The 70,914-nt window shown below is 47.4% G+C and overlaps 3 protein-coding genes and 1 long non-coding RNA gene across 31 annotated transcripts; 3 read left to right on the forward strand and 1 right to left on the reverse strand.

Moving 5' to 3' along the window:
- Positions 1 to 16,500: 16,500 nt before the first annotated feature.
- On the forward strand, positions 16,501 to 41,118 carry LOC139835615 (uncharacterized). The gene is made up of 11 exons (XM_071825475.1): positions 16,501 to 16,512; positions 17,071 to 17,275; positions 17,459 to 17,650; positions 17,807 to 17,896; positions 20,852 to 21,055; positions 21,164 to 21,302; positions 21,626 to 21,811; positions 22,557 to 22,721; positions 23,580 to 23,831; positions 40,225 to 40,520; positions 40,654 to 41,118. Exons 1-5 carry the CDS (start codon positions 16,501 to 16,503, stop codon positions 20,995 to 20,997), a joined length of 645 nt encoding a protein of 214 aa, XP_071681576.1. The 3' UTR covers positions 20,998 to 21,055; positions 21,164 to 21,302; positions 21,626 to 21,811; positions 22,557 to 22,721; positions 23,580 to 23,831; positions 40,225 to 40,520; positions 40,654 to 41,118.
- Positions 25,064 to 40,021, forward strand: LOC127323347 (DNA topoisomerase 2). 28 transcript variants are annotated; one of them, XM_071826277.1, is made up of 15 exons: positions 25,066 to 25,424; positions 26,353 to 26,513; positions 26,604 to 26,732; positions 26,893 to 26,988; positions 28,456 to 28,565; positions 28,984 to 29,043; positions 33,763 to 33,832; positions 36,947 to 37,035; positions 37,665 to 38,148; positions 38,232 to 38,281; positions 38,356 to 38,781; positions 38,851 to 38,985; positions 39,072 to 39,146; positions 39,244 to 39,362; positions 39,483 to 40,021. In XM_071826277.1, the coding sequence occupies exons 9-14, from the start codon at positions 38,025 to 38,027 to the stop codon at positions 39,310 to 39,312; spliced, it is 879 nt and encodes a 292-aa protein (XP_071682378.1). In that variant the 5' UTR covers positions 25,066 to 25,424; positions 26,353 to 26,513; positions 26,604 to 26,732; positions 26,893 to 26,988; positions 28,456 to 28,565; positions 28,984 to 29,043; positions 33,763 to 33,832; positions 36,947 to 37,035; positions 37,665 to 38,024; the 3' UTR covers positions 39,313 to 39,362; positions 39,483 to 40,021. The 28 variants fall into 28 exon arrangements, with proteins under 28 accessions (XP_071682395.1, XP_051207464.1, XP_071682396.1 ...); XM_071826274.1 differs by lacking the exon at positions 33,763 to 33,832 and having other exon boundaries at positions 36,944 to 37,035; XM_071826273.1 differs by lacking the exon at positions 33,763 to 33,832.
- LOC127323333 (uncharacterized) lies at positions 30,040 to 31,693 on the reverse strand. Its single transcript, XM_051351492.2, has one exon. The coding sequence runs from the start codon at positions 31,618 to 31,620 to the stop codon at positions 30,040 to 30,042; it is 1,581 nt and encodes a 526-aa protein (XP_051207452.2). The 5' UTR covers positions 31,621 to 31,693.
- Positions 41,119 to 49,806: 8,688 nt separating the features above from the next.
- LOC127323339 (uncharacterized) lies at positions 49,807 to 50,273 on the forward strand. The gene is made up of 3 exons (XR_007865568.1): positions 49,807 to 49,888; positions 50,004 to 50,026; positions 50,108 to 50,273. It is a non-coding gene; the product is annotated as an uncharacterized lncRNA (long non-coding RNA).
- The last annotated feature ends 20,641 nt before the right edge of the window (positions 50,274 to 70,914 follow it).

Raw genomic sequence — 70,914 nt, forward strand, 5'->3', positions numbered from 1 at the left:
GTTGCATCCCATCCACGATGCACCAATGCGTAATACAGTGGGATGGAGATGAGGTAGAGGTCGTCCATGCAGATGACTCAGCCGAGATTTCAACGGCTGGCATGAACGCTTGGGAGACAGCAGGCCAAGAGCCACTCTCAGGCATCAATCTGGACGACTGCGAGCGCATCGACGTGACAAAGGATGGGGTTAGGCTGGTCTTATCCACCGGCCTGACCGTGTAGCAAGAACAAACCTATGGACAAACGTGGCGAGGCCGATCCTTGGGATCGGCCCCAAAGATCTATGGAGGAACATTGCAAAACCTTCATTGAGCGATTCGATCAACGTGGAGGCCGATTCCAGCAATCGGCCAAAATTATCTTCACCACACATTCAACATCGATCTGATGGGCAGCATTTTTACGTCGGCTGATGAGAGCCAACATTAGTCCTAACGGAGCCGACGTTCAAATACAGTGCCTTGGTTAACTACAGAGCCGATATCCGCAGTTACCTGGCAGATTCGGCTCGGGGGGCACTTAGTCAGATGAACGTGTGCAGATGAACATGTGTGCAGTGAAATATTGGGGGCCGATAGAAAAAATCGGCCAGTAAAAAAAAAATTCTCATGGTTGGTATACAGCCGATGCAAGGACATCGACTTTAGAGCTAAGAAACAAAGCCGATGCACAGCCATCGACTCTAGTACAATTACACAGGATCTACTTGCTGCTTGTTCAAGACGCGGATCTTCACCAAGTCCGGTTCAGCTGTGAGGCCTTCTGCGTCCTTGAGGGAGTGAACAATGAGAGCTTCCTCAGCTGCAATGAGCCGATGTTGGTGCCTGAACCTTCTCGTCGAGGACTTCCAACCCTTTGCGCCAGATCAGCGGTACTGTTAGAAGCGTCAGTTTGGCGTACAAGGCAGCCTTCTGCTCTTTAAGCCGTTGGTGTTTCGTCTACAATATCGGCTTGCAACGGAAGAAGAGGCGATCGATGGGGGCAAGTGTGGCTGAATCGGCAGGGTGGCTGTCTCAGAATTACCTGAGTTCAAAGCCTTTTGTCTGATCTGTGCATCCTCACCAGTATTCTCGCCTTGGCTGAGGCTCGGGGGGCAGCTGGCCCGGTAGATGCTCTGTTTTAAAAGCCGATTGGGGTGTCATCGGCTGATCCTTCGTTGCAACCTTCTTCAAAAATGGTGAGTTCTTGCAGAAGAGGATCATTGGACCTGGTGGGAGGAATTTAAAGGCTCTCTTGAAGACTCCACATTATCCACCAGATCTCAAAGTCATCAGTTGAAGAATTGAAGGATGGATTGTAAAGGACCGATGCGTTGCTATCGGCTCATTAAGCATTGGCTAAGGGGACAAATCGGCAAAATCAGTATGAGGGGAAATCGGCTAAATTAGCTCAAGGGAAATCGGCAAAATCAAATTGGGGGAAGTTCTTCATTGATAAGCAGGATTTCTTACATAAGGAGCTGATTGCTCTCAAAAGGAAGTACTAGGGGATACATTGCCCCATCTACTACTACTGATCCTATGCTAAAGGTCCTATCTACGGGCCGTCGCTGCCCTCGTCGTCGTCGTCGTCACTGCCGCCGGCGCAGCTGCTGATAGGCTCCTCATCGGAGCTCCCGTAGCCTTCTACGGGAGCCTCATCTTCCTCATCGTCGTCATCGCTGTCGTCGTCCCACCAGGTGCGGAGGCGCTTCGCCGGTGGGTAACCTTCGAGGGAGTCGTCGTCGTCCTCCTCCGCCTCTTCCTCGGAGGAGGTGAAATCGTCCCAGGAGAAGCGGTCGTCCTCGCTCTCCGCCTCCTCTTCCCCTTCGACGAGGAATCGAAGGTCGCCCTCTCCGTCGGTCAAGGATTTGTCATCCTCGGACCAGATGGAGGAATCATGTTCCTCCTTGTCCCACGTCGTTGGGGCGAGAATGTCGTGCGCCGCCAACGAGCCCCACTCCGGCGTCGGCTCGCGAGATGAGGAAGAGTCGGAGAAGACTGATGAGGTGGAGGAGGACGAAGAGGAGAAGGACTGGGAAGAAAGATCCGATGAGGCGGAGGAGGAAGAAGAAGAGGACATGGCTACGGGAGATTGGGGATTTTTGGGTGCCGATGGCCGGAACAGAGCGAAGGGATGAAGTGGCAAACTGCTCAGAGCGGTTAAATAAAGGGGATATAGTAGAGATTCAATGCCACAGCAGTTTCCGAGGAGGCGGTGCCCAAAAGCAACGGTCAAATCACGCGGAATAGTTGAGAAGGCAGGGCATCATGATGAAGGATGCTGCGACGGTTCTGCTCTGCCACGACATGACCCGACGAAGAGAAGCAGAGTGATTTTGGAATTATTAATTCCAAAACCAGGGGGGCATGTGTTATCACCAGAATTTGACCGAGTCAGAGGCGGGCCGCGATCAAGATGGGCTTGAAGAATATACATGGAAGAATATACGTGAATCGGCCTTATATGCAAAGTTTGGGCTAGTTTGCCCGTGTATCTGTAATATAGTAGATTACGTGTCGGTTAGTTAGAGTTTGTCTCGTGCACGGTTGGGATTATTCCCACGTTAGAAAGTCTACGGACTATAAATATGTATCTAGGGTTTATGAAATAAACAACAATCACGTTCACCACAAACCAATCTAGGCGCATCGCCAACTCCCTTGTCTCGAGGGTTTCTTCCGGGTAAGCATCATGCTGCCTAGATCGCATCTTGCGATCTAGGCAGTACAAGTTTATTCGTTGTTCATGCGTTGCTCGTACTGAAGCCTTTTTGATGGCGAGCAACGTAGTTATCTTAGATGTGTTAGGGTTAGCATTGTTCTTCGTATCATATGCTGTCGTCGTGCAACCCTTAGACATCTAGCCGCCCTTACACCTATCTTAGGTGTAGGGGCGGCACCCCGCTTGATCGTTATTTAGTAGATCCGATCCGTTATGGTTGCTCCTTGTTCTTCAAGGATTAGTTTAATATCTGCATAGTTAGGCCTTACAAAGGGTTGAAGGATCCAGCGGCGCGTAGGGTGTAGTTTGCTAGCCCTAGACAGGATGTTCCGGGGATCAACCTCGTGTTGGTTTTTAGGCCTTGTCTAGGATCGGCTTACGATCACCGTGCGCGGCCGCGAGGCTCAATCACGAGTAGGATGTTCCGGTTATGCGGTGAAAACCCTAAATCGTTGTAGATCGTTTTAGCTTTATCTTGATCAAGCAGGACCACCATATATTCGTACACCTCGTGCGAATCATGGGTGGATCGGCTCTTTGAGCCGATTCACAGGACAACCTGAGAGCTTATCGAGGCTCGTATTTAATGTTTACGTGTATGCCATGCAGGAAACTAAGCGAGGCATCTCCATCACCTTCCTGACCAGGTATAGGTCAGGTGGCACGCCCTTGCACCAGCATCGGACGTGCGTGCCGGAGTCTTTGCGGGCCGTCGCTCGGAGGGACCAGGGCCAGCCACAGCCCTAAGTTGCTCCCGGCTCTCCTGTGTTGCCCGTCGCTGCTCGCCAGTGGGTTTCTGACCGCAACACATTCTGGCACGCCCGGTGGGACAATCTTCGACATCAACCACATCGCCATCTACATCTGAGATGGCGGACGGCACCCCAGTCACGTATGAGGATCTGACCGAGGAGCTCAAGAAGAAGTATGACGAGGTCAAAGCGATCCTCGAAGCCGACCTCATCGGCTCGTTTCACAGAACCCGTTCACATGGCGTCAGGTGGAAAGGGTTCTCGCCTGAAGGTGCGCTCGATGGAATAGACCTGTCCGCCCCGTCAGAAGAACGCACCAGGTCCCTGCGTCAGGAGATTAACTACATGGTGGCTCACTCGCTGCACCGCCATTCTGAGAGCCTGGTGAACGCTTTGGAGCGTGTCGCTCTTCGCGTGATCCAGGAGATCATGAGGCACCAGTACTCTCCGTCGGGACCAGCTCTCGGGACATACCAAGGAGAGATGCCACTCCAGTCCCGTCCACCGCTGCCATTCGCGTTGGCAGCACCAGAAGTGCCGAATTCACCGGCATACGTCGTCTACAAGATCGGTGGTGACCCTAGTGATTACCAGTTCTTGTATGAGGCGCCTAAGGAGGTCCCTCACGGATACACGTGCACATACGTGCCAGACTGCAGTAACTGGGCACTCACAAACCAGACTGCAGCAGCAGGGACTTCTGGAAAAGCAGGAGGAACTTCGGGAACAGATCTTGAGAAGCAGACGTGGCTAGCTAAGTATGCCACTCCAACAAACCTCCAGAGCTCAGCTCCTGCAGTTGGCTCAGAGCTGGAAAAGCAAGCATGGCTGGCTAAGTATGCCACTCCGGCGAATCTTCAGAGTTCGACTCCTGCAGCCAAGACCGCGAGATCAAATCAGTACCATCGAGAGATCAGTTCGGCATGGTGCCGAAAAGGAGGACAATCGGCTATTCCAAGCCGTACCCCAACGAGTACGAGTTGATCCCGCTACCACCCAAATATCGGCTCCCTGATTTCTCCAAGTTTAATGGATCAGATGGTTCCAGCTCCATCGAGCATGTGAGCCGATATTTGGCACAGCTAGGCACGATCTCAGCAGCAGATAAGCTACGCGTGAGGTTCTTCGCACAGTCCCTCACAGGATCGGCTTTCGGGTGGTACACATCGCTGCCACCAGACTCAATCCGGACGTGGAAGCAGTTGGAAGAGCAGTTCCACATGCAGTATCACTCAGAGGCTTCCGAGGCCGGCATTGCCGATCTAGCACAAGTACGTCAGAAGCGTGGAGAAACTGTGGCAGAATACGTCCAGCGCTTCAGAAATCTTAGGAACCGATGTTATTCGGCTCGTGTGACTGAAAAAGAAGCAGTCGAGTTGGTAGTGGTGGGCCTTGCATCACCAATCAAGGATATGGCCTCCCAAGCAGACTACCCTTCACTGGCGCACATGGTTCGAACGTCGTTATATGAACAACGCCACCGGACTGTGCAGACAAATTCAAGCGTGCGGTAGTCCTGGTTGAGGCAGATGAAGACGAAGGCTCTGCGGGAGATCAAGAAGTAGCAGTGGCTGAATGGACTCGGGGGGCAACCCCCGTGTCCTGCAAATGGGTTAAGCCACCAGGTCCGCCCAGGGGGTTTGATTTTGACGTGACTAAAACTGAGCAAATCTTCGACCTCTTACTCAAGGAGAAGCAGTTGAAGTTACCCGAAGGCCTCAAGATCCCCACGGTACAGGAGCTGAACGGAAAGCCATACTGCAAATGGCATAACTCGTTCTCCCATACCACCAACGACTGCAGGGTGTGGCATCAGCAGATCCAAATGGCGATAGAACAAGGACGTCTAATTTTCAACCAGTACGCCATGAAGGTCGACACCCACCCCTTCCCCGCCGTTAACATGGTGGAGTGCACTTACCCTGGAGGGTGCCAGCCAAGTTTCTCGTTCAACATCAACATGGTAGGACTTGGACACCACTCTGGTAAGGACGGAGACGAGGGCAGCTGCTCTCGTAGCAAGGACACAGAGGAAGCCGCTCCACGCGATCGGCTCCGGCATGATGGCAAGCGCTACATCACAGAGGGAGAAGTGAGGAACGTAAGATATCAGCGACCTCTCTCTGATCACCTCCTCAACAAGTATGTGAATCAATATGACCAACGCCGACGACCCAATGACGATGATGAAAGAGATCGTCTGGCTAGGGACGCCAGGAGACGTCGTCGGCATGATCGCGATGAGGAGGGATATGAGCGCCACGCCAAGGAAAAGTCAAGGGAGCAAGACGACGAGGATAGGCACTGGGACTGCCCCTTCTTCAGACACTGCTGGGATTCAGGAATGAGCCGATTGCCTACAATCGGCAACTGCCCAGAATGTAGACGGAAGAGGAAGGATGCAGCTAACGTGTCCGTGTTCAAACGTCTAGGGCCTCTCACACCTCGGAACAAGCACGCTGAGTCCCCTCGGGTGGAAGATCTCGAGGATTTGGAAGACGATGATGAAGAAGAAGAAGACAGGTACCACCGGCCAAGGTGGTGCCCTGATGGACTCAGCCGTTCCCAGAAGCGTAGGGTTCAGCGACTGCGTGGCTTGGAGGAAGCCGAAAGGTTGTACCTGCACACGCTAAGGAAGGCGCGGCCCGACCTGGCCGCGAAAATTCAACGAACCCTGGATGAAGAGGGTTGACCACAAAAAATGGAGTGGCGCCCCAAGCAAAGGAAAGCCGATGATGAAACATCGGCTGGCACGAATATGGTGTTCATCCTCCCGACGGAGTTTAGTGCTCCAGGATTAGATGAAGCACCTGTGGCACAACTAGACTGCGGCCCACGGCCGGTTATCTTTGAGAAGCCACGAGAAAGAAGCTACAGACATCTGAAGGCCCTGTACTTGCGAGGTTATATCAATGGGCAGCCTGTCAACAAGATGTTGGTGGACACCGGAGCGGCAGTCAACATTATGCCATACTCCATGCTACGTCGGTTGGGACGCTCTAGCTCGGATCTGATCAAGACCAACGTGACATTGAGCGATTTCAACGGCCAAGCGTCTGACGCACAAGGTGTTCTGAACGTGGATCTGATCGTAGGAAGGAAAACCATCCCTACGACGTTCTTCATTGTCGATAGCAAGAGCACCTATGTTGTTCTACTAGGAAGAGATTGGATCCACGCCAACTGTTGCATCCCATCCATGATGCACCAATGCGTAATACAGTGGGATGGAGATGAGGTAGAGGTCGTCCATGCAGATGACTCAGCCGAGATTTCAACGGCTGGCATGAACGCTTGGGAGACAGCAGGCCAAGAGCCACTCTCAGGCATCAATCTGGACGACTGCGAGCGCATCGACGTGACAAAGGATGGGGTTAGGCTGGTCTTATCCACCGGCCTGACCGTGTAGCAAGAACAAACCTATGGACAAACGTGGCGAGGCCGATCCTTGGGATCGGCCCCAAAGATCTATGGAGGAACATTGCAAAACCTTCATTGAGCGATTCGATCAACGTGGAGGCCGATTCCAGCAATCGGCCAAAATTATCTTCACCACACATTCAACATCGATCTGATGGGCAGCATTTTTACGTCGGCTGATGAGAGCCAACATTAGTCCTAACGGAGCCGACGTTCAAATACAGTGCCTTGGTTAACTACAGAGCCGATATCCGCAGTTACCTGGCAGATTCGGCTCGGGGGGCACTTAGTCAGATGAACGTGTGCAGATGAACATGTGTGCAGTGAAATATTGGGGGCCGATAGAAAAAATCGGCCAGTAAAAAAAAGTTCTCATGGTTGGTATACAGCCGATACAAGGACATCGACTTTAGAGCTAAGAAACAAAGCCGATGCATAGCCATCGACTCTAGTACAATTACACAGGATCTACTTGCTGCTTGTTCAAGACGCGGATCTTCACCAAGTCCGGTTCAGCTGTGAGGCCTTCTGTGTCCTCGAGGGAGTGAACAATGAGAGCTTCCTCAGCTGCAATGAGCCGATGTTGGTGCCTGAACCTTCTCGTCGAGGACTTCCAACCCTTTGCGCCAGATCAGCGGTACTGTCAGAAGTGTCAGTTTGGCGTACAAGGCAGCCTTCTGCTCTTTAAGACGTTGGTGGTTCGTCTACAATATCGGCTTGCAACGGAAGAAGAGGCGATCGATGGGGGCAAGTGCGGCTGAATCGGCAGGGTGGCTGTCTCAGAATTACCTGAGTTCAAAGCCTTTTGTCTGATCTGTGCATCCTCACCAGTATTCTCGCCTTGGCTGAGGCTCGGGGGGCAGCTGGCCCGGTAGATGCTCTGTTTTAAAAGCCGATTGGGGTGTCATCGGCTGATCCTTCGTTGCAACCTTCTTCAAAAATGGTGAGTTCTTGCAGAAGAGGATCATTGGACCTGGTGGGAGGAATTTAAAGGCTCTCTTGAAGACTCCACATTATCCACCAGATCTCAAAGTCATCAGTTGAAGAATTGAAGGATGGATTGTAAAGGACCGATGCGTTGCTATCGGCTCATTAAGCATTGGCTAAGGGGACAAATCGGCAAAATCAGTATGAGGGGAAATCGGCTAAATTAGCTCAAGGGAAATCGGCAAAATCAAATTGGGGGAAGTTCTTCATTGATAAGCAGGATTTCTTACATAAGGAGCTGATTGCTCTCAAAAGGAAGTACTAGGGGATACATTGCCCCATCTACTACTACTGATCCTATGCTAAAGGTCCTATCTACGGGCCGTCGCTGCCCTCGTCGTCGTCGTCACTGCCGCCGGCGCAGCTGCTGATAGGCTCCTCATCGGAGCTCCCGTAGCCTTCTACGGGAGCCTCATCTTCCTCATCGTCGTCATCGCTGTCGTCGTCCCACCAGGTGCGGAGGCGCTTCGCCGGTGGGTAACCTTCGAGGGAGTCGTCGTCGTCCTCCTCCGCCTCTTCCTCGGAGGAGGTGAAATCGTCCCAGGAGAAGCGGTCGTCCTCGCTCTCCGCCTCCTCTTCCCCTTCGACGAGGAATCGAAGGTCGCCCTCTCCGTCGGTCAAGGATTTGTCATCCTCGGACCAGATGGAGGAATCATGTTCCTCCTTGTCCCACGTCGTTGGGGCGAGAATGTCGTGCGCCGCCAACGAGCCCCACTCCGGCGTCGGCTCGCGAGATGAGGAAGAGTCGGAGAAAACTGATGAGGTGGAGGAGGACGAAGAGGAGAAGGACTGGGAAGAAAGATCCGACGAGGCGGAGGAGGAAGAAGAAGAGGGCATGGCTACGGGAGATTGGGGATTTTTGGGTGCCGATGGCCGGAACAGAGCGAAGGGATGAAGTGGCAAACTGCTCAGAGCGGTTAAATAAAGGGGGTATAGTAGAGATTCAATGCCACAGCAGTTTCCGAGGAGGCGGTGCCCAAAAGCAACGGTCAAATCACGCGGAATAGTTGAGAAGGCAGGGCATCATGATGAAGGATGCTGCGACGGTTCTGCTCTGCCACGACATGACCCGACGAAGAGAAGCAGAGTGATTTTGGAATTATTAATTCCAAAACCAGGGGGGCATGTGTTATCACCAGAATTTGACCGAGTCAGAGGTGGGCCGCGATCAAGATGGGCTTGAAGAATATACATGGAAGAATATACGTGAATCGGCCTTATATGCAAAGTTTGGGCTAGTTTGCCCGTGTATCTGTAATATAGTAGATTACGTGTCGGTTAGTTAGAGTTTGTCTCGTGCACGGTTGGGATTATTCCCACGTTAGAAAGTCTACGGACTATAAATATGTATCTAGGGTTTATGAAATAAACAACAATCACGTTCACCACAAACCAATCTAGGCGCATCGCCAACTCCCTTGTCTCGAGGGTTCCTCCGGTAAGCATCATGTCGCCTAGATCGCATCTTGCGATCTAGGCGACAAGTTTATTCGTTGTTCATGCGTTGCTCGTATCGAAGCCTTTTTGATGGCGAGCAACGTAGTTATCTTAGATGTGTTAGGGTTAGCATTGTTCTTCGTATCATATGCTGTCGTCGTGCAACCCTTAGACATCTGGCCGCCCTTACACCTATCTTAGGTGTAGGGGCGGCACCCCGCTTGATCGTTATTTAGTAGATCCGATCCGTTATGGTTGCTCCTTGTTCTTCAAGGATTAGTTTAATATCTGCATAGTTAGGCCTTACAAAGGGTTGAAGGATCCAGCGGCGCGTAGGGTGTAGTTTGCTAGCCCTAGACAGGATGTTCCGGGGATCAACCTCGTGTTGGTTTTTAGGCCTTGTCTAGGATCGGCTTACGATCACCGTGCGCGGCCGCGAGGCTCAATCACGAGTAGGATGTTCCGATTATGCGGTGAAAACCCTAAATCGTTGTAGATCGTTTTAGCTTTATCTTGATCAAGCAGGACCACCATATATTCGTACACCTCGTGCGAATCATGGGTGGATCGGCTCTTTGAGCCGATTCACAGGACAACCTGAGAGCCGATCGAGGCTCGTATTTAATGTTTACGTGTATGCCATGCAGGAAACTAAGCGAGGCATCTCCATCACCTTCCTGACCAGGTATAGGTCAGGTGGCACGCCCTTGCACCAGCATCGGACGTGCGTGCCGGAGTCTTTGCGGGCCGTCGCTCGGAGGGACCAGGGCCAGCCGCAGCCCTAAGTTGCTCCCGGCTCTCCTGTGTTGCCCGTCGCTGCTCGCCAGTGGGTTTCTGACCGCAACACAACGCTAACCACTCGATTGGTGGCTGCGATGTACAGTAGCATGGGCTCTTTCACAGCTGGCGATGCCAGTACAGGTGCGGTTGCCAACAAGCGTTTTAAGTCACGGAAGGCTTCATCCGCCTGCGGTGTCCAGACGAAGGTGTTTGTTTTCTTGAGAAACTGATATAGGGGCAGTGCCTTCTCCCCCAACCGGCTGACGAAGCGGCTCAAGGAGGCCAGGCAACCGGTGAACTTCTGAACGTCCTTCAGGCACTTCGGCAGTTCCATCTTCTCCAGGGCACTGATCTTCTCCGGGTTGGCTTCGATCCCTCGCTGAGAGATGAGGTAGCCTAGGAGTTGGCCGACTGGCACGCCGAAAGTGCACTTGGCCGGGTTGAGCTTCATCCAAAATCTTCACAGATTGGTGAAGGTCTCTCTCAGATCATCAAGGAGGGTATTCCTCTCCTTGGTTTTTACAACGACATCATCCACATATGCGTGAACATTTCTGCCGATTTGCTCTTGTAAGCATTTTTGCATGCACCTTTGGTAGGTGGCGCCTGCATTTTTCAAGCTGAATGGCATAGTCGTGCAGCAGTAAGCCCCATACGGGGTAATGGACGAAGTCTTTATTTGATCAGCCGGATTCAAAGGAATCTGGTGGTAGCCTGAATAGGCATCTAAGAAAGACAATAGTTCACAGCCGGCAAGGGGTCCTTCGAGCACGCCTTGTTCAGGCTGGTGTAGTCGACACACATGCGTCAGGAGCCGTTCTTCTTCAAAACCAGGACTGGGTTTGCCAACCAGTCCGGATGCAGTACTTCCATGATGAAGTCGGCTGCTAGGAGCCGGGCGATTTCTTCACCGATGGCCCTCCTTCTTTCTTCAGTGAAGCGGCGGAGGGGTTGCTTCACCGGCTTGGCCTCTGGCCTGACATGGAGGTGGTGCTCAGCCAACTCACTCGGCACACCGGGCATGTCCCTTGGAGACCATGCAAAGATGTCCCGATTCTCACGGAGGAAGCTAGCACCGATGGTGACGAACTTGTCCGGCTGCGCCGGGTCCAGCTGGATCTTCTTCGTGTCGTTCGCCGGCTGGAAGTGAGTCGTCCCAGCCGGGTTGCCTATAGCCGGCATGTCCGTCTGCGCGGCTTTGGCCGTGGCGACATCGTCGTGAATGGGCTGCTTTTCAGCAGCGATGACCAGCGTCTGGGCCATCTTGGAGCTCTTTGTGGCGTACTCCATGAAGCAGCAATAGTCACCGGCTACGGTGATGACCCTTTTGGGCCCAGCAGCTTCATCTTGAGTTACCCGTAGTGAGGCACCACCATGAACTTGGTTAGAGCCGGCCGGCCCAGGAGCGCGTGGTAGGGACTGGCCAGGTCCACCACCTCGAACTCGATCTTCTCGGTGCGGAAGTGGTCCGGCTTGCCGAACATGACTTCTAGCGTGATCCGGCCGATCGGCTGGCACGAGTGGCCCGGCAAGATGCCGTGGAAGGGGGTGCGGGTCGGGCGCAACTCGCTCTCCTGAATGCCCAGCTTGCGGGATGTGTTGCGGTAGAGGATGTTGATGCTGCTGCCGCCGTCAATGAGGACGCGCGAGAAGCGCACGCTGCGCCATCTTGTGCCAATGGTGGGGTCGAGGACCATGGCGTAGCTTCCCTACTTTGGCAGGACAGTTGGTGTGTCTCGGTGATCAAAAGTGAAGGCCTGCTCTGACCAGTTGAGGTACTGGGGGACCGACGGTATGACCGCGTTCACTTCGAGGGAACGGCGCAGCTGGCTCGTTCTGTCCTCCGGCTCGGTGGTGAAGATGATGAAGGTGGCTGTAACATCCCAACTTTTCAAATCAATGAAGATTATCAATCTCTCTTTCCCAAATTTTGGAGCCAACAAAAACTTAAATTAAATTTTGCTTTGTACATAGGGTGCCCGCATGTGTGTTATGTTTTTGCCATGATTGTTGTCTAAGGTGTTTGGTAATGCTCCTAAACCCTAAACCTTGCTCTTTGAAGTAAAAAAGAAACAAAGCAAAAGAAAAGAAAAATAAAAGAAAAGGGCATATGAGAGCAAATAGCCATTTTGCAAATCTTGGCCTAAGCCATTTTTACTTTGTGTAAATGATTTGGAAACATTAATAAACTCATAATAATCACTTTTGGGTCAAAGAAACACAAAACAAATCAAAAGAAAATTTAAAAACAAGTTGCATGTGATAATGGTCAAATCTGCCATTATTAACATGATACCCACTTTGAGCCCTTGTATTAAGCAATTCCTAAACCAAACTCTCCCAAATCGTTTCTCCTCATCCAAGAACACATCAAAGTAAACCAAATGGTGTTGACCAACCTTGCTGACTCATTTCCAAATTCTTATTTTGAGCAAGCCAAGTGGCAACATTGAATCAGATTATAGATCATACCAAATTTGGATTTCACCAAACCTTGCCCATTTTGCAAACCAACACCACCACTGTGTGCTAAACATTAATTGAATCACACCCAAGAATTTTTTTGGCAAAATTCAAATTCAAATCCCATGCGGCCATTTCATCGAACACCTGGCAGGCATGAATCTGGTTTGATCATACATGCTTATATCCATTGGATTTTTGCCTAAACCAGGGATCAAATGTGATCATTACTGTACTTCTACACCCCCTGGACCAAGCCATGCACTTTCCCTCAATGATCAAAGCAAGGATATGACTAAACCTGGCCATGCCATTGTACCATGCCATTGTACCATGCCACCCACCATGCCACTCATCATCTCTGCCCTCTCCTCTCACCTCAGCCATGCCCTGGTGACTCTCCACTCTCTCCTGATCATGACCACGCCAGCCCTTGGCCCAGGAGAGGCTCACACTGGCCAGCCCCGTACGCGCCCAGGACGCCCAGACGCGCCAGAGCGTGCATGATCACGTCTCTGGACGCGCCAGTACACCACCTCGCCCCGTCGCCTCCGTCCTCGCCTCGCCATCAACGCTCGCCAGTAGCATCGTCAAGACACCAGCTAGCCGCCAGACATGCTCTCTCTCGCCCCCGTGCCCTGTCGCCGTCGTCCTCGTCGACGACTTCCGCCGGACCAGTAGCATACGCTGAAGTCTCCCGAGCCATCCCGTCCACTTTTCTCTGCGCCAGCAAGCACTCGAGGATCGCCATGATGCCAGCAACCACACGCCGTCCTCGCCTTGCCCCTTCGCAGCCCAGAGAGCCATCGCCATGGACGCCACCGTGAACCCCCGCAGCACCCCTCGCCAGCTATAAATAGAGGCCTCCCCCGCTCCAATTCTTCACACCACTTCACTCCTCTCCTCCCACTGATCCTCCTCGAGCACAGCCACGTCCCAATTTGATACATAGAGCCCCAATCCGTCGCCGGAGCGCCGCCAGTACTGTTGCAAGTGCGCCGTTGATTTGAGCCGCCCCAGGAGACGCCGCCGGTACCAGGAGCCTCGCCATCATCGACAACGCCGCCCTGCATCAACGCCAACGACCGCCGGACCTCCGGGAGCCGCCGACCCCCTAGCCTCGCCGCCAGTAGCGCTCGATCTCGTCGGAGACGACGATGATCCACCGCCGTTAGATCAGCTTCTAATCCAACGCTCCACAACACGCGTACCGTTTCGGTGTTGAAATAGTCGCTGGCAGGCAGGTCCCGCTGTCAGGCAGCCCACGCTTTCGGGACACGCAGTTGGGCCGGGCCATTTTCTTTTCTCTCGCTGGCCCCGTTTCTTTTCCCGCCTAGCCCATCAGATTTAAATTCGAAATTTCCTTTTCAGTTGATTTTCAATACGGGTGGTTTGCTAGAAATTGAATAACTTCAAATCTACAAACCCAAATAGAGTAATTCTAATTGTGTGTGAAAGTAGATGAAATTATCTAGCAAACCACACTGGTCTCAAACCCTAGTTCATTGTAGAACCCATGTAGTAAAAATAACAAGGCAGTGCCTTTTTCAAATACAAACAATTATTAAAAATCAACCATAATGAATTTTGAGGTGATTCCAATTCTCATAATTCACATTTCAAAAACTCTAATTGTTTATGCAAAAATATGACAGTGGTGTTTACCATGATCATGGGCTAGAATAAATAATGACTATGTGGCTATTTCTAGTCCATTTAAATTACCCCAACTAATTAATTAAATAGTATGAAAGGTATTCTCTCATTTAAATCATGGTCCTAAGTAATTCAATAAGAGGTAATGACCTTAGTCTATAGAACCTCATATTTTATTACTTAGTGCTATTAAATTGTTTCTATAGTCTATATCTATACCTAATAATAAAGTACGAAGCGTTTCCGTGGTTTCGTCCGTGGTTTCGTCCATACGGTTTGTACTAAATTTTTCGTCCAACATTTTATTTTCCGGTTTTACCCTCTCACCAATCTATATCTATACCTAATAATAAAGGAGCTAAGATTTCTGCCAAAATTTTCGTCCAACTTTTTATTGGACCGTTTTGCCCTCCCACCAAACCGCATATAACGCAGTGATGCCATCGTACCGGTTGATTCAACTCGCAGTGTCCTGCTTCCTCCCGTCCCGCAGTCAAAGCGAACGGTTCATACCAAACTCGAATCCCAATCGAGATCCAAATTTCTTACCCCTCCTCGCAAAAATCCAGCTCATATATGATCTCTTCCGTCTAAGGCTGGTGCCATTGGGGGCGGTAGTGGAGGCGCTACCGCCCGAGGCGGGGCGAGAGGCAGGCGGGAGAGGGGCGAGAGGGCAGCGCGGGGCGCTGGCGCCGGGCGCTATCGCCCGCTACCGCCCGGCCACGCCCGCGCTGGGGGCGAGAGGGAGGCGATAGGCGGCGAGAGGCGGGGCGGCGCGCCGGGCAAGACGGGGTGAGAGGCGGGGAGAGAGGGAGGGGGCGACGGCGAGGCGAGGGGGGGCCGGAATCACCGGCGAGCGGCGGAGACCGGCGGCGCAGACGTCGCCCGATTGGCGCAGAAGAGGGCTCCCCGTCGGCCGCGCGCAGAGAGAAGGGGAGGAGAGGAGGGAGGTAGTAGCAAAGTTAGGTAATCTACAGCACGCTGACTTTCCTTCTTCATATCTAAATAATTATGACTAATTTGATCTAAATTAACATGCACAATATAAATAGGTGGTATCTATTGAAAGTAATTACTTACAATCAAAATTATAACCTGCTATTTTTTTAGTTTAGAAGATCTATGTGAACAGTAACTACCCACAGTAATTTGGTACAGTGTGATATATACAGTGTTTCCTACAGTACCCTGACTTTGGTTCTTCATTTTACACTACCTCAACACTGTAGCAGCCTGACTTTGCTCTTTCACGTTAGAGGATCCGGTTACAGAAAAAGGTTCCGCCTCCTCCTCCCGCACCGCCGCCGCTTCCGCTCGTCGTTGATTCGGTTAGCTATAGCGCGTAAGCGTTGACTCACGAGGAGGTATGCGGCCATGGGGTGGAGCGCATCGACCAGTTCCCCGAGCCAAGCGCTGATGGAAGCACCCCGATGTCAAGCCTGTTGGAGAAGTAGCAGCCCTCAATGACCGTCACCAAGGACGCCCCAGTGTCGGCGATCGACTGCAGCGTAGCCGCCGCGGGCGAGATGATTGCGGAGTGGATCGAGTCGATGAGCGCGTGACCCAGCTGGTGCTCGTTGTTCCCACTGCCGATCTGCTGCCTCTTTTTTTAGATCGGCTTCAGTGGAAGATGCAACCAAAAATTCTGGATCACGATGCCATTTGTTCAGTTTCCCAAGATCCATGGATCCTCGATTCCCATCAGAGAATCCCAGAATTTGTCTCGAGCTTCTCATCTTTGGATTGACGAGGAGAGCTATCGATCTGACTCGGGCGGGGATGTCACCAAGACGGGCTGCTTGGACAAGCACTGGGAGGCCCAACGAAATGCCTCAAGCTGCTAGAACAGTTCCTAATCTTCTCCTATAATCTGGCCTCTGGCCGTCCAATTGGGAAGGGGAAAGACCCTGATTCTCTTTGATTTTGGGAGCGGCCAAGCACTTTGCCTACGCAGTGAAGTCCCCGGCCGAGGAATCATCTGTAGTGCTCGGTTTCAGTGGATTTGGATGCAACCGTGTTAGATATGAATGATAGTAAGTGCTTGAAAATTTTAATCATGCGTGGAGGTTAGTTGGCGCTCTTACACTGTACCAGCTCCCAGGACTGCGACTGCGATGAATCGAAACTCAACTGTAGAATCAGTTTCTGAATTTGGACTTTCTACGAAGCGAACCCAATTTACCCCTAGCTGCTTCTGCTCCATTGACTCCAGCATTAGTACAATGCGGGACCTGAAATCCAGTTACATCCATCTCTCAATGCCGTCATCCAAGTGCAGTAGCCAAATCTATTATCACGGTATGTATCTAAAGGTATAATTGCTGCACCCCCATTGGGCTCTCACAGCGATCTGCGCTTGTGAGCCGTCCGATCTTCACATCTGAGCAATTTCGTCCGTTCATTCTAGGCAGGAAACAGCGCTTTGATTGGCCTTCCCTGCGTGGACGTTTCCTGCAGGTTCCTCCACTAGCTAACCCCATGTAACAGCGGAGTTTTACCCGCCTCTGGCTGCACGTGGGTCCCACCTTCGGTCGGGACCGCACGTCAGTCACTGCGAGTGAGATTTCGTTCGGTCACCCTTGGCGTCGAGCCGTGGAAAAGATCTCCACAAAAGGGGTAGGTTGGGGTTTTCGCGTGCCGTATCGCTGGTCAGCGCTGCTCCTCTTCCCCAATCCCCTAACACAGTGAACCTAGACCAATCCCCACCCCGCTCCCGTGCTGCTCCTCTCCCCCAATCCCCTTCCGTGCTGCTCCTCCCCAATCCCCTACCTCCACCCTATCTCCGGCGAGCCGCCGTCGGCCGCATCCTCTCGCTCTGCATGTCGCTGCCACACCATCGATCTCTGGGCCGGGTCGAGCCGTCGCTGTAGCCGCACGCTGCAGCTCCGCCTTGTTCTTCGCGCACGACCACTGGCGCAGCCCAGCCTCCGCCTCTAGTTCCTCGTCTTCATCGTCTGCATCAGCTGGCCGAGCTCTATCTCCTCCACCACAATTTTTTCTGCACATACAAGAAGGAGGCAGTTGGGAGATGGCTCAAGGGCACGGGATCCAAGTCGTCGTTCTCGTCCATCCGAGGTATCTATCTCCATGAGCAGCTCCAAGGATCCTCTCTCTTTATATCCCTCTCAATTAATCCCCAGAAATCCTCAAAATTGTTTGTACAAATTCTGTTTTACCTCTGCTCAGAAGGTGTTTGACATAATTATTGCAAGGAAAGATTAATCTATTTTGTATATTTGCTCTACTGTCCCATAGCAGACGCAGCGGGATGGCCGAGAATCCCGCGGCCCACCGTTGCGGCCTTTGCCGCCGGAGGGCGGAAGAGTGTCGGCGACTGCCATCACTGGCAGCAGAAGAGCGGCGGCGCCTCCGCTCGCTGGCCGCGGAAGAGCGACGGCTGGCCGGCCCTGAACACCGAGCCCTCCTCTGGTTACCTTGGTGCGCCTGCTGGTGAGGGTCTGTAGGCTGTAGCGTCTGCCGGTGAGAAGGAGGACGATATTGCTATGGGATGTCACGATGGGTGATGGCTGCGTCCGACCTCGCATCCTGCCTCTCCTGACCCCGTGCGTAGTTTCTAAACTGAGATCGATTTATTTTTGCTTGCAGGTACCGTGCTGATCCTGCTCGCTGGGAGGTACATGAGGAAACGTGTGGTGTTCCTCAAACAGCTCATGTGTGGCATGTTCCTGATCTCTGGTAAATCACCGCTAGCTCATGTACTGTAATTGTTTTCCATGGTACCTTACAGTACCCAGCATCGTCCTTTATGCATTGCTGATTATTCAGCTAAGTTCTACGTGAGCTAACTGTATGTGGTGTGAAAGCATCGAATATGCATTGCTGATTATTCAGCTTAGTTCTACGTGAGCTCACTGTATGTGGTGTGAAAGCATCGAATATTTAGGATCTCGCTTGTTTTGTTATCTGCTTCTAACTTGTTAGAGAATAAGATCAAGCCTCTGTTGGTTATGGATGTCAGAAAGTATTGGCCAGCAGTGTTTCTGGTTTGCAACCTTTGAGTGATGGCTCAACGCTGGTTGAGGTGAGATTTGAGTTTCTTGGCCCCTCTTAGTAATGGGTGTCAGATTGGTTCAAGGTTCTCAGCTTTTCCCCTTTTTCTGCAAGCTCGGATCGACTTCAGACCTTGGGATCGGTCTGGGTTTTCCACAACTGGAACAGAGATGCCTTCTAATCTTCTATGATTTCCTAGACTGATTGACAATGGTCGCTATTTTCTGAGATCGATTAGATCGTGTAGTTCTTGCTTGCAAACATGTTCATCCTATTTTGTTAGTGACCAATGTCCACTTTGCTCTTTCTACAACATAGCTAAGCAGAAGTGAGTTTTAGTTCATTTGCACCACTACTTGTTAATAGAGCGTGCATCCTTTTCATGGAATGTACACTTAATCTTTACTGATATTGCAGGGCAACACGATAGAAAGGATGTGTGCCAGCCAACCGAATAGACCAGTTCAGAGAGAAACTAAAGAAAGATACGATCTACAGACTTGAATCCTGGTCTGTTTATTTCTTATATCGTCGTACATATCAGGTAAAGAAGGTAATACCTTTTGTTGCTTCAGTACCAATTGCTTGATTGGAACTCTTAGTTTCTCTTGCTGAAAGCGATTAAAACATGACGATCTCTATAGGTGTATTTTTTATGATACTACTTGGGGTCAATATATTTTGGTTATTCTTGTGTGAAATAAGAAAATTACTATTATGTGATGGGATGGATGATCTGAACATTGCTATCTGATGATTATTCCTTATCGAAACCACATGTTTATTGACATTTCAGGTATTGTCTTGAGAAAGGATGGAACTAATGTTTTGAACAAGTTGTAGCTCTGAATTTACATGTAAGGACATGAGGCCTAATAACTAGGTTGCTCATAATGCAAATGATGTTTATTGTTCAGCTTCAGTACTTCGTAATCAGAATTTGGCTGCTTGAAATCCCAAGCTTATTTGCTTAGAGCCTTGCTGCAAAGTGTGTCCTTGGTGCCATGTTTTCTTGGCCTACTGCAGTTGGAACTATGGTAAAAAATGAGGGATTGCTTACTTCAAATTTTGGTTTGTTTGTTCAGCAGTAAAAAACGATACCTCCATTTGTTCAGGTTGAGGTGTTGTTTTTTTTGTTGACAGACATGAGAGCTTGATTAATGATAAGATAGGGTTCGAGTGGTTAAAACTGCGAGTCTGTTTGCTCAAATAATTGACCTTCATAAAAAATGTGAGTTTGTTTGAATAAAATATCGTAAAGATGGGATCTTGATTAGTTAGTGTCAGGTTTGTCCTGATGCCACGTTTTCTTTGCCTAATACAGTTGTTTCTCTTTCTCTGCTATTTGGTAAAAATGGGATTTTACTTGCAAAAAAAGGGAGGTCAGGTGCTTGGAATGCTAGCTTGCTTGCTTAAAATGTAGTAAAAATAAAGCCTTGGTTAGTTACTGCCAGTTTCTTCCTTGATGCCATTTTCCCTGGCCTAATGCGGGTGGATCGGTAGTACAAAAAAGATCTTGCTTACTTAAAAGTTAAAATGCAGGTATTGTTTGTTGTCTAGCAAAACGGCCATACCTGCTTCTAATGCAGCATATTTCTGTGTGCTTTATTCGGTTGTTGTCTTACCAGTCTTCGCTAGCTGATGTGTCCATTTTTTCTCCAACCTTTTGTCTGTTTCTTCCTTTCTGTGTTCTCGGTATCACGATGCCACTGAATCGTTTGAAGCATCCTCCTGCTTGGGTAACTCCGGCCTGGATGCCTCGTGCGGCATAAATTTGGCATCCAGTGTTATCGTTTCTTCCAAAAATGCTTCTACTGTGTATGTTGATGGCCACGTTTGCCCTGTTTTTGCGGACCTAGCTAATTTATGTGCCTGCCTGTGTCACCACGGAAAGCTATTCATAACTGAAACCACAATTTTACTAAATCTCTTTTCACCTAAATGATGAAGTGGGCATTTTCTATCCATTTGATTCTGTCATTACCAAATTGCTTGCCTGGCATTGTTGCTCTATATATTCTTCCTCTGGCCTGAATATATTTTATTTGTTTGAGTACATATACCAAATCTTCCATTGACTTTTGTTACTCATGATTGATTTTTCCGTGTGATGCTAGCCTGCAATTATACAGGTTTCTCTTTAGTTCTTCTATTTCAGACTATGTGACCAGCTTTTATTTATTTTATATGCACAGTTTATCTACTCCTTGGAGCTACAGAATGTACATGCTCAGTGCTTCATCCATGTTGAGGTAAGAAAGTTTGTCCCATTTGGACGTGGAATGATAATAAAAGGTGATTCTTGCTGAAAATATGTTCACATTAGTTGTGTCTAAAAAATATGTTGGAGAAACTGCAACTTCCATGCCCTAAGCACGAGAGCCATAATGTTGGAGAAGCCTAATTTGTGGATGAACCGTTTGGAGTGTCAGCCTTTTGAAATTTTGTTCATCTGAGTGAGCTTGGTTGTTTCCTTTCATGTGGTGGTTCAATCTGCTTTAATTGCATGCTCATTATGATTTTTTTACTCTTCATCTGCGTATATACATTGATGTATAAAATCCTCAATGGAATGTCAGTAGGTTATAGTGTGCTTTATATTGCCACAGTCTTAAAGATGTACAATTATCTATAGTTTAGTTCGTTTGAAGAGCGGCGGCTGGCCGGCCCTGGACACCGAGCCCTCCTCTGGTTACCTTGGTGCGCCTGCTGGTGAGGGTCTGTCGGCTGTAGCGTCTGCTGGTGAGAAGGAGGACGATATTGCTATGGGATGTAGCGATGGGTGATGGCTGCGTCCGACCTCCACGTACAGGTTCAAGAAATCCGCCGGCCACATCGTGTGAGGTAAGCGAGCACTATGTCAGTATTTTTTATTATGCCGAATGAAGCATGTGAACTGCCATATATAATTGTCCCAATCTTGGTCTGAGGATGTTCTTGCATTTATGGCAGAGAAGAAGATATGTACCAGATGCTAGCTAGCTTCCTATTGTGGCGCCGATGCTAGCTTGGTTAATTTTTTTCTCTTTCGGCAATTGCAAGGCTGCTGGCTGTGTTATAGAATTTTCTTTTTCCTAAAGAAATTATCAAGGTTTGCTTGCTTGGCCATAGGCATTTTAAACTGTAGTACAAATAACTATGAACCAAGTGTTCCATACAATTTATTTGTGTCATAGTGCTATATATATGCACTTTGGATACAATAGTTTCATTCAAATGTCACCATCGTTTTCTTATTTCAGCGGCTTATGAGCAAATGCGCCTGATTTTTTCCTGCAAGATCATATAATGTTACACATATGTGCTAATTCAGTAGAAGATAGTGTCATTTTTAGTACATTTCTCCTAACTGAGACTTAGTTGGATACCATGCGCATTGTTTGCGTACTTATTCCATTTTCTCCATAAATGCAGAATATCGATGGTTTTCTGGCTGTCCTGAATTTGTCTGGCAACAACTTCTCTCCCCAACTCAGTAGCGCATGATCGGGTGACGACGGTGCTTTTGTTTGCAATTGAGGATAGCTCTCTACTCTTCCCATCTCAGAAGCTTCCGCTTGCAGTACATGGTTTTCACATGTGGTTCCATGGTACTGATAGGTAAATCCTATTTTATGTCCAACTTTTCTCCCCCAACTCAGAAGCTTCCGTTTGCAGTACATGGTATTCTCATGTTCCATGGCACTGATAGGTAAAACCTATTTTATGTCCAATACAAATTGGCACAGTAGAACATGATTAGGAGGACTGAGTTATCACTTTGGAGTTTCATAATTTTAACTTTTGGTCAATGCTTAATTTTGGCCGTGGTTCACATAGACTGGTAAGACTGATGTTCCTTTTCATTATTACTGCTGCTTTTTTTTTGTTTTACTCTCATTGCTTCAATCTAACATTATTATTTAAAAATATTTATCCTTACATTTGTTTCAGCGATTTCGTAGAAGTACCATCTCTTAGTTAGCTTTCCAGTCTTAATTTTTTTTTAACATGCATAGATCTTGCTTATTCAGAATACACATGGTAGTTCGTATCTGAACTTTAGCATGATATTCACACTTTTTTTATAATTAATTTCTCGAATCCAATAAGATGTCTTGCATTGCTAATCTGTGCGTTATGATTTTGTTGGCCAATGAAGATATTAGCAACTTCTGATTCATCGAATGCTTGCCATTTCTCAAATTTGGTCTTTTTAAAATAGTATTGTTGTTCTGTAGTGGCCTTTTGGGCGTCCATTTTCGATAAATACCCTCGGTTCTTTCCATTGCACACTAGAGAGCGACCTTTACATCAAACATTGGCACAAAATTTCCATTACAACTTTTTGTGTCTTTTCATCTAGGGTTGAGCATATGTTACCTCAGTGGGGCTGTCCAGAACGGGCGTGTATAGATTATTCTCTGGAATGATACATAGGCGTGAAGAAAAGGTACAATTTTGTTGTTTGGAGCAATTGTCTCTGCCCAGTGAATTTGGAAGGTGGAAGCCATTGTCATGTTTTCTTGCGGTACGTACAGGCTACCTAATTACTACACCATAGTGTTTATTCCATCTTAAATGGGTCACCCTTAGATCAATATAACTGGCCTTGAACCTCCAAAATATTCCTTTGCCGGGTATCTTCAGTTGATTAGAGTTCTCCATAGCCTCCGAGTCTTCTGTGTGTAAAATATAGTTTTCCATTTCTCAATACAAAACTAGATTATTTTGTAGTGCCTTAAAGCTGAATCTAATTCTTGGTTATGTAAACAAGTTTTGGAGTATTTATTATGTGCACTGAAACTTACTTTTTTCCTATTTAAGAGGTTACTTGAGATTGAGTATGAAGGAAGAATTGTTGTCAATCCCTTGACCTATATAGTACTCTTTTGTTTCCTGTTCAGATGTCAAGTAATATAGCTATTGTATTGTTTTTTTTGCTTTGGTATAATTCATCGATTGGTATACTTGATTTCCTATACTGAAAGCGATTGAATTGTATGCCTTAGCTGTTGATCAGTTTAAGCCCACTCGGCTTTGGTGAAGTTTTAGTAACTGATTATTGCTCTAAAAAATTGTTGTAGCATTTCTAAAAATGATCAAGGAATGAGGTTGCATGAGGAGCATGCACCTCTGCTTTAATCATGCATGTACAAAATAATCTGCTTTAGTCATGTTGAACCATTTGTCGTAGTTTATTTTGCTCTACCCATTGCTAACCTGATAATCAGAATTCAGGCTTATGCTGTCACGATTGTTGACTTATAGACTGCACTCTAGAGCTCAGGATTATGATTTGGAAGTTCCAACTTCAAACTAATACACCATTACTTATTAGTACTGTGTAGTGTACCGTATGCTTGACAGTCTGCTGCTGCTGGTGTAGGTTGCGGAAGCTTGTATACAGACCATTTTGCAGTTGAGGCTGTTGATATTCATCAGAAAGTAAAATGCCAAGGGAGCATGGGAGAAGGCAAGGCACGACCACGTGGCTACCATACAAGTAAGCAAGTGATCAAGCTGATTGATGATGAAATTGACCACACTCTTGCTGTGTGTGCTTCAGGAATCATATGGGTCGTGTATGCTGTACACACCCATGGTCAACACAACAGTTAGAAAACTAGATCACGAAATGGTATTGCCATTGCTTTTGCTTATCCGATATGTGCTACTTTGAGCTCTTTTCCTGCTTATTATTCTTCGTAGTTACAACATAATTAATTGTTGAATGCCCTGTTTATTCTATATCCTGGTTGGCCAGCTATTAGCATTGTATTCTACAGCCTTATCTAAATCTATTCTATTAGCATTGTCGCTATTCCCGCACTTACACTTTTTTATTTCCACTAGTAGAAATGCCCGTGCGTTGCCACGGGTATTCAAATTTCATTTTCAATGCACATATATAATTTGAACTCAGTATGAAAATTCAAATTCAAATTAAATCAAGAATATTATAATGTGCTATAGCATGATAATACGGAACACAATAACATGATATTATTGTCATAATACAACTACATTGCTTTGAATAACGTTATAATAATTGAAATTGTTTATAAAAATTAAATAAGCACTCGACTAACTGTTTATACATGGTATCTGAGCCTCAGGAAATACTTCACGCGCCCTCCACAACTGCTTTCTTCCATGGCGCCGGCGTTGTGCCACACGACCCCCGTCGGCGGCTAACTACACCACTCGCTACCCTCCCCTCCACTTCCCAGATCGTCCGCCTTCTCCCCCTCCTCCGACGCGGTCCCGCTCCACTCCGCCCACCATCCATGCCTTCCCGTCCCAAGCTCCTAAATCGAGCAGCGCCGCCCGCGTGGAACCGACGTTTCTTCCCCAAATGCCGTGCTGCTCGGCCCAGATCCTTTCCCCGCTCTCCTCCAGCGTGACTCCCTACTCTCCTCCTGACCACCTTCTGTTCTATCGCGCGCAGCTGCGGACGAGCTCGCGAAGGTTGGGGAAGGCGGCGCCACGCGGGAGGGTGGCGGCGGCAGTGTGCTCTTCCTGCACAAGTGCTTTGTTACGGATGTGTTGTCGTGTCGCGTCGCGTGGAGGAGTTGCACCGCATGTCGTCGGCGTCGCCGAAGTGCGGCTCCACAATGGCCGGAGGGCCTGAGACAAGTTCTGACATTGGCGGCGCCGCCATGGCTTAGCAAAAGAGGCCGAATTACAAGAACGTTTAGATCGGGGTATATTGGTCCAGGGTTCTTAGCCTGATGTTCAAATAAAAAAAAATCAGAAAAGGGCAAATTGTTAAAGCGCCAAAGTAAAGAGGGGCAAAAAATCTATTGCAAAGTAATTGAGGGCAAATCATAGAGGTACCAAGTAAAAAGGGGCAAAAAAATAAAATTCCCCTTCTTTCTCCCACCTCTCAACTTCCCGTCCATCCCCTTTTTTCTTCACCTGCCGACAACCAGAGGAGAGATGTCATGCCCTAGCGTCAGCCGCCGCCACATCTCCAGCCCTGCTCGCCGGCAGCGCACACCGCCTGGCCGTCAGTGTTTACCCCGCCGCGACGCCACCTGGTTGCCATCCCCGCGCTCAAGGTCGACCCCGCAGTCCTCGCTGCATCTCCTACCTCGGGCGCCGGCAGCCCCACAAGGCCACAAGACACAGCGCCGCCGCTGCACCACCACGTCGCCAGACGCTAGTCGCCCCGCGTGTTTCCCCATACAAATACAAGTTGCCCTTTGATTTGGCTAATGGATCGAATAAGGTTGAGCTGCTGCTATACTCGATTTATTTATCTCCTGCGTGACTCAATCGATTTTATCTACCATGTACCGTAAGTATTAGGCATGTATACGAATTGTAGATCTTCATATTGAGATATTCATTGTCATCTAGTAGTGAGCAGATTGCTGAAACGAATGTCCCGTGTTGACGAGGAGTATTATTTCAGTTTAATTTTGCTGGTCACTTTGTATTCCAGGGATGTGTATTTCCTATTGAGATTAAGCATGTCCGCACAGATAAATGGAGAGTGAATTAAATGTTTCTTTGCTGCTTCTTTTTAGATGACAAGAATCCGAAGATGACCTGAACCAATATGTACATGAGGATGAACTGAACCAATTTTTTATATACTTCTGCTGTTATTTTTGTGGTGCAAACGCCTGAAATGATCATTGCGTTGTGCTGCCATTTTCTCTTTTTGGTCTATATGGCCATGACCGAAGACCGAACCGAAAATGTCTTGTTCGAAGACAACTAATGAAATAAATGTGTGGACTAAACTGTATTTTGTTGGGACCATCCACTGGGATTTTAGACCAGACCACACAGTTAATTGCATGTCAATGCAGTAATATTGGGTGAAAGACAGTGCTTGAAAACAAAAGTATTTTAATCCTGGACTCAGAGAAAGAAGTACATGTGTTTTGGAATCCTTAACATGTAATTGCAATCTGCCAATCTGCCAAGCTATATTTGTATCTCTCCGAATATTTTACCAAGGACATATTGTGTTAAGGAATGTTTCCAGTAGCACCATTTCTGTATTTTGTTCTTATTTGTCTGGGCGGTTCAAAATTTCTGGGCAGCAACTTGATATGTCATTTTACCATTTCAGAAGTGCTCAGATTTAGATATAATTTGAACAGTAGGCTCATATTAGTATGTTTGTTTTTCTGTTCTTTCCCCAGATTTCTCTTCCCAGGATCTTCCCTTGAAGGCGATGCCGCCAAGGAAGCGGGGGAAAAGGGGGTTACCACCGCTACCAAGCAGCAGCAACCGCCACCGCCCGACCCGCCTGGACCCGACGCTCCCGTGCAAGAGAAGCTGCGGAGGCTTGCTGACCAAGAGAGTAAGTGTCTCAGAGCCCTAACTCCTTACCGATATGCTTTGCTTTTTATTCTTTTTTTTACTGATTTTGATTTAATGCTTGATACGTCAGCTGGGATTCCTCATCTGAAGTGGTTTGGAGTGGACGGGGAGTACAATGTCATGGTCATTGATCTTCTTGGTCCAAGTCTGTAAGACTTATTCAACTATTGCAACAGTACTTATGCTTGCTGATCAGATGGTAAGTTTTTCTTACTGTATCTTAGCATTTTGGCTGTTAATATTGGCCCACCTATTTGACATAATACCAAAGGAAGTATCTATGTGCAAACTCAAATCTTATGTGTAATTGTTTTGTCATTTTTACCACCAAATTAATGCATTCAAATATTTTTATACAGATTGCTAGGGTAGAGTACATGCACTTGAGGGGCTTTCTTCATCGTGATATAAAGCCGGATAACTTTCTTGTGGGTTTAGGCCATAGAGCAAGCCAGGTTGGTGCCATTCTTGCACATTTTTTTTTTTGCGGGACTTGATTTATCAATTTTGTTTCCTTTGTATTTGCATAATTTGTTTATAAATAGTATTGACCTGGTCGTGATACGCTAAAGACAAGTTCTATCATCTGGTAGCTTGGCACTTCAAACAGGGTAGAAGCCAGGGTTGGGCAAGCTTGTGGCTAGTCCAGCCTGATCATATACTCTACTGGGCATTGGGCTGGGCCAAAAAAAATCACAAGCTTGCCCCAGTCCTGGCTCTAGTCCTGGGCCCTGGGTGAAAGCCTAGCTGCCCCAGGTCTATTTCCACCCCTGAATTCAAACCCCTCAAATTATAATTAGGAGAGGCTAAATGGTATCACAACAGAAATTCACTGGGTTATAGATGGTCCTGTACATGATCTTTTCTTGCTTTTTAGTTAAGCAAGAGATTCATCTCGAAACTGTTACAGCTGATGTTCACGCATTATGATTATAATGACTGTAATGGTGCTGTACAACTCTACTTAATTCTACTCCTGGTGTTAAATAATAAATAATTATTAATACATCAGTTGCTGCCCTGATGGAATGATGCTTTGCAAACTTGCGTAGGTTCGTAGGAATTGCTTGTGAAGCTGTGTCTTTTGGGGTTATAAGTGGTGTGTATTTGGGCTTGGCATGACTGTGATTGCATGAATCCATGTGTCAACAGTACATTGTGTTTCATTGTTATGGTATGAAATCAGGAGCAGGGAGCTCCTTAATCGAAAAGAGAAACTATCTGGGAGATTATCTAACTACCTATATTCACCAGCTGGATCGAGTCCCCAATCATGACTGCTTTAGTACAAGTTTTTATTTTTTTGCATAAATCAGATATCAAGCTGTAGAAAGCAACTGTTCAAATTATCTGCAGGAATCAGTTAAAAATTGTCTCGAGGAGGCAAGAAACATTCCTTAATGTTGACTTTAGTTTGAAGGATGCAGCATCCACAATTTACCAAGATGTAACGGAACCATTATTGTTGTACTCGCAGTTCGTAGGCTACAGTCTGGAACCGATCTTGAACTCGAAATTTAATGTTAATGGCAAGGTTCTCTAATTCTTCAAAAGTATTCCAGAAAAAAGCATGCCTGATTCGAGAGGGGGAGAGGGTGTTACATACTTGAACTCCCTGCTCTGATGATCCGCCTTGTGACTCAATGAAATTCGGGAGGGACAGGTTGAACTCCTGATACACGAGATCTATAGCCCGAGCCATGGTTCAATGTACCCTTTATATGGGGCGTTTATGGGAAATGTTTTAATTACTATAGCGTAATTTATGGGTCGAGTTAATTTAAATTATTTGTTCACTGAAATTTAGGGGTTTATTATGTAATTTGTGGGAAGGTGATATTACATACCTGAGGAAGGTATTTTGTGAGATTATTACCATAGCGTGATTCCTGGGCTGATGATTTTGGAACATGGCGGCCCAGGCTGATTAAATGCGCGAGTTGATATTGTGGGAAGGTTAGGACGACCAAAGTGCTTGATTGCAGCGTGAGTTGATATTGACTGTGAGTTGATATTGACTGTTTCGAAAATGGTAAGAAATCCATGCCTTTATGTGACATCATCATATTGAGAAAATTCAGGAGACACGAATATTTAGTTGATCTGATTGACATTCCTTTTGCCAATTTACCAAAAAAAATGCTATATTTATTAACAGATCCGAGAACTTCCATATTATGCTCTGTTTTCCAATAAGATTTTTAAGAACTTCCATAAGACTATATTGCGCTGACATGAAGGTTGACATGTTCCAAATGATTATGTGAGATGTAAATCACGTCATCAATATGTATTACTGTCTTGGGATTGGATTTCTCTTTTTTTTGCTGTCTACCTGAGAAATACGTGGCCTAGTGTAGTTCGAGTTTTCCGAAGTCTTATTGTTAGACATAGACTTATTTTTGTCTTTCTACTCCATCTAATTGATGTTCCGTTTATACAATTCACAGAATTTACTTCCTTGGAAATGTTCGGGCGGTCTTATTCCACTATCGCAAAGATTATTAGAGGTGAGCTGTGGAATATAGTTGTTTTGTTGGTTAGATTTTGCATTGTTGGCTGCTGTGCAAGTTTGTATAACCATTCAGATAAAATGAGTGCAAATTAATGAATAATCAAAATGATAGAAACTTGTTAGAAAAATGACAATCATAGAGAAATAAAACATTGTTTCACACATATGACATCTGAATTATTAAAACTTCATTATCAATGCGGAGAAAAATAATGTTGTACTTGCTATCAACAATAGCTAACTCTCTGACGCCGCTAGGGGCTAGAAAGTCAGTCTCAAAAGGCCCGACGTACATGACGACGCCAAGAACACCTAAGAACAATCTTAACATTAATATATTTTTACAAAAATCTGTGGGAAAAATATCTGTTCAACTACAATCTATTTTTACCTGTCAGCGAGCCATCCGGGAAATCAAAAGGACCAGGCATAACACAGGTCCTGCGAATCATACAGAAAACACTTTATATTAAGAAAAATCAAATTCAGATCTGATTACTGTTAGCCATATCGGTAGTGTATATATAAGAAAATCATTCTGGGTAAATACAGAAGTGATGAGCAACTGCAAATCCAAATCCTATAATAATACTTATCAAATCAGTTGCTTAGATAAAATGATATGTACTCACATGATTGATCTACAGAAATGAAGCCATAGCTTTAGAATAGTTTTAGAATTCACATGTTTAAGAAGTTTTTTAAGCCTTTACGTACCTGAGAACGGGACAAACTGATGAAGGTCTGCGTTTTTAGCATTCAGTCCAATGACCTTTTCAAGCTGGCCACCTGTTTAAGTTAAAACAGAAAAAGATAGTGAGATAGCAGCACCCATCTTGAACAGTTCAAGCACACTTTATAGAACATTCCAGGAAGCCATATATAAATCAATAAATTTATAGATGAAATGATTAGCACAATGGAACTGATCTGCAAATTTTTTAAAAGATAGCATAGTGATTACTAAAAGTACAAGTGCAAAGTATGTCACCTACGATGTAAGGATCTCCTTCCAGACTATGTTCTTCGTGTAGGTATTGACAGGATGCCTCTTCTTTTTGCTTTCATCAGAGCTTGTTTTCTTGTTATCACCATCTGGGATGACAAGAATCTTGACGTTCTTTCTAGCAGTAGATCTAGATAGGGCGACATATAACTGCCCATGAGAGAACACCGGCTCAGGCAAGTAAATACCGGCATTAGGTATAGTCTGCCCCTGTGCCTTGTTAACCGTCATGGCGAAGCTGAGCCTAACAGGAAACTGCTTCCTCTTGAACTGAAAAGGGAACATCTCATCATCGGAGGGGCAAAGTGGTATCCTTGGCAGGAAGATCCTCTTTCCAGCATGTTGGCCCAAAACAATTTCTGCATCGATAACATTTCTTTGGAATCCTCTAACCACCAACCTCGTGCCATTACAAAGTCCGTTTGCGGGGTCAATGTTTCGGAGCAATATGATAGGGCAATTGATCTTGAGCTTCAGCAAATGTGGGGGCAGACCAGTAGGGGTCAATGTGTTAAGAAAGTCAGGTGGGTAGTAGTTATGAGGGTCGTCCACCGCACAATCAAAGCTACGGTACAACATCTCTTGTCCCTGGAATCGATTTATCATCTTCAAATTAACCCTATCAACGCAGTCATTTCGTGTCGACAAGATTGCTCTGGAGGTGATGTAGTTTGGGTCTGACATGTTAGCACCAAGGGTGGGGAAAACGTTGTCTATTAGTTTATCAAGGTCGGAGCCCTTCTTTCCAGTACACGGCACACATATCTCGTCAGGAAGACGGATGTCACCATCAGCATTGGCCTCTTCCTTACCATCACCGATGCACAGTAGGTACTCCGCAAACCAAGGATCACTATGTGCCCTCATATTGTGTTCGAGCTTTAGGTGAGTCATGCAATCCCAAAGGTAAGACCTACGTAGTGACGCATCAATTATCTGAGCCCTCGACCCCTTACGGACAACAGGGAGGACCTGCCTGAAATCTCCACCGAAGACAACCGTCTTTCCACCAAATGGCAGGTCTGGACGGCTCATTATATCGCGCATACTGTTGTCCAACGCCTCGACTGCCTGTCTCTTTGTCATGGAAGCCTCATCCCAGATGATGAGAGAAGCCGACTGTAGGAGTTTTGCAGTACCACTCTGTTTAGTGAAGGTGCAATACCCGCCATCATCAATGCTCAGTGGTATCTTGAAACGGGAATGAGCTGTTCTCCCTCCAGGCATTATGGAAGCTGCAACACCAGATGTAGCTGTCGCTACAGCAATTTTTTTCTGACCGCGAATCGTTGCGAGCAATGCTCTGTACAGAAAAGTCTTTCCGGTACCTCCAGGTCCATCCACAAAGAACACACCACCCTCATCGCCATGAACAACAGACATAATTTTTTCATACGCGGCCTTCTGATCCGTATTAAGTGAGTCTGCTAGATTTATGTCCTCCTTGTTGGGCTCAATCACAGACTCCTCGAAGCTCTCCCTTTCCACACCGGTGGCATTGTCAAATTCCTCATCAATATCAGGAAGAGGAAATGACTTGATGTCCTTGCCCATTGACTGTAGCATATTTCTGATATCTATCAAAACTTTCTGCTCAGCTACAATATTGGATGGATCGTTGCGGCGATAGTCTTCCGACATTGCGTCAAAATGCTTATCCCAGAGCCTGCGCACATCGCTAGGCTCGCAGAATACCAATATTGTCGCAAAGAGCCTTCGTAGAGATGAAGGCATCTCGAAGAGTGTAGATTCAGTAAGGGAGTCATCCAATGTGTTGTCCCCTTCGATCAACCCCCTTCTCTCTGCAGCTTCACGAAAGGATCCCAGCAGAATGCCATTAACCGTCTTTAGGTCATCGTAGCAGGTGGCCCCAGTGACATGGTTTAGAAGGACTCGCAGGTAATAGCGATCCCCTTCTGCTGGGTGAGCTGACACAATCCTTCCAACCTGTATCCTTTTTGTACGTGTACCATCTTTTTTTATAGCCCTTCTCTGCCAGCGTTTATCCTCACCTTTTTTACCTTTCTGCCAAGTGTACCATTCGGGGAAATCCCTGTACAAGATACCACGTGCCTCCTCATGTAATCTGTTTGCCCTGAAGTACTCTGTAAGCATTGACTTCTCAACACCTTGACGGTTAACTACTTGCTGGATATCTTGGCCCTGCTGGAACGAAACCATGTGACAGTTTTCTAGATGGAGCTGCAGCTGCATCACAGGTGGGTAGTTTTTACTCAACTCAAAGCCGTATATCCTCCACAAGGCTTCAGGAGGAGTCACCCACCTCGCATCTCTATACTGGTTGATCTCATCTATGTTCCCGTTGCTATCTGCCTTGTCAGCCTCGCTCACCGTGATAGACGCCCGATCGTGCCCCTTATATATGTACTTGAATAGGTACTTAACGGCCTTTATGCTGGAGCATGCCTCAACATTGATGTGACAATTCAAGTGACGCAAGAGGTGAGGGTTGTATGGGACAACCCACCTATTGTCCAGCAAGGCCTTTCGAACTGTTACTTTACAACCATCGTTACGTCGTCTGTATAGAGGGTATGAGTCCTTTCCCTGTAAGGTAGCCGCATTGAAAGGGCGAGGGTACTGATTCTTGCAAGCAGGACGGCCCTTCGTGCATGGACAATCAGGGTTCAAAACACCACACGGGCCGTGCATCATATGTTTCACTACCATCTTATACAGTTCTGGGTACTTTATCTTATTAGGTAGCTCTGCTGAGATAAGCTTGTCGTACTGTTCGGGGCATGTGAGCTTGAACCGCCCCTCCATGATTAGCAAGAAGTGTGCATGTGGAAGACCCCTCTTTTGGAACTCCACCACGTACACATATGCTTTTACCTTTCCGAGGATGTCCTTCTGAAACAACTTATTCTTCAGTTCCTCCAGTTTTGCCCTGAATACACGCACCACAAGGTCTGGACGATCTTGAGGTGTCTGGCCAGGGTAGAGCTCGCGCTTGATCTCATCCCAGTTAGGATTGCATGTCATCGTGAGAAAGATGTCCGGCTTGCCGTATTTCCGCACCAAGGCCATAGCATCCATGTAGCGACGCCTCTTGTCACGTGGACCACCGATAAATGTTCCTGACAACACCGTACGCTTTCCAATAGCATCGGTACTACCCTCGCCGGCATGCAAGCTGTCCATCAGGCCTTGGTACAGGTCGGCCCTTATCTTATCCTGATGATTCCACATATAGTCCAACCGTGAGTTCTCGATCTTGATATACGTGTCGACCGCAAACTGCTGAAAAAGACGCTTTCCGTGCAGGATCGGGTTAAATATCCCAGGTCGCATCTGGAATTTGTAGCAGTAGTAGTCCCTCACCGACACACATTTATTTCCTCCCGAAGCTGCATAGAGAATTTAGAATGAGTGGTGTTAGAAACGGGAGATCATATGTCTTAGCATGGACTGCGCATGTAAAAAATAATTAAAACACAAACCTGGATCATTATCTTCGCCGCCATCATCATTGTTATCGCCGGGGGATTGAGAGGACTCGTCGTTATTACGATGAGCTAGACGAGCTGCACGAGCTGCCATCACAGTATCATAGGACACATTTCTCTTTGGGTTATCGGTATGCCACCCAAGCTCGCCTCTAGGGAAGAATAGTGGGTAGGACAGTGCGTCGTAGCATCCATGATAGGACTTGATACCAAAAATATCTCTGTTTTTACCTTGCAGTATCACGCTGTGGTCGAACTGTCTTCGCCGTTCGCTTCCTTCCACCCACACCGCGGCTACTTCAGAACTGGTAGGTGCATTGTATCTCCTCTGGTCCATCCTTTGGTCAAGGTTTAGTGTGATACGATAATCATCAACATCCTCAACCTCTCCCATACTCCGTAGATGTTCAGAGTATGGGTTACCACGAAGTATGTTGACCATCTGTGTGATTACTTCTTTGTCTTTTGCGCACTGTCTACGATACCTGTGCTCTAAATTGGGGTCATCATCAAAGAAGTAAAGCTCCAGGTGACTGCCTTGCAGACCATCTATTCTGCCAAATGACCTTATGTTGTGGTACATTTGGCCATGAGCACGAAAAGTGTAGATAGGATGCTTTGATGTGTTAGTGGTATCACCATCAAGGTTGCAGTATAGTGAGGTGAACGAGAAATGTCCATTGAAAAACCGTATGTTATCACGGAAATGCCTAGCATCAGGGTCTTCACTCGTCCAAAGCCTCATGAGCTCGGGTGGTGTATCCGTGTTGGCTAGCTTAATCTGCCCATTACGACAGCAAAACCCTGGTGGCTCATGCTCGAACCTCTTTGCACCACAATGTTTATGTTTGCAGTCGTCAACAGGCTTGAGCATGTGCGTTTCAGTTGGTATTTTGCTGTATACCATGTCATATGGATCTGGCACGTTTGGAACCGAAGCAGAGTCATCATTGACATCATCTGTTTCCACATCCTCATCAGCATCATCTTCTGAAATGGTGGATATAGAAAAGTATTAGTCCTAATAGTGTGTGCAATATGTGCACTATATGGCTTGGAACATGATCAAATTACCTTGTCCGGCAAACATGTAACCTTCCTCATCTTCGGAGTCTTCTTCCAATATGACACCCTCGTCCTCGCCTGAAGAATAATTATCTATTTATGAGAACATGTTTCAAACAGGCATTGAATGAAAATGGGGAAATTAATTACCCTCATCATTGCCTGGTGACTGTGTTTGGAGCTGTTGAACAATATCAGGCGTTGGAAGTGTACTTTCTGCATACACAACATGAAAATATATGTGTCAGGCACAACAGTTGTTAAGAAAACAGCTTGTAGAACTAAATTATAAATTGAAAACACAATGTCCAACCTTACGGATCTAGAAACCACCCCTATTGTGCCAATTTACTTGATGATTTGAGGGATCCTCAACGCCCAATATACAAGGTAAGAAGCACATTGCTAGACTATTGCTTCTTCTCTTCTGTGTTCTATATATTATTAGTGTTTGGGAATCCATCCTATATAGACTTCCCAAATTGGGGTAATTATAACTGAACTTAAGGCACTTTTTGTTAACAGTAGAAGGGACATATTTATATCAGAATGATATGAAAAGTCAATGTGATAGCATATCTGTAGTGAAATCATGAACCGTTAGTGTAGAAGTGCAAATGTAATCAGGCACATTGAATTTCAGGCCATTCTATATCTGCATTTGACCTGTTCTACTACTTGATCCTTAGTTAAATATAATAGGCAGTATAGATTCATGGGTCTTTAGTACCAGCGAGATGGCACGAAAAGAAAAATTGCTAATGCTATACATCTCTTCCAGGACAGTTATTTGTAGAGTATCATATGTACATATTTGAAAATGCATAAATAACAATGAAAGTTCAGGAAAAGAGAGAAATAGAAGTTGTCCATTAGTGAACATTACCATTGTTAAGAACGGTTGATTGTGTTGGTGTCTCGAAACCATTGACGCCTTCCATGCTCATCGATGGATTTTCATCTGCCGATGAGACCGCATGCTTCTTACTATTTTCATAGAATGCTTCATTTCGAAGACCTAGCAAGGCATGCCTTTCTCCAGGTGTTACATGTTTTCTCCGTGACTTGTTACTAACAACCACATTAGGCGTCACCTCCCCTGACATCTGCTCCGAAGTTGGCTGAATATATATGGGGGTTCCATCGAAATCAGGGATATGCCAATCACATGTGGGTATGGAGACTTGAGGCTCAGGGGCATGAACAGGCTCAGGGGTCCAACATGGGTTCTCCATGGCTATGGATTCTTTATTCAGACTGCTGCGTTTTAAATCTTTGAGAGCTTGCTTAGAACGCTTTTTTCTTAGGAGACATATCGGCATAACGGACCCTATCCCTTGCACGTTTTTTTTCAACCTGATCTGATAACATGTAAGATAAAATGCTTATATAAGTAAGAGTGCATGTAAATATGAAGACATCAACAAAATTAAATCACTTACCTGCTAATAATTTCTTTTGTTGATAAGCTACATGTCGGCGTGCTAATAGTTCACTTTTACTATTGGTATCCATTTCTGCATATCGTTTCCTTTCCCGCTCCCTCTTCTTCTCTGTGCTATCTATTACGGGTTGTGGCTGAATGCGGGATGATGTGGGTTCATTGCTACTGCAGTTCTCCATGTCTACTATATGTACATATTATAAGAGAACAACATTAATAATAAGAAATATTAACAAATTTTGCATCATTCTATATGGCCCTGCAACTTCACGCAATAATAATTAGAATAAGTTGCAATCATACCAGTAGGGATGATTTCTTGCCCTTGAAATGCCATAGGAATTGATTGCCTCTGATAGCTGTCATTCCTTCTTAGCCATTCATCATCTTCAGAAGGAACTTCATTTTCCTTGTTCACTGAAGGAACCTCATTTTCATTGTTGAATGTTGTAGCTAAATTACGTACAAATTATTAGATAGCTGAACCAAATTTTTATAGAGATTTTAGGAATCGTCATACCAGTGACGAGACTTCCTTGCCCTTGAGATGACATATGAGGTGTTTGCATTTGGTATGCGTCTTTTTCAACAGGGACAACATTTTCCTTGTTCCAATAAGTGTCTCCTGGTTAAAACCCAAGGAGAATGTTGTTTAGTGGCATTATACACATGAATTGAACATACTGGCTAAAAATTGCACCTTTAAGAGCAGGTGTGTTTTGTAGTTGAGAAAGTGCAGATGGATATCCATGTGACTCTTGCGTGGCTGTAACAGATGGTGTGATTTGTAGTTTAGCTTTCTTCTGCTGATAGGATTCACGACGCTTCTTAAGTAGCTCCTCTTTTTTGTGTTTATCCATTTCTGCATATCTCTGTCTACGCTGTTGTTTGATTCGTTCTTTCGCATCAGTAGGCTCCCCTCCATTACTTGTGGAGATGGTGTTGGACAAGTCTTTGAAAGGAGTTCGTTCAGTCGATTGTTTCGACGGCTCCATCTGCAAGGTAACAGCATACTTATTCTCTGTCATGAAACATTTACTGTTCAGAACCTCCTAATGGTTTTACTACTAAGGTGAAAGTGCAAAAAGGCATGAAGCAAGTGCACATAAGTGTACCTTTCACTATCCAATTCAGAATCAACACCTTCGATGGCTCATCCAAAATGTCAGGAGTGTTGGCCTATTGTGACTTTTGGTTCTGTTGTCGCCAATTGAATGTGGAGCAACCTGTTCATCAAGGATTTGTTGTACAACTCAGACTTTTTGCTAATCCTAAAGATAATATACTCAATTTTTGTAGTACAACTTAGAATTTTGCATCTAGCTTATCAGATATAAAACTACCAAATCTGAATGCAGTTGTGAATACGAAATTAGTTCATATTTGGAGTCCTGCTCATGAAATCGAGTAGAGTTACACCAGTACACCACACAGCCTACCAGTGCACTTGTTGATGAACTTGAGTCCTAATTATTATTTTTCGTGGGTCTACTGAAGTTTAATAACTTTTGACTTCTATATGTAGTAAAGTTAATGCAACACCAATACCTTATTGATATACATGTGCACGCGCCCTGAGGAAATAGTAAAGTTTAATGCAACACCACTAACTTATTGATCTACATGTGCAGGTGTCCTGATAAAAAAGCAGGGAAGTACTGGCGTTTGACCTTTATGAGTTCGATAGGATCTGGAATGACATGAGGACATATCAGGATATAGACTATGTCATGTCCGAAGCCAAGGTTTGTGTCAGTACACCACCCCAAGGCACAATTCAGTTTATGTATGCTTGCAGCCTATCCATAAACTGGTAGAATACATCAAGTATCGAGAGGCTTGCATCTTCTAAACTTATTGATGTCTGCTGATCGTCATGCAATCAGGCCTCAGGCATTTTCGTGCATATATCAATGGCAACATGTTAGCTTGTTAGGTCCTATTCTGATGATGTGAATGTGGATTTTGAGGTCACCTTGAGTGAGGAAAACATGAATATTGCTAAGCAAGAAGGCCTTGTGAAGAAATTCAAGCTGACATCCACACTGGCAATAACAAACATGCACTTGTTTGGTCCGGATGGCAAAATTAGAAAGTACGAGACCCCAGAGGAAAGTAAGTATCCTGTATGCAACAGTTTTCTTTTGACAAACTTTTTCTGTCTTCCATGCTGTCACTGAAAATATGTTTGTTTTCAGTACTTGAAGAGTTCTTCACACTGAGACTTGAATATTATGTTAAAAGAAAGGTACATGTGTTGACATTTTCCTGTATGTTGTTATAGTATTTGAGAATATCCATTAACTCTTTATTGCTATGCAGGATGCTTTGTTCAAAAATATTACACTGGAAATGAGGAAGCTTGATGAAAAAGTACGGTTTATTCTTGCTGTTGTTGAGGGTGAGATTAAAGTCAATAACAGGAAGAGGGCCGAGCTATTTGAGGAGCTGAAGCAGAAGGGTTATGAAAGTTTCCCAAAGAACAAGAAGAAGAATGAGCCAGTTGCTGCAGGAGCTACAGATGACGATGATGGAAATGAAGAGAGCCCTGCTGATGGTGCAGATGCTGAAGATGCTAGTGGTTATGATTACCTCCTCTCAATGTCAATTGGTACCTTGACTCGTGAGAAGGTACAACAGCTCATTGCTCAGCAGGAGAATTTAAGTCTTGAAGTTGAGAGACTAAGGCTAACAGAACCAAAATCACTTTGGTTTAAAGACCTTGACGCTCTTGAGAAGGAACTGGATGTAAGCATTCTGGTTGCTAATGTTTTGCTTGAAGTTTTGTGTTTCAATTCTAACTCAATGTTGATACAGAAACTCGACGCAATCTATCAAAAGGCCCAGGAGAAAAGAAGAGCTGCACGGGAAAAGAACAGGAAGAATAAGGAAGCGGGAACTAAAGCAGCACCCAAGAGACAGCCTAAGAAGACCTATGTCAAGTCTGAGAAGGTAGAACAATTGATGCATTTCTTAAGGTAAAGTGTCTTAAGCATTGTCGTATCCTGTTTACTGATAAAATAATTTAACTTTTCAAGGCTGGGAGTGATGATGAGGATTACGGAGCACCAATGCCGAAAGCAGCAGCACAAAAGAAGAAACCAGCCAAGAAGGTGGGTCCCTTTAGCAAGCCTGTTCTCTCTCTCTCTCTCTCTCTCTCTCTCTCTAGTTTGTTTGCTGTGTTTATAAGTCAATTCAACTATTTCGTAGGCAATTGCACCAGTGAAAGAAGAAGAGGAGGAAATGCTCGAACTGAAAGACCGTCTGGCGGCTTTATAGTTAGCCTATCCAGAAAGCTCAATTCTAGAAATGACTCATCTCCAGAACATGTTAGCCTATCCATAAAGCTCAATTCTAGAAATGTAGATAAACTGAGTGACCTCTATGACATTTGTGCATTCATTGCCCCAACGTGAGTGATCTAATGATCTTTGTAAATTGTATGCCAGAAGAAGTAAGAAACCGATGCGATGTCTGAGCGTCAAAGAAGAGGCGGCAAACCAATGAGGCAGACCACGGGGCGTCGGCGAGGCGGCAGACCAATGAGGCAGACCACGGGGCGTCGGCGAGGCGGTAGACCAATGAGGCAGACCACGGGGCGTCGGCGTTGGCAACCAGCAAGGTCGATGTAGAGATTGCAGTCGTCGGCGAAGATACGGCAGACCACGGGGCGGCGAGCTGGTTGCCAGAAGGCAGGCGTCAAAGAAGAGATGTCAGACCACGAGGCATCGAGGTGGTTGCCGGACAGCAGGTGAGAAGAGACGGCAGCGTGAGGGGGAGGTGATTTCGTTGGTCTGATTGATTTTCATATACGTTTTGGCTGATTTTTTCCTTGTACGTGAGGGGGAGATGATTTCGTTGTCCATTTCACTGATTGATATTTTCTTGTACGTGAGGGGGGAGATGATTTGGTTGGTCTGATTGGTTTCCGTACACGTTTTGGCTGATTGATATTTCCTTGCATGGAACGTGAGACTAATTGACTTTCCCTGTTTTGGTTTTCCTTGCATGGAACGTGAGACTAATTGACTTTCCCTGTTTTGGTTTTCCTTGGATGGAACGTGAGACTAATTGACTTTCCCTGTTTTGGTTGGGTGGACGGACGACCAAAGTGACGACCAAAATGGCAGAAAACGGAGGAAGTTCCTCCTTTTTATATAGTAGAGATATAGTAGAGATAGAGATTTGTAGGTGTCATGTGTCCCATCATTTGAAATAATACTTTGTTTGCGCGGCAAGTTTTTTTTTCCCAAAAGGGGGATAGTGGGTTGCACTGTTTTTAGCAACCTACACTGTTGGAACTTGAATCCAATTTACAAAGGAGGAATAACTCCTCCATTACCAAAATAAAGAATTTGCCACACTGGACCGTAATATACCAGCAAACCAACTGCAGCTTAGCCAACACAAACTTCTTACCAACGTGCCAAGAAACCACGAGTAACACCATTCCAGGGGTTATAGCGCATGCATCTGTTATGTCTGAGGTTTGTTGTTGATTCTTAAAACTTTTGAATGGGTTAAAATATAAGTGGCCTAAAAAGGCTCTGTTCTCTAAGCCTTTACTGAACTTTAAAAGTTTAACGATTGTACCTACTCCATATTGTCTTACTACAACAGGGCATGGTAGCGGCGGGCATGGGTCGTGAGCCTGCTTCGGTCTCGCGGCCACGTGCACAGGTTACGGGAGGTGCACCAGTTGGCTGGGATTGTGATCGGGTGCGAGGGTCTTCAGAACTGGAGCATGGACCTCCTCTCCTTCCTGCCGCAATAAGGACCACAATACCAGAAAGTATGCTCCAAATGTTTTATTGTTCTTGATATCCCCGTTCAGTATTTTAGCAAGTGCTTTTCCTCATATGGTGAAGCTACATCCTTTTCTTGGTTTCCCAAATACCTCTCTTCCTCTGAGCAAGTTCACGAGTCTAAAAAATTCTATGACATTAGTGGTCTTGAGAAATGCTCTTATAAGTTGCGACAATCACTGCCTATATAGATGATTATTTTGGGGTTGCTTGCTTGCTTTTGTTGCTCTTGACAATATCAACAACTCTTACTTGATGTAATATATTTTCCTCAAATTTCTTTGGTTGTATAACAAATGTTTTTCTGTCTTTGTAATCTATTGTGGTTTGCTAGGTTTTGTAAAATCTAGGAAGGTTTGTTATCATTTTTCCACCTACACACGATACACACGGGATCGTGCGCCAAGGCGCACATCAAAATCTAGTTCACTCAATTTACCTTTGCCAATAAAGCATGACGTGTTCTCAGTTCTCACTCTCGGAAAGTGTTGTAGTTGCAGACAAATCAAACCGTTCACTCGTCGACTAATTTGCTGTAGAATTCCATTACCAATTTGCTGTCAGTAGTTTAGAACTTCATACAATGTATTGTAAAGCCACATACTATATTCCTATGAGGTGGCAATTAATGCGAGCTTTAATTTGTTTTATGTGCTGAAAAAAATAGAAACTGTGTAGGCATCCAAACCACTGTATAGCTGCTATAATATTTATTCTTGCAAATAACGTGAAATTCGTTTTTTTATCCTGAAAACATAAACAAAAATCAGACATTGTGATTGATGTTCAAGCTGTTGTAACTGAATAATGGCACCAAATGTTGTAAATTTGCTTGAGACTAATGTGAGTAAGTAAAAACACACATAATCATATGATATTTTATTTCTAGATATTTTTCGCTGGCATGACAATATTTTGATAATGACGCACAGACAATTTTTTTATCTATCTATACCTAATAATAATAAAAAATAAGGTTACTTGCGGTCCAACACTTTTTGAACCGATTTACCCTCTGTACAAAATACATATTACTACTAAAATGCCACCTGTAAGTGAAAAAGTTTTAATTGCCGAATTCAATGGGTTGGCTTTCACCTGCATCATGTTTCACATATAGGTGTTTGGCAGTCCCTAATAAGTTGCTCGCGTAGCTTCGATATTGTTTAATTAGGTCACAAGCCCTAGGCGGCTCTAGGCGACAGCGACATGGCGACGACGACTGCCTCCCGTCGGCGGTCTTTCGAGACCGCATCTGACTTGAGCTCGCTGGCGTCCAAGTTGAAGAAAATGGCAAGATTTTCTTCCCAGGAATCGAGATCCTCGGGTGTCCTTCAATTTGATGCTAAATAAGAGGTCGAAGAAGTGACATTGCCACACTACACCAATGGTTTGTTGGCTCAATGACATGATCTTATTTTTCTCGGGCGTAAAGTTGCATGTAAATGCAATTTGTTGGTAATCGGCGAGGTGTGATTACGTAAAAAATAGCTCTCGGTAATTCATCGCCGAAGGACTAAGCGTCACTGGCATGCATACGCCATTCCTCCAATTATTTATTCTTCTCGGCTTCTTCTACTCTCGAACTACTGGGAGATGAAGGTTGTCACCTTGTCGCAATGTGGAGTGGCATGGCGATGGTGAGTGGTGTCACATGGCTCTTGGCTCTATAGCGCACATGTATGGGTGACCTCACTGAAGGAGAAGTAGAGGAGGTAGTGGGCCGTTTTCTATCCCGTCGCATCGCACGGGCATGTTTTCTAGTCTATACCTAATAATAAAGGAGCTAAGGTTTCTGCCAGAATTTTCGTCCAACTTTTTTTGGGACCGTTTTACCCTCCCACAAAAACGCATAATACACCAAATCGCCACAGTACCCGTTCGTTGGTTCTTTCCTTTTCCTCCTCCACCGCGTCCGTTTCCACACGTCGCGAGAAGGTCACGGGAAAGGCCGGAGGCGGACGTGGCCGACCAATTGGAGTGCGGCGGCGACTTACTGGCGTCGGAGGCTAGCGGAATCTTCAGGGATACGGGCGCACAGAGGTCGCCGCGGCCACATCTTCTACGGCGATATACGGCGGCGGTGGGCGACGGCGGCTGGTCCACGGGTGCCTCTGCAACGCCTCTGTAGAAGGGTTTTGGGGAAAGCCTCTCACGTGTAATACATGGGGTTCCTGTGTTTATATATTGGGCCAAAGGCCAAGGGTTAGGGTACAATTACAATTAGAGTACAATACAAATACAACTAATCTATAGCTATATGTACACGCTAACACCCCCCCTCCCCCCCCCCCGCAGTCGCAGCGGGAGGCTCTCGGACGCAAAGACTGGACCGAAAGTCGAGGAAGAGCTGAGTAGGCAGCCCCTTAGTCATCACATCAGCGAACTGAAGAGAAGACGGAACATGTAATACCCGAACCTCGCCAAGAGACACCTTCTCGCGAACGAAGTGGATGTCGATCTCGATATGCTTGGTTCGGCGATGCTGGACTGGATTAGAGGACATGTATATGGCAGAAACATTGTCACAATAAACCAGAGTAGCAGAACGAAGAGGTCGATGAAGCTCCTGGAGAACCTGCCGTATCCAACAGCACTCAGCAACGGCATGTGCCACGGCCCGATATTCGGGCTCTGCACTGGATCGTGAAACAGTCGTCTGTCGCCTAGAGGACCAGGAGATAAGACTGTCACCATAGTAGACGCAGTAGCCGGATGTCGATCGGCGGGAGTCAGGACATCCCGCCCAGTCAGCATCAGAGTAAGCCATGAGTGATGTTGAGGAGGAGGCCTGGAGATGAAGACCGAACTCCAGTGTGCCGCGCACGTAGCGAAGCACTCGCTTCACCAGGGAAAGGTGAGGGGCACGAGGTGCATGCATGTGCAAACAGATTTGTTGCACTGCTTAGGAGATGTCAGGACGTGTCAGCGTAAGGTACTGAAGAGCACCAGCTAGACTCCTGTACTCGGTAGCATCAGCTAGAGGGTCACCATCAGAACCAGAAAGATTAGCTTGAGTATCAACAGGGGTAGCCACATGATGGCAATCTGACATGCCAGCTCGCTGCAGAAGATCTGTCGCATACTGCCGCTGAGAGAGGAAGAGTCCATCGATGTTTCGTGTCACAGCAATACCCAGAAAGAAGTGAAGTGGTCCAAGATCTGTCATGGCGAACTCCCGATGAAGCTGATCAAGAAGACCCTGAAGGAACTGGGCAGAGGAGGCAGTCACAATAATATCATCCACATAGAGCAAGAGATAGGCAGTGTCCACTCCGGACCTAAGCACAAACAGCGAGGTATCCGTGGCAGAAGCAACAAATCCTAGCGTCGCGAGATGAGTAGCAAATCGTTGATACCACGCTCGGGGGGCCTGCTTTAATCCATATAAGGACTTGTGTAGGCGACACACGTGATCAGGACGAGCTTCATCAACAAAACCAGGAGGCTGCTGGCAATAAACCACTTCATCGAGATTGCCGTTAAGAAAGGCATTCTTGACATCAAGCTGACGAATAGGCCAAGAGCTAGAAACAACGATGGTGAGAACCAACCGGATGGTAGCAGGCTTGACAACAGGACTGAACGTCTCATCATAGTCAATTCCAGGACGCTGGGAATAACCACGAACCACCCATCGAGCTTTGTACCGCGCTAGAGTGCCATGTGAGTGAAACTTGTGCCGAAAGATCCACTTGCCGGTGACAATGTTGGTGCCAGGAGGGCGAGGTACAAGAGACCAGGTGTTGTTGTCGAGGAGAGCCTGATGCTCATCAGCCATGGCCGACCGCCAATTGGGGTCCTGCATGGCCTGACGATAAGTTGTAGGCAGAGGTGCAATCGTTGTGTTGGAGACATGAAGATTGAGCCTGTCCTTCGGGCGACTGACATGCCCAGACCTCGTGACTGTAACCGCAGGTGCCGCAGCAGACGGTGCAACAGGGGTCGATAACGAGGTCGTGGAGGTCTGTCGGGCGGCAGATGAAGAGGCTGCGGCAGCCGGTGCAGGCGGCCTGGTGGCCGAGGCAGCCGGCGTGGTAGCCGGGGCGGCCGGCCGGGTGACCGGGGCAGCCGGCGGGGCAGCCGGTGCAGCCGGTCTGGTGACCGGGGCAGTCGGCGCGGATGCCGGTGCAACCGGGCGAGCGACCGGGGCTGGAGCACGGGCGGCAGCGGTAGCCTGTCCCGCAGGTGGTCTGTCCAGGTCGGTGAAGAGGAAGTCGAGCCGTCGTGGCAGCTCCGGCTGTGCCGTGGGAGGGGCAGCAGCAATCTGAAACGGAAAAATAGTCTCATCGAAGACAACATGTCGCGAGATTAGCACTTTTCCTGTAGACGGATCATAGCATCGGTACCCCCAATGATTAGACGGATAACCAAGGAAAACACAAGGAAGAGAACGAGGACTCAGTTTGTGTTTAGTGGTGGACGTCACATTGGGGTAACAAAGACAACCAAAAACCCGTAGGCGATCATAGGGTGGTGACCGACCATGGAGAAGGGTGTAAGCAATCCGTGACTTGATCGCGGTGCTAGGACGCCGGTTTAGAAGATAGGTAGCGGTGGCGAGCGCTTCAGCCCAAAACTGTGAGGGAGCATGTGCATGGAACATGATAGTGCGCATAGTGTCATTGATGGTGCGAATAGCACGCTCGGCCTTGCCATTTTGCTGCGAGGTGTAAGGACACGAAAGACGGAGTATGGTACCGTTAGAGTTTAGAAGTGTATTAACAGCAGAGTTGATGAACTCGGTGCCGTTGTCTGTTTGAAGAGAACGAATAGTGGTGTTGAATTGAGTACTGGCGTACGACCAATAGTAGTGAGAATAGTCATCGACAATCACAAAGTAATAGCGAAAACCAGAGTTACTAACAATTGGAGATGTCCATAAATCACAGTGAATCAAATCAAAAACAACACTAGACGATGTAGTAGACGAACTAAACGGCAACCGCACATGTTTGCCGAGCTGACAGGCGTGGCAAACAGATGGGCGGCGCACTTTATTACACTTGATAAACGCTAAACGCCGAAGAGAGGTCATAGCATCATGGCCAGGGTGACCAAGACGTTGATGCCAGAGATCTTCAGGGGCGGTGACCAGCAGGGCGGAGGTGGACGCATGGCGGTGACGACTATGGCGGTGGAAGACGGTGCCAGGGAAAGTGTAAAGATCTCCATCACTATTGCAACGAAGGATCACACGACGAGTCTTCAGGTCCTTCACAGAGAGACCAAAGGCGTCAAACTCAATAGTGCAAGCATTATCGCGAGTAAATTTGCGAATAGAAAGCAAATTACGAATAAGGCGAGGAACATGGAGGACATTGTTGAGTTTGAAGGAGTGGCCAGTGGGAGAGGAAAAGCTGACATGACCGGAAGACGTAATGGGAATATTACTACCGTTGCCGACGGTGACAAAGTGTGGAGGCGAGAGGGGTACCGAGCTAGAGAAATTACCATCATCATTGGTCATGTGCGAGGAGGCCCCCGAGTCCATGACCCAGCCGCCCTGTTGAAGGGCGAGGCTGTTCAGCGCGGCGATGAGCGCCGAGTTGTCCCATGTTGGTGTAGAGGACGATGATGGAGCCGACTAGAAGAGCGGCGCCGCAGTGGTGTGGTACGCCTGGGGGGCCGCGGGACGCGGACCGAGGATGCCAGGGGCACGCCACTACCCATTGCCAGGCGAGAAACACACCCAGGGGCCCGAAGGGGCAGGCGTCGCGGGGCGTTGGGTGGTGGAGCCACCGCCGTTCCGAGGCTTGTTCTTCTTTTGCTTGGTGAAGGGTTTGCCCGAGCCGGTGGAGGAGGAGTCACCACGGCAGGCCGTGCCAGTGCACGAGGGCGCCGAGGGGCGCGCTTGGGCGACGAGGGCGGTAGACACCGCGTTGGAGGCGGCGTTGGCCTGCTGCATCTCCTCCATGAGAAGCATGCTCCGTGCCCTAACGAAGGTGGGCAGCGGATGCGTCATGGATATGACGGTGGCGGCCGAGGCGAACCGAGGCCCGAGCCCGCGCAGAGTGTTGAGGACGAGCGCGCGGTTGGAGACCGGGGAGTCGTTGTCGGCGAGGGCGTCGGCGAGCTGCTTCTGCCGGCGACAGTACTCGGCGATCGAGGAGGCGCCTTGGCCAGCTGACGGAAGTCATTGTCGAGGTAGATCGCTTTGCTGGCTTTGTTGGCGGAGAAGAGCTCGAGGAGGGAGAGCCAAAGCTGGCGCGCCGTCTGGTCGCGGGAGAGGACCATGTCGGCCACGTCCTCGCTGATCCCGGAGTGGAGGTAGTTGAGGACGGCGTAGTCGTTGGAGGACCACGTCGGATCGGCGGGGTTGGCGGCGGTGGTGCCGTCGACGTGGCCGATGAGGCCGGCACGGCCGATGGAGGCTTTCATATAGATGCTCCACTTGGTGTAGTTGGCGTCGTCGAGGGAGAGGACGACCGGCGCATTGCTGCGCGTCACGCCGCCGGCAGGAAGGGAGCTGGCAGGGAGGGAGACGAGGGCACCCAAGGTGGCGTCGAGGTGACCAGGGGAGCTCATCGTGGCAGCGGAAGGGAGCGGCGGCGGCGGCTCTAGATGGACTAGGCGGCGGCGGCTTGGTTAGGGTTTAGGATCGAAACGTATCTGATATATTGTAGAAGGGTTTTGGGGACGTGTAGTACGTGGGGTTGCTGTGTTTATATATTGGACCAAAGATCAAGGGTTAGGGTACAATTACAATTAAAGTACAATACAAATACAACTAATCTATAGTTATATGTACACGCTAACAGCCTCAACGCAGGTTGTGTCCAACTAATCTGTGCTACGTCCGATCCCGTCGGAGTTCACCCATACCCAGGCCAGCGCCCGGCGCGCGCGCGCCGTCGACTCGCGACCAACAGCCACGACGCGCGACCTGGACCTCCCGCGGCAGCGCGCGTGGCCTCGCCCGGCGGGATCCAACGCGTCCTGGTTGTGGTGGCTACTGCGCGCTCCCCTTCCGGTGGCAGCTCCTTGGCCGGCGCTCCCGGTGTCCCTCGATACGGGATATTCCGCCGATTTGGCAACCCAAGGCCGATTTGTTTGTGGAAAGTCACGAGGAAAGCCACCTTGTATTGTTGGTGAAGTGAGACTGGGTTCGTCAATCTTCATCCCCAGATGCTGGCCACCCGGAGAAGCGAGAGTACGGGGCGGCGGCCTGAGGGTCACGCGCAAAATTCTTTGTGATTTCCTCCCTCACTCTAGCTACTAGAGGGGAGATAGGAGTAGGGGAACAACCAAGAGGGAGGAGGTCGACAGGTCGTGGACTCGTGGCCATTGAGGGGAAATAAGGAAGGAAAATTTCGGCCAAGGCCGGGGATTAGGTAGTGGGAGATGGGCGATCGGAATTGCTCCGCACACGATGATTGAGGTACGAACTCTGTACGATGCTCTCCATAGTGCTAACTTTCCTTTAGGTCAATCACGCTAATTAATCCCCAGCCCAGTGCTATGTGCCCAAGTCCGAGCCCAGGCCAAACCATGATCTAGTGCCCAGTTCGTTCAATCTACAAAAAGTATATATAACATAAAATCACCACTTTAAAATGCTAATTAGCATTTCCAGTGGCCTCCCCCAAAACCTGTCCGAAAATAGCGTTGGATCGAGCGTTTAGGGGACGTCGCCGCGTGTTGCCGTTTTTGGAGCACGACTGTTTCCAGTCGCGTCACCCAAACAAAATTTTAAGAAATTCAATTTTACCGAAAACACTCAAATTCAGTCAAAATTGTTATATATTACAACATTTTGAATGAAATTCGACCAAACTTAAACATAAAATAAACTAATAGCGTCTGTGGCGGACGGAGTGGTCGTAGCACTCGAAGAAGTTATAGTCCCAGTCGGCGGGCCCGTCTTTCACCGCACCGCTGGGATCGCCATTGTCGTCGCGCGGTCGTTAGCGAAGGAGCGCTGTCACCTCAATCTCTTCCTCCTTGACCTCTGGCTTTGGGACGAGAAGAGCGGCGCGGCTACGGGTAGCCCGCAGTTGGGGCACCGGCTCGCGGACCAGAGGGTAGGCGACGGGTTAAACCCCGCACGCATGCCTCTGCGTCGCTCACGATGTTGTCCCACTTTGCGTGATGGATGATTAGTGTTTTGTGCAAAAAAAAAACTTACCTAAAATTTCCGGTTGATCTCGGTGGGAGCCTATATAGTTACTCGATGCAACCATCTGCTAACGGTTCCTCAAACTTCTATTTCCAAAGCATCGGGTGGCGTCATATTAGTAGGCTGCAAAATGGGCTTTTAAATTTTTGACAGTTGATACATGTCTCAACCCTATGTGATCCATGATTGTAAACTTTTAAATATTTGAAGCGTTGCATCGAGTAAAAAGTTTTGTGCATCTATTGATGCAGAGGCCAGGTTTCTCCCTATTTCGAAAAGAAAAAAGAACTTCAAAAATTCTGGTTGATTTTTATCTCAAAAATATAAAATCATATAAAATAATAAATTTAGCTATAAAGTGGTGCTTTTATGCTAATAACTCATCTAGAAGGTGAGGCGGTTAATTAGTCCTCTATCTCGTGCCCTTTGTGCCCATGCAAGTCGCTCCTCTCATGGAGATCACCTTACACATGTGTAGAAATGGCAGAACAGCTCAAGGCCGAGCCAAGGGCATAAGACATAGCTGCTTTTGTAAAAGAAAATGATTACCGGATCTTCTCCCAAGTTCCTAGCCCCGGCCCAAACATAAACCCAGTCAATTCTTCCTTCCGTTGCCTCGCGTGTGGGAAGCTTGAAATGGCAGAACAGCTCAAGGCCGAGCCAAGGGCATAAGACATAGCTGCTTTTGTAAAAAAAAAATGATTACCGGATCTTCTCCCAAGTTCCTAGCCCCGGCCCAAACATAAACCCAGTCAATTCTTCCTTCCGTTGCCTCGCGTGTGGGAAGCTTGCTGCCTCCTAGCGTCGTACAGGTATCGGACGAGATATGTCGTATGTATAGCAGTGCTCATGGGCGATTTGTCCTCACTTCCGCGGCTGCCGCAGCAAGAATTGAGCCGACGGCCTGGGCATTGGATCTCAGTTTGCTTTGGTACTCCATATTTTTACTTCTCTGATCTAGATTTTCTCTCCCTATTTTTTTTCCTTGACCTGGATCTTCTTTTCCAACATTACTAAGTTGAATGTGTTCATAAATGTATGTGTAGGGAGTCTGGATCCTACCTGGAAGGTCTGTTTCTCGCACCGCTGGCATTATCCTCTGCCTCCCCTGATCTCATTCAGTTTGAAGTGTTGCTGTTGCTACGTTTAGGGGCACAACTTCTTGGTTTTTTGCTAACGAAGTTGAACGTTTGACGTCTGAAGAACAGCATACTCGGTGGCTAAAGTTGAAAAATGAGAGGAGTCCATAAGGAGGAAGTGATCTGTGGTAAGTGGTAACTCACTAATACCAATTAGACTACCACCTAACGGTGCTGCTACACGATTTTCGGCAGTGGTGCAACCTGTCAAGGCCTCTCACCAAACGTCGATGATGGTGCAAGCCGACGATGCGTCTCACTGGAGCTTTGAATGATTGGGCGGTGGGACGAGCTGCAGGGTTTTTCGGTCAGTAGGTGTGTACGTGGTGGTCTAGAGAGGGTGATTTGATATTTTGATCGAACGGCTGCACACGTCCTGCTAATATGACACTGCAGGTAGGTTTAACCGTAGCATGGTAAGAGCATCTCCACTCGTTGGCGCTCCCCACGGCGAAATCCGGACGAAACAACCGCCGGATTGGACGAAATTAAGTCGTGGGGAGTACCGTATTTCCAGTCGTCCACCCGGAGTTCGGCGGACATAGTTTAAATTCAAACAAAGCGTCGTCCCGCGCTACAAGTACGGCCAGTTGATCGGCAAAAGGAGCAAAAGGATCAGCCACAGATCGGCGATCGGAGGGAAATTACACGGAAACAGGCTCATCGGCAGTCCCGGCCGGCACGGCGGTGTCCGACGGACCAGTTTCCTCACACGCCGTGGCCGAAGCGGCTGCGGCAGTCGACGACGAGGCTGCGGCAGTGGACGTCGAAGCAGCGGCAGTGGACGACGGTGAGGAAGCCGAGGTAGGAGCCGGCGGAGACGACGAAGGACTGGCCGGAGTGGCTCGGAGGATGTCGCTGCGGTGGCCCTGGTACCAATTCCTCGTCTCGTCGTCCATCAGTTCCATGTTGCCGCCGCCCATCAGGAACGCCAAGTCTGTGTTCCTCTTCTTCGCCGCCGCCGTCGTCTTCAGCAGGGCGATCCGGACGCCTTGGTTGGCGAGCATCTCCCGCCACCTGCCGTCGAACTTGTCGTTCCTCCCGTCGGCGTGCGACCTCAAGTCGGCCCAGCACTTGTCGATCGACGCCTGCATCCTGTCGGCGGGATTGCCCGTCTTTTTGAGCTCTTTGAGCTTCTTCTGGCCTTGTTCAGGGCGTCCTTCCGCCGCGCCAGCCGCCGGAGCGTCGGGGTTGTACGGCTCGGTCTTGCTCTTCGAGAGGGTCGTGCGGGTTTCCTTCCACTTCTCGCAGTTCTCGAGGCGGGCGTAGACATTCAGGAACTTGAACTGCATGCCGGTGTCGTCCGAGTACATGTCCAAAGCACAGCGCAGCTGGGGAAAAAGAGTACGGCGATACGGGTCAGCTCACGACGATGTACCTTGGTGATGCAGGGTCGACGGAGCATACCTTTTGCTCCAAGTCGTGGCCGCTGATCGGCCGTTCTTCGACCTCCTCCTGTATGCCGTGCCATTTGCTGCACGCCGTCTGCATGATCTCCCAATGGGTGGCCATTGCCTTGTCTCCCCGGTACACGTTCATGTTCGTCTTGTTGAAGTAGGGATCGACGAGTTTGCGTTCCTCGTACGCCTGCTTCACTCGAAGCCAATATGTGTCGAACGTCTGATTGGCCCCGTTTATGCTGTTCATGGACACGGTCATCCAAGCTTCGGCGAGGTACTCCTCTTCCTTCGGCGTCCATTTGATACGCGGTTCGGCAGGCGGCGAGTCCTTCCTCCTCTTCTTCTTCCCCTTCGACAGGTTGGCGGCGGCTTGAGTTGGCTCTTCTTCTCCTTCGTATTCTTCTTCGACGGCTTGGCTTCCGTCGGCCACATCCTCCACATACTCGTTACGCGCCGCCACAGCTGCCGTCGCCCTCGCCTCCTCTTGCGTGAAGAACCCCGGGCTCACGGCGGCGGCGGCCATGAAGAACCCCGGGCTCGCAGCGGCGGCCATGGAGCCGGAGGTGATCATCTCGTGGATCTCCTCTTCGTTCGGCGCCGCCATCGCACCGAACGGGAGCGGCCCTCGTCGCATGACCGGCGAGGTGCCCTCGAACTGGCCGCCGCTGCCGACGTCAAGCTCGGGCGTGAACCTGGACGGTTGGACGTAGGCGCCGTCTTCGAACATGGCAGGCGGCGACGGCGAGTACATCGAAGGGGAGAAGGACGACGGGGAACTGCTTGTACCTTGCGCCGGCCATTGGCCGGGGAACATGGCGCCGCCGCCGCCGCTAAAGGCCATGCTGATCTTCCTCGCTTGTTCGACCTGGGCCGCCGCCGCCGCCCTCTTGGCGGCGGCTTTTTTCACCCTCTCCGCCCTGCCGCTTGTTTCCACCTCGCGCCGTTTCTCGTCCGCCGCCCACTGTGCGTTCGTCATGCCCGGCGGCCGCTCCTTCTTCGCCCGCGGCTTCCTCGTCGTCGCCTTCGGCGGCATTGCGGTGGACGAGAAGACGAGGAGGAAAGCGGTGGTGGACGAGAAGACGCCGCCGGGAACTGGAACTGGAAGACGAGGAGAATGGACAAATTCAGCGGGAGAGAATGGGGATATGCAAGCAAATTGGAGGGAATGGGGATATGCAAGCAAATTGGAGGGAAAATCGACAGGATTTGGTTTTCCTGTCGCCGACTACGCGGGTCCACACGACGTTTCGCGCCAAAATCTTTCGTCCGGAGTCCCCGAGCGCGCCCCGGGGGTACGGGGTTGGCGTGGGCTCGCCGGATGGATGAAGGGCCAAATCCGGACGAAAACGAGAAACCGGGGGCGCGACTGGGCCGATTTACGCCATCCGGATGGAAAAAACGTCGCTCGGGGGCCTCGTCGGGGGACGAGTGGAGATGCTCTAAGTACCTGTGAGTATTTGTTACATTCTTGTTATATACAAAAGTGCTGGCCACAAATTTATTCTTCTACATGACTACTGAAACTTGTCATGCTCTTGACCAATACATAGGGTATATTCCATTTTTGTGCAGAAGCTAAAACTAATACTACTATGAAAATCTATAAATCTAGCCACACAAATATGCATGGTCTAGACATGAAAAATCGGGTTATTTAATTGTGAGTAGCTTTTCAAAATAGAACACTAAAATAACTATTGAACTCATTATCGATCTATAGGTCTAGAAAATTATTCTGATCGACATAGGCGTCGCGTTGCCACCTGGCATTAAGGGCGGGGTGTTACGTGGCATTCTATTAGAAGTTAAACCTAGCCTCTCATAATCGAGAGAAGAAGAGAGAAATCAAGCCGAGGCGAGTTAGACGGGAAAAATTGCTTCGCGCTGATTTTGTTGATCTGTTCTTTTCCGTGCAACGCACGGGCATCATAATACGCCAAATACCATCGTACCGGTTCATTTTTTTTTTCCTTTTTGCTCCTCTACTCTCCAACCGAGACGAGCCGCGCGCCTCCGGCCTCCGGCCAGGCCCCCGCCGCCAGCCCATCTCCTGTGCGCCTCCCAGTGCCGGACATGCCCCCACCGCCGGCGCCCCTCCTTTCCCTGCCGGCATTACATTACCTCGTCCCACCGAGACACCCTGGCATGTGAAGGCCACCCGAGAGCCGAGACGCCCGTTCCTTGTCGACGGTGCTGCCTCTGTTCCGCCCCAGACTCCCCTCCTCAGAGAGGGACGCGACGGAGGGCGTTTTCGTGCCGGAGGCGGTCGGGATATGGTGAGCGTTTTCGTGCGGGGGGAGTGCGGGATGAATACTGTCGGGCGTTTTCGTGCGGGATCTGACGCGGTGTTCCCTTTCTGTCCGCTCCTCCCATCGCCCAACCAAACTAGCGAACAGAGACGCGGTGATGCGCGCGAGGAAAAACTGGGCATACGTTGCAGTCCCGGTTGCTGCCAAACGACGAGGCGAGGGGCGAGCAGGCGCAGGTCCAGGGAGGACAAACTAGGGGCGCCATGGCATACCAGCACAGCGGCACGGCCGCGCGTCGTTGCGTGGAAGCCACCAGGCTGAGCCGCGCGCAACGGTAGAAGAGAAACGAATGTGCGCTGTCGGCACGTCGGCAAAGCTGAGCTCGGGGAGGCCACCGCTAGCGACGCCATCACCTCCTTCCTGCCCGGCAAGCGAGCACCACGGCGAGACGCAGTGCATCTCCAGGATAGAGGGGCATGGTCGTAGGCTCGTAGCGGGCGGATCCTCGAGCAGCTGGGCGACTTTATTGACGGCAAAGCAGAGCCGAAGCCGCCGCATGGAGAAGGTGTGTAGAGGAATTCATCGCAGGCCGAGGGAAGGATGGAGGGGGTCAGCTCGCCTAGGTAATTCTCGGTGGTGATGGCCAGATTTGAGCAGACGGTGGTAGCTGGAGCAAAACCGACAAAGAGAAAGGGGAACGAGAGTTGTCCGCCTATGCTTGCTGCGTGCAGACTGCTAGAGAGAAAGACATCTACTGATTTGCATCTACTGTATTGCAAGAACTGCTGAGATGGAGGTGGCAGAGAAGCGCTTTGCCGCGACTGATGTGAGTTCTGCCTGTGGATTGAGATGTACAACACGTCTAAGCTACTGGTATGGTCTAGGTGAAAATCCATCGATTCTAAGAGTGGGTGCATGATGCTTGAGATGTAATATCTTGGATATCCATCGATTGCAAGAATTGTGTGATACGGTGTAGTACGGGTGCCTATTGAATTTCTATTAAGAGATTTCTATTTTCGTGCCCTCGGGTCCTTAGTTGTGCTCAGTTTTCCCCAGCTCCTTAGTTTTTCCTCAGTTTTACCCAAGCCTTTGTCTGAAACCATCACACGTGATGTAATGGCCGGTTGCCCGATGGTTGACCGTTATCTTCTGACTAGTGGGGCCACGTAGAGCCCGCAAAGACACGTCAGACCATCCATCTTTGTTTGACCGTAAGCATCGGTGTATCCCTGACCAAAACGCGCACGAGTGGGGTTTCGGTATATCGAATGACAAGTGGGCCATGGTGCTGATACAATGGGCAATACACGGGTAGGAATAGATTTTTAAACGGAGCTCTACAGCGATGGCACGGAGGAGGTGGCCTGCGGGGTGCCGAGATGAGATCGACGTCCACAAAGAACTGCATGAGGCGAGACCAGACGCATTAGATAGATATGAACTAGACGCGTTTAACCATGCAAAGAAGAGAAGAAATGGTCGACGACATCGACGACTACCTCAAAACTTTGACTGACCGTGTCCGACACGAACGCGAGCAATGTAGAGAAAACTAGTGTCTCTCCTTTCTGGCGTGTATAGATGGGTGCTAGAAGAGTGTGGTGGCAAAGGGGAAGACCTCGCGGTGGTCTGTGGCGTCCAGCATAGCGGGGCGGCGTGGCCGTGCCCACAGCGGCGTGCATGCATGTTCGGCATTGGCATCAGCATGTACGTTCGGCATTGGCCTCGGCGGTATCTCTGGTGTGTCAGTGATCGAATGAGGGGACGGGATTGACGGTGCATCCCGAAGGTGACCTAGCAGTGGCGGCGAGCATAGTAGTTCTGACCATGCCGATATCGGCATCGGCATCGTTTGGAGGCTGTGGTGCTCGAATCAAGGTGGGATTTGTTTCTTGTACGCCAAAAGTGATTTGAAACAAGTTTCGTGTTGAAGGTTAGGTAACGAAAGTTTGTAACTAAGCCCAAAATTATACTAGCGTCATGGTGAGGTTCTTTTTGATAGAGCTATACGGTTGGGCAAACTTTTTTGACACTTTTTAGATAGGGTTCCTTGTTGTTACACGTATGGCATCATGTATGGCAAATTTGGGGTCATTTGGAGATGTTCGAAAAAATCACTTTGCTTAAACGCACGCCGTTTCGTCTCACTGAAACCAGCTTTTCTAACAAGGTGATTTTTTCTACATTCTCTAAATGACCTCAAATTTCATACAGCTGATCTTCTATACATAGATAGATAGATTGTTTCGTTTTTACATTTTTCGAACTTTTTTATTTCCCTTTATAATACCCAATTGATTTTCAGATTTTGTAACAAGTTATGGCATCATGTATGGCATCATTTTCGCCCTAAATTTCAAATTTTATGAAACTTTCCCTTTTAGATATTCCTTGTTGTTATAGATATGGCATCATGTATGCCAAATTTGGTTAGGTCTCACTGAAACCAGCTTTTGTAACAAGTTAGGTTTTTTCGACCTTCTCAAAAGGGATTTTTTTCTACCTTCTCTAAATGACCTCAAAAATCATACAGACGATCTTCTATACAAAGATAGGTAGATTTTTTGCGTGAAAAGTAATGGATACAACAAATCGGTGATGATTTATCATTTTTTCATGAAAATTAATGGCTACAACAAATCGGTGATGGTTTATCATTTTTTGCGTGAAAATTAATGGCTACAACAAATCGGTGATGGTTTATCATTTTTTGCGTGAAAATTAATGGCTACAACAAATCAGTGATGGTTTATTATTTTTTGCGTGAAAATTAATGGCTACAACAAATCGGTGATGGTTTATTATTTTTTCGTGAAAATTAATGGCTACAACAAATCGGTGATGGTTTATCATTTTTTGCGTGAAAATTAATGGCTACAACAAATCGGTGATGGTTTATCATTTTTTTCGTGAAAATTAATGGCTACAACAAATCGGTGATGGTTTATCATTTTTTGCGTGAAAATTAATGGCTACAACAAATCGGTGATGGTTTATCATTTTTTGCGTGAAAAGTAATGCCTAAAAGAGTTTATAATTTTTAGCGCGTGAAAATGAATACAGAAAACCGCCCTTTACCATACTTAGAGAGTGGAAGGTAACCGCCGACAGAGAGAGAGAGGGGTTATCCTGCCCGTTAGATCATACGATCAACGGTCGGCGGGCACGATCCGCGTGACATGGGCTAGACCAATCAGGGCAATGTTGCACGTCTGCGAGAATTTGTGGAGGGAGAGGGCAAAACTGAGTAGTATCAAGAAACCAAGGGCACCTGTGTAATAAACAGACTAAGAGATTCAAATATGAGATTTAAAAAAAGGAAAATGCGTGTTTTGTACAATGAAACCCATCTTGGCCTACCTCAAACTATTTGCAATACAAATATACATGAGTGTGAGAATTGTGGCCTCATTTAGACAAAGTATGTTTTGGGGAAAGCTGTTTTGGGAAAGGCTTATTGTGGAAAACCATGCACCTTCATAGCTACTAGGTGATTTGAGAAGGCCTTTGAGAAGTGGCAATTTGTGGTAAAACTTGATTTATCTATGACTTATCTATGTTTTGAGAACTGGCAATTTGTGGTAAAGACTCCATGAGTATGTGCCACTATTTTTCGGAATTTTTTGCACATTAAATGACTCATTTAACTAGTTAATCCCATTTGTTGACTGTCTGTTGACCAGCCACTTGAGGGTAAAACTGAGCATATTGCACTAGCCAGTATTAGCACTCAAGGGGAAAACTGAGCACACAAAAAATGCTAGTATATGACTCGAGGTTATACCTGAGTATATCTAAATTTCCAGGGTTAGACTCAAGGATGCGTGTTGCGGTGCAGAAATGGAAGACGTGCAATTGTTGACGCGTAGACGCGGGTCGCGGTGCAGAAGTCGAAGACTTGCAATCGTGGACGCGTGTCGCATTGCAGAAGTCCAAGACGTGCAGACGTGCAGCGGTGGACGTGTAGGACGCGGGTCGCATTAACCACCCCTCGCCTTTATAGACGCCTCCTCCCACTATCTCTGTCACTCTCACTCGCCCACGCAACGACGCCTCTCTCACGTCCCATCATCTTCTCCAAAGCAAAAAAACCCTCTCCCTGTCCCTCTCCTCTGCCGGCGAGATGGACAAGGAGAATGCCAATCCCATCGTCCACGGCGCCGTCGGCTCCAAGCGCGACGCCTCCCTCTTCGATGTCGTCCCCTGAACGGACGTCGCCGCCGCCGCCGCCGGTGCATCGGAGGCTGCTGCCGCCGGTGGCGGTCAGATCCCGCCGGGATTTGACCCCTATGAGCCGGTGCCGTACGTCCCGCCCCAGAACCCCTACGACACCTTCCTGGAGGACCCATGGAACGAGGTAACTACGGTTTGCTTCCTTTTTTGTTCCCATTCCTTTTTGAACCCTATTTTTGCTGCTGTAGATGGATCTGTAGATGGATGAGTATTGGGCTAATATTTGCGCCGATTTTATTCCATTTTGTTTTGATCACTTCTTGATTTCCTTTAAGATTTGGGGTTCGGCCGTTCGGTTAATTTATGCAAGTAATAATTGGATCTCAATCAGTTAATTTATGCAAGTAATCATGGGATCTCAATCAGTTATTTTATGCACTAATCGAAAGATATCAACCGTTTAATTTTGCAAATAATCTGGAATGTGTTTAAGTTCAGATCTGGAATCTGTTTCTTTGCCTATGATGAATCGTTGGGCACAAATTTTTACTAGGGAGGGTTCAGCGAACCATTGCTATGTACAAATCTGTTGTGCATGAGCTTTGGTTCGCTTACACCTTCCGTGTAGATATATAATCATGCCCACTCTAACTGAGGCTGACTCTGTTTTTCCTAACTTTGTTATCATGCACGTTCGTCATCATTGCAACTCATTCACTCATAGTTTCTGTTTGATATGGATCAGCTGTCTGGCAGCGACGTCGGCAGCGATGAGGAGGAGGAGGACGTCAAGACTCGCCAGGTGCTGCGGAGGCTGCAGGTCGGCCAGTACATCTCCTACTTCGCCAAAGGTGTCTACAGGTGCCCCTTCTGCACTAGGAGACTCGGCGGCACGGACTCCAACTGCCTCGTCACGCATGCCGAGAACATCAGCAACACCTTCCCCAAGGTCGGCACGATGGTGAACGTCTACTCCTTCCGCGCCAAGCACAGGGCTCTCGGCATGCACCTCCGCAGCATGCAGCGGGTGGAGATCTCCGCCGGGCGCATGCCTCCGCTCAAGCCCAAGGCTGCCAAGGGGAGCAACAACAACAAGTGGAGGGAGAGCCAGATGGGGTAGGCAGAGTCCTGGACGTGTGCTGCTGCTGCCTCCCATTTTGTTGTTGGGATCCCTTTGTTGTTAGCTAGGGATCCCTTGTTGTTATGTTGTTAGTATGATGGTGCTGTGAAGAACCTCGAACCTGTTACTATGTTGGCTGCTATGTATGCAGCTTATTATCTAGGGAGGGATCCCTATTATCTATCCCTATTCTACTATATTTTGTTGGCCCTACTTTGTTTTCTCGATTTACTATGACTGTGAATTTATCGTACATTACCCTGGAGATTTGCTTCTAGATTTAACTACATACATATGGACCAGAGGGAGTACTAGATTGGATCCCTACTAGATTTGCTGCCATATTGGGCAAACAACGAGGGCCAAAAGGCACAAATAATTGAAGAAAGACAAAAATGCAAACTTCTCTAGATTTGATACTTATTTGGTGAAAAGGACAAAGAGAAAAGAGGGGAAAAAGGTGCTCTTAATAATGCCAATTTGGGGCCGAGAGAGACAGAAGCCAGCTCCTGCTCACGTGCGCAACCAAACGCGGTCTCGTCCTGTCCCACGCGGTCCCTTTCTACCGGCCCCACACGACGCGGCCCCACACGTGACAGAATGGTCAACTAAACGGGAATCCTGCCATCTGAGCTGCTTCTGCGGGTTTCAAACAAGGGCTTGGAGAAAACTGAGGAAAAACTAAGGAGCTGGGGAAAACTGAGTACAACTAAGGACCTGAGGGCACGAAAATAGAAATCCTTTCTATTAAAACTGCATTAGCTTATGCATTGATCTAACTGAAAACATGAGCCTTTGTTACTGTATTTTTTACCAGTGGTATACGGGTACACTGATATTGGCGTGATAGGCTCACACAAGAAAAAATGGTTTTATGCTAAGATGATTTTATATCATAGAAAAAATAATTCAATTAATGTGATGTTTCCAAAAAGCATTTATGCCACAAGGCTACCTCTCTAGCTGAGGTGACCGACTGTGGGAGCTTGAGGCACATAAGGGATGAGTAGTCATCTAGGTCGGCCGAGGAGATGACTTGAAGATCGCTCGATGCGCCACAGTGTAGAATTCTCGCGGTCGTTACATCGCAGCAGATTCTGGAGATAAGTGAACAACGAGTGCACCGATAGAGGCGGTGGGCCCGTTGGGAGCAGAAAGGTCGATGGTGTGGACATGTACTGGCAATGCGGTAGTGTCCAAGGAGGCTGGTCGACCTCACTTCATTTTCATAAGGTTTGTTCAATGTCAGACTATTAGAAAAATCCTTGCAATTTTTAAGTATAACTTTTATTATCTAGAATAAAATTAAGTAATATTTTGTTTGAAATGGGTTTTTATTGATTTATTTCTCCGTTGCAACGCACGGGCACGTTTCCTAGTATTATTTAAATTGCATGAGATGTAGTATCTCATTTAAATCATTTTCCCAAATGGTAAATATGAAGTGGTGACTTAGGTCAACATGATCTCATACTTATTATTTGAGGAGATTAAATCTTAGTAATATTTAATGAGAGGAAATTACTTTTCAAAAGAAATGGATGAAAACCCTAGTGTTATGTTGGGTGATAATTGTGATGACAATAGATCATCTCGTGTGGTAAATAGAATACTTAAGTATTTGTTTGGTGATTGTGTACCTCGTATTCATTTATAGACGCTAGTACTGAGTGCTACGAGTAAGCAGAAGTCTACGAAGAAGAAAACTTTGATCACTACACCACTCAAGGCAAGCTATACTCTTGCAAGCTACCCTAGTGCAAGCTCTACTAGAGCAAGGCACCATTACAATATCATATTGTGTTTAAGGATTCCAATCCCAAGTTTTTATCTTGCAAGCTTTTACTTTGGTTCTCAAAGTTTATTTTGTTCATAGTTAACTTTGGTCTAGATACGGAGTATCACAAGAGCATCAAAGTTAGCGTAGAGCCCTCATGACTAGTTGCTAGTGCTAAAACTAAAATTGACTACTCTAGATGGGAACATGTGACTCAAATGACTTTGAAAACCTTAGAATGATGAGTCATTCTATTGAAAGTTTTGAAGGTGAATATGACCTTGAATGACATGGTGAATTTGATAAAAACTGATGATTGGGTTCGGATGCGATACCATTCCAATTTTAGAGTACCCCCACAATACCTGATTATGGGTAGGGCTTAACTGGAAATTTATGCACTTTAGTATGGGTTCCCTCTAAACAAGCGTCATAGGGGTTATGCCGAGGCTGCCTCCGTGAAATGTGAAATGACGTGAAAATGAGGTGACTGTCCTACCCAAGCCCTGTGCAGTTCCCAGGATGGCAGATTGCCATCACTGGGAGGCCAAACTCATGGGGGAGTTGCCTATACTAGGGTATGTAAGTGAAAGGTTAATGGTTGATGATCCGCATACTGAGTATGATTATTCAGGGCTATCCCTGACGGATGCAATCAAATATTGTGGCACAAGTGTACAACCTTTGCAGAGTGTAAACCTATTCGAATAGCCGTGTTCGCGGTTATGGACGATTGGATGGCCATACTGTTCCGTTGTTAGATGTTTTCTAAAAATGAATGGTGACTTGAAAGGTGAATTTTACTTGATCACAACAGAGTTGTGAGAATGACACTAATGTTCCCACTTGAGTTAGTTAGGCAAATAAAGAGTCTTTTACTACTAAGTGCTTATGAAATAAAACTAGCTTTATGCAAATGAACCTAGAGCTTAGAACCCCCTTACTATAGTTGGTAGTGCTTACACTAGTATTAGTTTGCGAGTACTTTAAAGTACTCATGGCTGTGTCCCTGGTTATTCAAATGGCCAGACTATGAAGAAGAGCACCAGTACCAGGAGGATGGACAGCAGGACGTCTATGACAACTAGGATCATCTCCTGACGTCAAGCGTTGCCTGTGGAATAGATGGACCACTACTACTTCGCTTCCGCTATGTGTTTTGTATGTTGATCTGTAGATCAACTGTGGTTAAATATTGGATCATGTGATCCCTTGTTGTAAGACAATTATGGTTTGTAATGAATGATGTTCTGTGATATCAACTGTTATGTCTCGCAAAAACAATCTTCCTGGGATTGCGATGTACGGCATAATAGGCATTTGGAATTAAAAATCCGGGTGTTGACAAGTTGGTATCAGAGCCATTGTTTGACCTTAGGAGACCCTAGTTAGAATGGACGTCTGAAAAAACTTAGTTTCAAAATAAGTAAAGTGAATATTTATGAAAAACTTATCTCCACTCGTACTCTTAAGATCTTTTCAAAATGAGAAAGCCATGCTCTACCTTTTTCTTGTAATTCTACATAAAATTTTGACACACTTGCTCACTTCTCTAACTTACTCATCTAATTCACTTACAGATGGAGCAAGTCAACAACACCAAGTTTTACCAGCTGGGCAACGGCGGGAGCCTGATCTTTGAGAGGGACTTAGATGCTTTATCTGAATTTCTCGAGCGCTCGCACCCGGAGTTCTTTGGAACTCAAGTCAATGATCAGCCCGGAGGGGAACTACAGTGGGTGGTTGTTGCAGATCTGAGGGGCAAGATGGAGCCACCGGTGTCCGAGAGGATCCAGTTTTCCATCCGGGAGAACAACTGGCTGGACGGACTCGCTCGTGCTCTGCAGGAAGCACTTGCCCGTCTGTGCGGGCAGAATGTGACCCAGATCCAGGGAACCCGCTTTGCTCACCTTGCAAGGCATGACTCCATTGGAGGACCCATGGACGTGTCACTGCACCCCGAGCTGAAGTATCACGTGGAGCACCTGGACTTCATGCTGCACGAGACCCGCAAGGAGCTGGACAACTCCCGCGTCTACGCCAACCAGACTCACCTCCAATGTCGCAGCAGACCGAGACCATCAAGATGCTTGCAAAGGATCACAAGTCACTCCGCCAGCAGCGTGCCAAGAAGGACTACACCATTGCTCGCCTCCGCGCCAAGATAGCATCCATGGAGGAAACTGTCAAGGCACAAGAGGATCAGCTGAAGGACTTGGAAGGAGAAGGAGAAGACATTCAGGGAGGAACAGCCTTCCTGAGTGATGATGCATTTGAGGAGGATGAAGACCTGGACATCCACACTGATGTGGAAGGCTATGAGTTCATGGAAGCCGGAGAGGATGACTTCATCCCGATCGATGTGGATGATGAGGAGTAGTATCACTTGAGCACATGTGTAGGTGTGAGTTTGTATCCAATCCTTTGTATCGTAGAATGGTGGAATGGTTCTTAAAACCATTATTGTGTTAGCTTGTAATGTGTGTTGTTTGAATGAATGAAAGTGTTGTTTGATTTCAACATGTCAAGTACTCAAGTTTTAAACTTTTGAAAATTTACCCAAACAAGCCATAGAAAATTCCCTCTTATCTCATGATCTATCTCCATGTTCAGATGGCCCCTCCAACTCGCAGCAACAATCAAGATGCAATGCTGCAGCTTTTACAAACACTGATGGCAGACAGAGAAGCCGAGAGAGCTGAACGATAAGCCAATATTGCCGCACTGCAGCAAATAGCCCATAACAACCAAGGCCATGGAAACCATGATCATCCTGGATCCAAGTTGAAGAATTTCCAGAACACTAACCCTCCAATGTTCAGCAAGACTGAAGAGCCGTTAGATGCAGATGACTGGCTCCAAACAATGGAGAACAACTTGGAAGTTGCAGGAGTTGAAGCAGCAGAGAAAGTACTGTTTGCCACTCACTATTTGTTAGGACCTGCCAGAGCTTGGTGGACAAGTGCCCGTGCAATGAATGCAGGACAGATGATGACCTGGGAAGATTTCAAACTCAAATTCAGCAAGTACCTTGTGCCCCCGGGTCTAATCAAGAAGATGAGGGATGAGTTCAGGGAACTCAAACAAGGAAGGATGTCCGTGGTGGAATACCGTGACAGATTCCTCACTCTGTCTAGGTACGCCCCGGATGAGACCGACACCAACGAGAAAAAGAAAGAAAGATTTCTGAATGGACTTCATGATAAGATGCAGACTGTACTTGTGAACATTCCCTTTGCTGACTTGGAAGCCCTTGTGGATTCTGCTATCCAGATGGAGGGAAAGCTCCATCAAGGCAATGAAAACCGCAAGCGCAGAATGATGAACCAGAGTGGGCCCAGCAATACCCCAAGGTATCGCCCCAACTCAAGTGGAGGATTTGCCCCAAGACACAACAAGCCACCCGTGCCACTGTCACGTCCGAGTTTCCCCAATCGGAGTGGAGTACACCCAAGGCCAGGAGGCCACAACAACAACCATGCCAACAACAACCACTTCAACCGCGCCCCGATGAGAGCCCCCGGCAACCACAACAACACCAACACTGCCCCAAGGACTGGGAGCAATGCTGTCCCCATCACCCCAAAGGACAAGTCAACTGTGACTTGTTATGAATGTGGATTTGTGGGTCACTACTCCAATGAGTGCCCCAAGAAGCTAGCCAAGACTGCCCCCAATACCGCTACACCTGCTCAGCAGCAACGCCATGTCTCTAGCGCAAGGAAGTTTGCTCCAGGCAACCCGAACAACCGCAGCGGCCGCCTCTTTCACATGAGGTTTGAAGAAGCCCAGGAAGCGCCAAATGTCGTGTTGGGTATGTTTTCTGTTAACTCAGTACCTGCAAGATTGTTGTTTGATTCTGGAGCATCGCATTCGTTTGTTACTGAAGATTTTGCATGCACTAGTAAGATTCAACCAATGAGTTTGAAGCATGTTATGATAGTTCAAATACTTGGTTCAACTACAAAAGCTAGAAAAATTTGCAAAGATGTGCCTATTAGAATACATGAAATAGTTTTTAATGCAAATTTGATTGTTCTGGGAACAAAAGGTTTGGAAGTAGTGCTGGGTATGGATTGGATGTCGAAACATCATGGATTGATTGATTGTGCCAAGAAGGCCATCACCATGACTAGTAGCACCATAGTGTTAGTAGAACACGTGTCTGAAAGGCTGCCCAGAAAATTCACCTGCAACCAGAGTTTAGCCAAGCCAACCTTGGATCAGATCCGAGTAGTCTGTAGATACACCAATGTGTTTCCTGATGATCTACCCGGTATGCCCCCAGATCGGGATATCGAGTTTATCATTGAGTTAATCCCTGGAACATGACCCATAGCTCAGAGAGCCTATAGTATGAACCCAGCAGAGTTAGTGGAACTGAAGAAGCAACTGGATGACATGCTGCACAAAGGTCTGATTCGACCAAGTGCGTCGCCTTGGAGATCACCGGTATTGTTTGTGGATAGGAAGGATGGTGCCACTCGTTTATGTACGGATTACCGTAAATTGAACGACGTCACCATCAAGAACAAGTACCCTTTGCCAAAGATAAAAGACCTGTTTGACCAACTGACCGGTGCCAGAGTGTTCTCTAAGATTGATCTTAGGACTGGTTATCATCAACTGAAGATTCGTGCAACGGATATCCCCAAAACTACCTTCACCACCAGATATGGATTGTATGAGTACAATGTCATGTCATTTGGATTAACCAATGCCCCAGCTTATTTCATGAATCTCATGAATAAGATCTTTATGAACTTTTTTGGATAAGTTTGTCGTTGTATTTATCGACGACATCCTAATCTACTCCCAATCATAAGAAGAGCATGAGAAACATCTGGAGATTATCTTGGAAACCCTTAGGGAGCATCAGTTGTATGCCAAGTTCAGCAAATGTGAGTTTTGGTTAAAGGAAGTAGGATTCCTGGGACATATCTTGTCTTCAGGAGGAATTGTTGTAGATCCCGCGAAGATCAAGACTGTTGAAGAATGGAAAGCCCCAACCACTCAGACTGAAGTCCGTGCATTTCTTGGATTAGCAGGATATTACCGCAGGTTTGTTGAAGGATTTTCAAGCATGGCAAGACCAATGACTCAACTGTTGAAGAAGGACAGAAAGTTTGAATGGACGGATAAATGTGAAGAGAGTTTCCAGAAACTCAAGAGCAGATTAACCTCAGCCCCAATATTGATCATGCCCGATATCACCAAGCCATTTGACGTCTATTGTGATGCTTCCAAGATTGGTCTTGGATGTGTGTTGATGCAAGAAGGCAAAGTGATATCATATCTGTCTAGCCAACTGAAGCAACATGAGCAAAATTATCCAACCCATGACTTAGAGCTAGCAGCCATAGTTTTAGCCTTGAAAGTATGGCGTCATTACCTCGTGGGTAATCGATGCGAGATCTATTCGGATCATAAGAGCCTAAAGTACATTTTCACTCAGAAGGAGCTGAATATGAGGCAGAGAAGATGGATAGAGTTAATCAAGGATTACGACATGGAAATTCACTACCACCCCGGCAAGGCCAATGTGGTAGCGGATGCCCTAAGTAGACAGCTGTGTCAACTGAACTCCATGATCGCCGAAGAGCAACCTAGTTTGCATCAGGAATTTGAGCAGTTTAGACTGGAGCTAGTTAGTGAAGGATTCCTAGCAAGCACTGAACTCCAGCCTACCTTGATTAGTCAGATAAAGGAAGCACAGAAAGGAAATGCCAGCATTGATGGAATCAAGAGCCAAATAGCTGCAGGAAAAGCACCGGGATTTACCGAAGATGAAGAAGGAGTTCTTTGGTACAACGGACGCCTATGTGTGCCAGTAGATTCGGAGTTGAAACAAGTCATTTTGAAGGAAGCCCATGATACCCTTTACTCCATTCATCCCGGTGGAACCAATATGTATCAAGACTTGAAGGAACAATTTTGGTGGCATGGAATGAAGAGAGAGATTGGAAGTTATATAGCCAAGTGTGATATCTGTCAGAGAGTCAAGGCAGAACATCAGCGACCCGCAGGATTACTGCAGCCATTACAGATCCCTGAATGGAAATGGGATTCTGTAGGAATGGATTTCATAACTGGATTGCCCAAATCAAGTAGAGGAAATGATTCTATTTGAGTAGTGGTCGATAGATTAGCCAAGGTAGCCCATTTCATACCAGTCAAGACCACTTACCAAGGCCCTAAGCTAGCAGGGTTATATATCTCCAGAATAGTGAGCCTGCATGGAACACCAAAGTCAATTGTGTCAGATAGAGGATCCCAATTCACCTCAAGATTCTAGCAGAAGGTACACGAAGGACTAGGAACCCGGCTGAATTTCAGTACAGCTTATCACCCGCAGACTGATGGACAGACCGAAAGAGTCAACCAGATACTGGAAGATATGTTGAGAGCCTGTGTGCTAGAATATGGATCTAAATGGGAAGATTGTCTGCCTTATGCGGAATTCTCATACAACAACAGTTATCAAGCCAGTTTGCAAATGGCCCCCTTTGAAGCATTGTACGGAAGGAAGTGTCGTACCCCTCTGAACTAGTCAGAAGTTGGAGATAGTCAAATCTTTGGGCCAGATATTCTCCAAGAAGCTGAAGAGAAGGTTCACAAGATCCGCGAATACCTCAAGACTGCCCAATCGAGACAGAAAAGTTATGCTGACAAGAGACACCGAGAAATGACTTTCAATATCGGAGACTTTGTGTATCTCAAAGTATCACCCCTTAAAGGAATGCAAAGATTCCAACTTAGAGGAAAGCTTGCACCTAGATATGTGGGACCCTTCAAAGTTCTGAGTCACCGAGGAGAAGTATCATATCAGTTTGAACTGCCATAGGAAATGTCAGCTGTGCATGATGTATTTCATATCTCGTTACTTCGAAAGTGTTTGGAGGTTCCTGAGAAGACGAAGGTTTTCAAAAACATCGATCACAGATCTGTGGATATCAACAAGGACTTGACCTATCGTGAAGTACCCATCCGTATCCTGGAGGAGGCATTCCGAACCACCCGCACCAGGAGTATCAAGTTTCTGAAGATTCAGTGGAGCAATCATACTGAAGAAGAAGCCACTTGGGAGCGAGAAGATTATATGAGCACTGAATTCCCATATCTCTTTAGTTCCTAGTTTTCTTTAAGATCTCGGGACGAGATCTTTTGTAAGGGGGAAGGGTTTGTAACATCCCAACTTTTCAAATCAATGAAGATTATCAATCTCTCTTTCCCAAATTTTGGAGCCAACAAAAACTTAAATTAAATTTTGCTTTGTACATAGGGTGCATGCATGTGTGTTATGTTTTTGACATGATTGTTGTGTAAGGTGTTTGGTAATGCTCCTAAACCCTAAACCTTGCTCTTTGTAGTCAAAAATAAACAAAGCAAAAGAAAAGTAAAATAAAAGAAAAAGGCATATGAGAGTAAATAGCCATTTTGCAAATCTTGGCCTAAGCCATTTTTACTTTGTGTAAATGATTTGGAAACATTAATAAACTCATAATAATCACTTTTGGTTCAAAGAAACACAAAACAAATCAAAATAAAATTCAAAAACAAGTTGCATGTGATAATGGTTAAATCTGCCATTATTAACATGATACCCACTTTGAGCCCTTGTATTAAGCAATTCCTAAACCAAACTCTCCCAACTCTTTTCTCCTCATCCAAGAGCACATCAAAGTAAACCAAATTGTGTTGACCAACCTTGCTGACTCATTTCCAAATTCTTATTTTGAGCAAGCCAAGTGGCAACATTGAATCAGATTATAGATCATACCAAATTTGGATTTCGCCAAACCTTGCCCATTTTGCAAACCAACACCACCACTGTGTGTTAAACATTAATTGAATCCCACCCAAGAAAAAGTTTGGCAAAATTCAAATTCAAATCCCATGCGGCCATTTCATCGAACACCTGGCAGGCATGAATCTGGTTTGATCATACATGCTTATATCCATTGGATTTTTGTCTAAACCAGAGATCAAATGTGATCATTACTGTACTTCTACACCCCCTGGACCAAGCCATGCACTTTCCCTCAATGATCAAAGCAAGGAGATGACTAAACCTGGCCATGCCATTGTACCATGCCACCCACCATGCCACTCATCATCTCTACCCTCTCCTATCACCTCAGCCATGCCCTGGAGACTATCCACTCTCTCCTGATCATGACCACGCCAGCCCTTGGCCCAGGAGAGGCTCACACTAGCCAGCCCCGTACGCGCCCAGGACGCCCAGACGCGCCAGAGCGTGCATGATCACGTCTCTGGATGCGCCAGTACACCACCTCGCCCCTTCGCCTCCGTCCTCGCCTCGCCATCAGCGCTCGCCAGTAGCATCATCAAGACACCAGCTAGCCGCTAGACATGCTCTCTCTCGCCCCCGTGCCCTGTCGCCGTCGTCCTCGTCGACGACTTCCGCCGGACCAGTGGCAGACGCTGAAGTCTCCCGAGCCATCCCGTCCACTTTTCTCTGTGCTAGGAAGCACTCGAGGATCGCCATGATGCCAGCAACCACACGCCGTCCTCGCCTTGGCCCTTCGCAGCCCAGAGAGCCATCGCCATGGACGCCACCGTGAACCCCTGCAGCACCCCTCGCCAGCTATAAATAGAGGCCTCTCCCGCTCCAATTCTTCACACCACTTCTGATGAGATCTGAGATCTAGGGGTTGGCCCGATCTCGCGATTTGACCCAAGATCCAAGGGGAAAAGGTTGGAGAGAGCGAGGAACACGAAGAACACGAAGAACACCGGTACTCACGCACGCACACCAATCCGATACACCCGATACTTACCCCCGTGGCTCGATGGACCACGCCAATAGAATCACCCGGAAGAGGCACGCGGCAGAATTCCCGGTGAGAGATTGGGGTTGGAGAAGAAGAGATTGGTGAGAGAGAGAGTAGCTTGTACTAGAATCTCACTCAACAATATCCAAATCAACAACAAGGATGCCTTGATTACAGAGGGATGCTTGTCCAAGATGGATGCTAACCCTAGGGAGACTAAGCTCAAAGTTGGTTTAAGCTCAAAATTATGTCTAAGGGGTAAAGGAGGGGTCCTGGATCCTTATATAGGCATACATGGCCAGCAAGGCGAAAAGGTACAAAAGTGGATAACTTAAGCAGTTTGGTGGAGCAATCCCGTCGAATCCGGTTTGGGGCCGGTCAGACTGGGCTGGTGACCGGAGGGTCCGGTCGTGGGGCCTGTCGACCGGTCGCCAACCGGAAACATCGCAGGTTTCAGTCCGGTTGGCCCCCGGTACGACGCACCGAGGAATCTGGTTGGGCGCCCTGTTGACCGGGCCGGGGACCGGCCTGCCCGGTCGTGGGGCCGGTCGACCGGGTCCTGGACCGGCCTGCGTCTTCTCTTCCTTTGAGCGCTTCGAGTGACTTCGGGTCCAGCTTCGTGTCCATCTTCATGTCCCGCTGTTCCTCTCCTTCCCTTGACCATGGTGCGTCCTCCCCTCCGGGGTCCTGATGCTCCTTGTATCTAATGACACAAAGCACATCGGCATGAGGTAGCATTCCATCCAAAGGTGTACCGAGATCAAGGGTGGTGAGGAGCGAGTTCACCTTATCATGTAGAGCTTTAACTCGAGCCCGCGTCATTGGTCCACTTGGGGGACTAGTTGTTCTTGATGTAGTGTCGTTGGTGAGCGGGGCTACATCATCTCCCCCCCCCCTTGGGAGAGAGTCGTCCTCGACTCTTGTTCCTCCTCATCTCCATGATAGGGTGAAAGATCCGAGATGTTGAATGTGTTGCTCACCAACTACTTAGAGGTTGGTATGTCGATGATGTAAGCGTTGTTGTTGATGCGCTTGAGGACCTTGAAAGGCCCATCTCCTCTTGGCTTGAGCTTGGAATTGCGTTCATGAGGGAACCTTTCTTTCCGAAGGTGTAGCCAAACGAGGTCTCCTTCCTCAAACACTCGTTCCTTCTTCTTGGCGTTGAGGCGGTTAGCTTGGTGAAGTACATGCTCTTGTATGGTTGCTCTTGTGTCTTCATGTAGTTTCTTCATGGCGGTGGTGCGCTTGTCGAAGTACATGTTGGTTCTTTCATGAAGAGGTAGTGGAAGGAGGTCGAGCGC

This window comes from Lolium perenne, chromosome 2 (assembly GCF_019359855.2).
Source record: "Lolium perenne isolate Kyuss_39 chromosome 2, Kyuss_2.0, whole genome shotgun sequence".
NCBI classification, from domain to species: Eukaryota; Viridiplantae; Streptophyta; class Magnoliopsida; order Poales; family Poaceae; genus Lolium; species Lolium perenne.

Excerpts from the sequence above, each read along its gene's own strand:
- LOC139835615 (XM_071825475.1), top strand. Across the intron at positions 17,276-17,458 it reads GTCGTTCTCGTCCATCCGAG|ACGCAGCGGGATGGCCGAGA; the intron begins GTATCTATCTCC and ends GTCCCATAGCAG. Across the intron at positions 17,897-20,851 it reads TGGCATGTTCCTGATCTCTG|TTCGTTTGAAGAGCGGCGGC; the intron begins GTAAATCACCGC and ends TCTATAGTTTAG.
- LOC127323333 (XM_051351492.2), bottom strand. The coding sequence starts at position 31,620 with ATGCTACAGTCAATGGGCAAGGACATCAAGTCATTTCCTCTTCCTGAT.
- LOC127323347 (XM_071826281.1), top strand. The coding sequence starts at position 38,025 with ATGAATATTGCTAAGCAAGAAGGCCTTGTGAAGAAATTCAAGCTGACA. Across the intron at positions 38,149-38,231 it reads GTACGAGACCCCAGAGGAAA|TACTTGAAGAGTTCTTCACA; the intron begins GTAAGTATCCTG and ends GTTTGTTTTCAG. Across the intron at positions 38,986-39,071 it reads CCTATGTCAAGTCTGAGAAG|GCTGGGAGTGATGATGAGGA; the intron begins GTAGAACAATTG and ends TAACTTTTCAAG.